Here is a 72,089-nt window from a genome sequence, read left to right as displayed (position 1 = left end):
ATTTAGGGTATGTTCTAGCTGGACTGCCTTGTCTGGCCTCAGTGGGAGAGGAAGTGCACAGCCTTGCAGAGATTTGAAATGCCAAGGTTGGGCAAATACCCAGGGTGCTCCTCTCCCCCATCTATCCAGAGGAGAAGGGCAGAAGAGAAGGCTTGTTAGAGAGGGCAGTGAACCGGATGTAAAGTGAATAAGTAAAACAACAAAACAAACAAACAAACAAAGAAAAAAATGTGGATACTTTCAATAACAAAATCCCCATGGAGTGTAAATCAAGAGAAGGAAAGTCAAAACTAAGGCAGAGACATTCACAGAGAAAGAAAAATGGTAGGCAGAGTCAGATAATGTCAGGGTCTCAGGTGAAGAACAGGGCTGTAAAAGGGTGGAACAGGAATGAATGGGGTCATTTCTCAGGTCACTGGGACCTCTACCTGAGAGGATGAGTCTTGTGATAACACAGGCAGGATCTTTGGTGAGTGTGAGAGCTTCTGTCAGAAGAGGAGATGGGAGTTTCTGTTTACACAGTAGCAAGGAAACCCTGGGATCCAGAGATACCGTAGGGTAGACAGCCCAGGAAGAGACTCTGAACTAGGCAATTTCTTTCTTCTTTTTAGGCTCTGTCTTCCATATCATGACACAGATAATTGGATTGTGAGAGTAATAGTTTGTGGGGAACTCCAAAAATATTTATTTGCCTTTTATTATGATTCTTGGAAAGTGGAGAAGCCAAGGGCAGAGAGGTAATGTGGATGTCTAACCAAGAACCATTTTGGTTCTTTCAGGCTATGGAGATAGTTTTGTGCCCTGCACTAAGGCTGCCTCAGCCTTGTCAATCTCAGGTTACACATGAAAGCCACTTTAGTCTTTTGAAAGTTGGATACCCAAAACATGTTCCAACATATAACAGGACACATGCTCCACTATGTTCATAGCAGCCAGAAGCTGGAAAGAACCCAGCTGTCCCTAAACCAAAGGAATGGATACAGAAAATGTGGTACATTTACACAATGGAGTATTACTCAACTATTAAAAACAATGACTTCATAAAACTCTTAGGCAAATGGTTGGTGCTAGAAAATATCATCCTGAATGAGGTAATACAATTACAAAAGAACACACATGGTATGCACTCACTGATAAGTAGATATTGCCCAAAACTTTGGAATACCCAAGATACAATTCACAGAACACATGAAACTCAAGAAGAAGAAAGACCAAAGAGTGGATGATTTCAGTCCTTCTTAGAAGGGGGAACAAAATACTCAAGGGAGGAAATATGAAGACAAAGTTTGGAGCAGAAACTGAAGGAAAAGCCATCCAGAGACTGTCCCACCTGGGAATCCAACCCATATCAGCCACCAAACCTGGTCACTATTGCTGATACAAAGAAGTGCTTGCTAATAGGAGCCTGAAATAGTTGTTTCCTGGGATGTTCTGCCAGAGCCTGACAAATAAAAAGGAGGATGCTCACAGCCAACCATTGGATGGAACATGCGGTTCCTAATGGAGGAGTTATAGAAAGGACTGAAGGAGCTGAAGGTGTTTGCAACCCCATTGAAAGAACAACAATATCAATCAACCAAACCCTCCAGAGCTTCCAGGGACTTAACCACCAACCAAAGAGTACACATGGAGGGACCCATGGCTCCAGCAGAGAATGGTCTTGTTGGAAATCAATGGGAGGAGAGGCTCTTGGACCTGGGACGTGTTGACACCCCAGTGTAGGGACATGTCAGGCAGGGAGGCAGGAGTGGGTGAGTGGGTGGGTGGGGGAGCACCCTCTTAGAAGCAGGGAGAGGGAGGATGAAATAGGGGGGTTTCCAGAGGGGAAACCAGGAAAGGGGATAATATTTGAAATGTAAATAAAGAAAATAGCCAATTTAAAAAGAAAAAGAAAAAAAAAAAAAAAAAAAAAAAAAAAGAAACGGTAGATATTTCCAAGGCCAAGCTTAGGCAACAATGAGGATTTTATTTTATTTCCTGATATTCAAAGGACACTTCTACTACAGGAGCGATGGAATTCCATATAAATTCAGATGTCCAAGTAAGTATTACCAGAGACGAGACACCGCAGGTTTGGTGATGGGAATGAAAAGGACCACAACATATTCCCTGACCGCGGACAGGTTTGGGTTACAGAGCCGTGTGCTTGGTTCTCAGTAAAAGAGGCCACAGCTTCTGTTTTACTGGACCGCTAGTGTGGAAACCGAAGACAGAGTTAATGTGCTATGGCTGAAGGGGCTTCAGACAGTTGCCTCCCTATCAGTGTGACAAAAGCAGAGGGAAAGTGGATTTTGAGCACTGAGTTGTTTTAAGACACATACTAGGTTTTCAGGATACGTGCCCTCTAAGAATAGACCCCTTGACTGGCTTGCGCTTGCTCTAGCAGGCTTCTTGGCCATTAGAGTCCCAGAGTCGGAGTAGGCCAATCCTTTTTCTTTTTCCATGCAAGCTTTACTTACTCTTTAGATGATAAAAATACCAGGATGGATACATTTCAAGGAAATGAACAGTTAAAAATGTTGCCTGTTTAAAAATTAAAATTAATTTGCCCTGTGAGTCGTGAATCTCATTTTAATAGTGTCCTGAATAATGCAGGAGTTTCGGATGTTTCTTTTTTTTCTTCTTTTGAAGCATGTGCTATGGGTTTTGGCTCTTTTTTTTTTTTCCTGGGAAACGGCCTATGTGGAGCGGATAATATATAGAATAAATTACCCTGGGGTCTGTTTGGTACAGCACTGTAGGATACGGGTATGAGAAGCTCAACTTCGGAGATTTTCAGGAAAGGTTAGAAAGGGTTGTGGTTTCACTGTAACCTACAGGTTTATTTAAGCGAAGCAAGTTGCTGGTTCAAGGTATAGAAAGGGGAGGATCAAGTTTGGCTTACTTGTCCTGGAGCAAACCATAAAATTAAACATAGCCATTTCCCTACAATTCTCCTCCTCCTCTGTCATCACGGTGGCACGTAGGGTGCTGAAGGTTCAATGCCACCCTGTGCTAAGCACATGCTGTCCCACTGAGCTATTCCAGGCGCCCCCTTGCCAGTGATCTTTCAATCTATTATTTATCAGTTCAAGCCACTCTCCAATTCGGATGTTTTTGAGATCTCGAAAGTATCTTCTTTTCCAAGTGGCGGTTTGAAGGAGAATGTTCCCCATGGAGGGAATGTCTGAACACTTGGTTCCCAGTTGGTGGCACACCATTAAAGGAAGTTAGCTTGACAACTTAAAAACTCCTCCCCATTTCCAGTTTGTCTCCTATGCGTCTTTTCCGGGTTGAAATGTGAGCTCCCAGATTCCTGCTCATGCTGCTGTACTTGCTATACCCTGCCATGGCTTCCTGCCAGGGCTGACTCTTATCTTTGAATCAGAAATCTAAATAAACTCATTCTTTTTGCCTTGAACAAAGGAACACACCTTATTTTTTCTTGGTACTCCCAATATTTTCTCATTTCCTGGTCATTCCATATATGTTTAATCCCTGAACACTGTGTTTGAGAGAAAGATCATTGCACCCCTGACCCAGTTACAGAATACATTCTGTGTGTTTATTTCATTTCTATTAGAAAGAAAAATGCCTACCATATAAGTTCTCATTGTGTTTTGTTTGTATGTTTTGTTTAACATATGTATTTTTCTGTTTTTATTCATATTTCATTTTGCTACCACAGAACTGCAGGAAATTCATTCCCTCCCACTCAGGTACTTCCTTTTGTGTTTTGTCCTTGTCCTTACTGATCAGAGGCAATTGTTCTATGCAGTGCTGGTGTTTTATGCTTTTCTCCTCCTCCTCCTGCTTGATTTCTTCTTCCCTCCTTCCCCCTTCCTTCCCTCCATCCCCAACCACCTCCCTTCCTTTCTTTGTTAGAAATCTCCACTAGACACAAAGCACACCATCATAACTGAGCTATTCAGGCACTATTAGGAGAAGAAGCTACAGTCATTCTGAGTTGGTATTTAGAACATATCAAAGTCATTTAACAAACCCTGTCAAAATCTTCCCAAAAAGCTTTAGTTCAGAAACAGAAAATTAGCAACACAGATCCATGCAGTGGGTTATGCATTTTTTTTTCCTTTGAAGAATGGCGACCCCAGCGTGAGCTTTCTCCTTCTTGGGAGTGCTGTCTGTTTTAATCAGTTTTTTTTTTCTTTCTGCAATGTGCTCTCAGAAGTTGTATTTAGTTTTGATGCAAGCAGAGTGAAATTTAGTGAAGAAGAAAAGAGCTGCCACATGGAGGATGGATTTGTTCTTCAGTTTCTTACGAATCATTGAAAGGAAAACATTTCAGCTGTCATTTCTACTTAGGAGGGATGATGTGCTTCTGAACCTTTTAAACTCTGGTGACAGCAGCCTGAATCCAAAACCTTCTTTTGGGTAGTTTTGAAAGGCTTTAGAAAATGTTAGGATTGATTCATTTGGCCAATTAAAATCCCATTTCTTAAATAAATCTAGGCACAAAACAGGCCACTAAGTGGCACGTGACTACTAAAAGCAAAGCAGAGCATGCATTCAGATGTTGTGCAGAGTGAAGGGGTGTCAGTGCTTTTAGCTCACGTTCCCCACTCACCACAGCTTGGGTGGTTGCATTAACCTCTAAAAATGTGCCTTTAAGAAGCATAGTCTTAAGCAGTGTCCAGAAACAGGTCAGGATATTGGGGTGAGGGGTAGGTAACACACAAAGGGTTATTGGTGAGATGTCTGTGAGTTTTCTTGAACAAATCTCTATTCATCTCAGATAGAGAACACACGATAGCTCAAAGCAATCAGTCTACTAAAGTTCAGCTGAGTGAACCAATAATTTTCCTGGGTTACTCACAGGAACATGAGTAAATATAAGACACCTCTACCTCTATCACTAAAAAGCCCACTCCAACACCTATGGGACTAAAGAAGTTTGTATCCCTTGAATTCTGATTTGGCAATCTCCTCTCTTCGCAATTATTACTACTTGTAACACCTTGGGGGAGGAGTCTTATGTATATTACAAGCTACAGGAGATTCCTTAGATTTCTGATTTATGTTTACTTTCTGAGGCTTAAACAGATTCTCTCCAGGAGGGAGTGCTTCTTCTATGTAGAAGAAATAGCTACAAGATATTTAAGAAACTAGACTTGCATATTATAAGAGTACCTTTTTCCATCTTCTCCATTTCCCTGAGAGAGTTCCCATGAAAGCATCAATTAACCAATTGTCAAAAAGGAATTTGGACGTAAGTGAGTTCCCTACGGACTGACACAGTGTCGCCCCATCTTTCTGGTCTTATAATCTTGCTGAATTCATGGTCTCATTTAGGAAGAAGCCTCCATCACATTCTGTTATGCCCAGCTTAGTCCTTTAGCTCCATTCAGCTGTAACATATTTGTCAGCACCTTCTCCAAGGTTCTTTTTGTAGGCATCTCCACAAGGGGTAGGAGAAGGCTGAAAGAATGTCAGTATAGAGACTAGAGACAAGAGATTAATAGACATAATGCAAATATTGCTGATGCTCACTGGGTTACGTTGGGAAAAATTAATCTTTGCCAAGAGTTTATTTCTTTATGTATAACATGAGTAAAATATGTCCTCATGAAATTATTAGTACTGAATAATATAAGAATGTATTTGATTTGATATATATCTTATTTCCTTTCTTAGCTGGACTTAATATCTATTAGGCAACTGGAAATCTTCCATTTCTGCCATGTTTCTTCTGATGCATACCACACACACACACACAGACACACACACAGACACACACAGACACACACAGACACACACACACACACATACACACACACACACACACACACACACACACACACACACACACACACACACCTCCTTCATTCTGTTTCTTCTCTAAAAAATTTTAGATCCAAAGCAGCAGCACCATTCTGATATTTTATTTCTATTGCAGGGTCATTCCGGTAGGGTCAACTATTCTCATCTGTTAAGGCTGATGTTTAACATGTATTGGTTATTGGTACTCCTAGTAACGTTTTATGTTATGTATGGTAGATTATTATTGAGTATTTTAAAAAGGGAAACTTGTGGCACAGCGTTTGTGTGATATGTAGCTCAACTAGACAGCTAGGATTCAAAGTCAGGTTTGTATGAATAAAAAAGTTGTGTGTTTACAGCAAGAACACAGAATTTTGAGTCCTGAGGCCTTATCTCTGGTCTTCTTATAATCCCATTGTAAACTCTCCATGAAGCACATGTTTAACAACAGTTTATTTAGTTAGATTGAATTGAACCACATGCTTATGCCATTATTATCTTTTGCTTTTTGTTTATAATCCATATATATACATTTTGACTTCATTAATAACTATTGAGACTTGTTTTCTTGAATATACACATCATCAGCCCATCTGCATGCTAAAAATTCTTATCCTACATTTTCAAAGTGAAAAAAGAAATTACAAAGTACTTCCATTTAATCTCAGGAGCTATATCAAATAGGACTTTCGTGCTTTGGACTTTAAAAGTAATTGAGAAAATGTCAATATTGATCTATGCTGAGAAAATATTGAAACATATATAGTGATGTCAAGCTATTATCAGGTATGGGAAGTTTCTTGGGGTGTTTTAAAATCTGACGTTATTTCAAGGACACTCATATTTAGAATAGATACATATCTAAGTCCAATTTAAATATTTTTCTATACTGACACACATAACATCATTTAATAGATGGTAAGACCAAGCTTGCTTTCCTCACTTCTTCAGATTTGGAGCTTGTCCCTGGGAGACGGACTGAAAGAAAAATTGGTTGATTTTACCAAGAATAGACAGGGATTTTAATCTGTATCCTATCATTTGAAAACCTTTCATCTAGATTGAATGTGTCAATATCTATTTGTTCAATTTCTTCTCTATATCACCATAAAATAGATTCTTCTACATCTCTAATGACATATCTTCATCCACATTGAGCACTGATTTATTCATAAAGTCCAGCCTTCAAATATCCTCTGCAAGATGACTTACTATTTATGTAGGCCAAGTCATTAAGAGAAGCTTCAGTAAAGTAAGACTTGGGTCAGAACCTTGGCTGTTGATTTTGAGAAGCTTAAATTTAGCATGTTCAGTTTCTTCATATTTTGTAAACTATAGATAATAACAGTGTCTAGCTCACAAACCCATTGTAGGGAATCGGTGATGTAATGTATATGTTCTGGGGCCAGAATTTATTCTATTACTCAGAGAAAATATGATTTTATTGATTACTAGTGATTTTCTCCTCCTTAAACAAATTGGATATTGAGGACCTAAAAGGAGCAATGGTGGAGGAAGACTGAAAAATTCTTTTTTATTGTTGTTAAATTAATTTTAAAATTTACATTCCAAATGTTGCCCCCTTTCCTTGTATCCCTCCTTAGTTATTCACCCCATCCTCCTCCTTATGCCTCTGAAATGGTGCTCTCCCATCTGCCCACTCATTCCCACATCACTCCCATCAGCATCCCTTTTCCTTGAAGCATCAAGTTTCCACAGGATTAAGCTCATCCTCTCCCACTGAGGCCAGGCAAGGGAGTCTTCTGCTACACATGTGTCTGGGGCCAGGGACCAGCCCATGTACGTTCTTTGGTTGGTAGCTTAGTCTCTGGGAGCTCTGAGAGGTTCAGGTTAGTTGACACTGTTGTTCTTTCTGTGGGGTTACAATCCCCATCAGCTCCTTCAGTTCTTTCCCTAATTCTTCCATAGGGGCCCTGACCTCAATCAAATGGTTGTCTCTAACTATCTGCATCTGTCTCAGTCATCTGCTAGCAGAGCCTTGCAGAGGACAGCCAGGCTCATGTTTATAAGCACAACATGGCAATCAGTAATAGTTTCAGGGTTTGGTGTTCACACATGGGATGGATTCCAAGTTGGGCTGGTCACTGGGAAGCCTTTCTTTTGATCTTTGTTCCATTTTTGTCCCTGCATTTCCTTTAGACAGGAATAATTCTGGGTCAAAAATTTTGAAGATGGATGTGTGGCTCCCTGCTTCAGTTGGGGGTTATGTTTATCTACCGGAGCCCTCTTCATGTACCATTCTATGTTGGGAATTTCTACTAACGTCATTCCCATTGAATCCTGGGAGCCCTCATGTCTCAGGTCTCTGAGACCTTCTAGAGGTTTTTCCCCATTCTCCTCTCCACACTGCTGCATATTTCTATTCATTCTCCTGGTCCTCCGGGATTCTCTCCCATCTCTCACATACCTGACTTTGCCCCCATTTTCTACACTCCTTCCCACTCCCACTGAGATCCCTCCCTCTCTCTGTCTTTCATGATTATTTTACCCCCTTTCTAAGTAGGTTTAAAGCATCCACACTTGGGACTTTCTTCATGTTAAGCTTTGTATGGTTTTTTAGTTGTATCATGGGTATTCTATACTTTTTATGGCTAATATCCACTTATTAGTGAGTACATACCATAAATGTTTCTTTGGGTTTAGGAAACCTCACTCATCGTGATATTTTCTAGTTCCATTCATTTGTCTGAAAAATTCATGATATCCTAGTTTTTAATAGTTAAATAGTATTTCATTGTGGACCATAATTTCTGTTTGTATTCTTCAGCTGAGAAACAGGTTGTTCTCAGCTTCTAGCTGTTACAAATGACTGCTGTGAACATAGTGGAGCATGTGTCCTTGTTATATGGTGGAGCATCTTTTGGGTATATTTCCAGGAATGGTATAGCTCGGTCTTCAGATAGTTCTATTTCCAGTTTTATGAGGAACCGCCAGATTGATTTCCCAAATGATTGTACCAGCTTGTAATCCAATCAGCAATGAAGAAGTGTTTCTCCACATCCTTGTCAGCATGTACTATTGCTTGAGTTTTTGATCTTAGCTATTCTCATTGGTGTAAGGGTGGAATCTCGGGGCCATTTTGATTTGCATTTCCTTGATGACTAAGGATGTTGAACATCATTTTAAGTGCTTCTCAGCCATTCAAGATTACTTTGTTGAGAATTCTCTGTTTAGCTCTGTATCCCATTTTAAATTGGGTTATTTGTGGGTCTTTTTGAGTCTAATTTCTTGAGATTAGAGTTTTTGTATATTTTGGATATTAGTCCTTTATCAAAAATAAGACTAGTATAGATCTTTTCCTAATTTGTATGCTGCTATTTTAATCTACAGATTCAATTCAGTGGCTATCAAAATTACCACACAATTCTTCACAGACATAGAAAGAACAATTCTCAACTTCATATGGAAAAACAAAACTCCCATGATAGAGAATACAATTCTCAACAGTAAAAGAACTTCTGAGAGAATCACCATCCTTGATCTCAAGCTGTACTACAGAGCAATAGTGGTAAAAACTGCATGGCATTAGTACAGAGACAGACAAGTCAATCAACGGTATAAAATTGAAGACCCAGACATCAACCCACATACCTATGGACACTTGACCTTTGACAAAGCAGCCCAAATCACATGGGGAAAGAAAAGCACATTCTATAAATGGTTCTGGTCTAAATGGTGGTCTCTTTGCAAAAGAATGAAGATAGGTTAATATTTATCACCTTGCTTAAAGCTCAAGTCCAAGTGGATCAAGGACCACCACATAAAACCATATACACTGAATCTAACAGAAGAGAAATTAGGAAGAAGCCTTGAACTCATTGGCACATGGGAAATTTTCCTGAACTGAAAATCAATGGTGCAGGCTCTAAGATCAACAATTGACAAATGGGACCTCATGAAACTCAAAATTACTGTAAGAGAAAGAACACTGTCAATGGAAATTCCTATCATTGAACATTACTGTAATTGAATTGATTGCCTCTGATCTAGGAAATGTTTTTTTTTTTTTTTTTGTTTGTTTGTTTGGTTGGTTGGCTTGATTTTGGTTTATGGTTCAATCATTTTAAAAATGCCTCTCTGTTAACTGGCATTCGTCCTTCATTCCTTTAAGGATATGGTACTGGGGCTGAAGTTGCTTATGGCAGAAGGGTGGAAGTAACTGTCTTAGAAAGTGAGGCCTTTGATTGTTCTTTGGATCTTTTGTGTTATCCAATTAGAAGTGTAGCTTTTTTTCAGATCATTTGCATATATCTGTTTGTGAAGTAAACTCATGATCTTGTTTCTGGCCCCTATCTGGGTCCAGTGGTTCTCCCAACTCTTCCCACCTTCACTTTACCCTCCTTTCATTGGATAAGTGCTAAAACATCATGTTGTATAGCTGTCATCTACAGGATGCTTTACTCTGGTCACTGTAAACCCCACAGTACTAAGGAAGGACCACTGGCTTTGGGAATGACAATGGAAGCTTTTCTTTACCTACTCTGATGGTTCATCATTTTTATCTCAGATTACTTCTCTCCCTGTTGCTCTCAAGTCAAAAATAGAAAGGAGAACATAAGCTATTTCCACATCTGAGATATAAGATACTGTACCCTATCTGTGTGTCTTTCCTTTAAAGTGCAAATACTCCACTCTTGTCTACTAAACAGTCCAGCCTTTTCTACCTTCTTTTTGTTGGAAGAAACACTGATATCTTGCTTCTTCTTTGGAGGGTTTTTATGAGGAGGTAAGGATGCCTTCACTATGTCCCGCCTTCTTCACATGGAAGAGGAGGATGACAAAACAAAGAAGCCTAGGAAGTCCCTGGGCTAGGCACGCCATTCATGGCACTGCTAGTGCACACACCAGTTGCTGATTGCATCTTGCCCCTCTTACCTCTCAAAGCACTTAGCTCACCTTCACTGAACTCTAAACACTAAATATTTTCTGCCTGTACCTGGATTTAATCTTGTTTTATGCCCTCAATTAAGAGGCTGTATAAACCATAGAAACAAAAATGTGTGCTTTTTAAGAGTATGAAAACATAAATTCAGAAAAAGCAAATTTTCCAGACAGTGATAATATTCAAGAAAAATATCCTTCAAGAAGCAACTTACATGCTCCAGAAGCTTCTTATTTATTGTTTCATTTTATCTTTCCAATGGCTTCTGAGGCAGGGCTACTACTAGTTTTATTTGGGGGTATAAATTAGAAAACTTAATTTGCTTGGTCAAGCTTACAAGAATAGAAAGTGATTGAGTTGGAATGGAAACTCAGACTTTGTCAGCTGTTACATATCTTGACTGGGAATAGAAACAGCTGTTACACATCTTGACTTTGGGAATAGAAAATGTGTTCAGTCTCTGTTCTCTATGCCTTCCTGTTTTACCCTGTGTACTCTGAGCTCCAGACTTACACATCTGCTTGCTGACTTGAATCCACTTGATGTCCTTGCATCAACTAGGATTTGTTTAATTTGTAACCTTGCCTGCAAGAGTGTCCCCTCTTCTCTCTGATAATGTCACATCAACATTTTAATTTTACCTTTTCAATTCTTCCCAAGTTTTAGTGAATATATACACTCACATTTTTGTATGGTATATAATGAAGACTCTGTTGAGTGCTCTCCAGATGTGTTTCTGTCTCCAAAAATTGAATGAAGTTTTCTGACATGCAAAGGTAAATCCTTCCTTCATTGTTGACATAAACAGAATAAATGCAAGCCATTTCATAGGGTGAGTCATCAATACTTAAGTGGAAAGAGAGATTCTGAGCCCTTGATGACTATAGGCATAACTGGTTTGACCAACTTAAATTGTCAGGTCACTATGAGGGTGGATGTAGTTAATTAATAAAGATTACAAGGAGAGTTCTGTTGCTTAGAAGCTGTCAGGAGCTAGAAGTGAAAAAGTCTTTTATAGAAAGTTAATCTGAAGATCCATGTATTTATTTTACGATTGCTTATAACCAATTTCTGCCATAATTCTAATGCTGAACCTCACAGGTAAAGCAAAGTAAAAAGGAGCCTGAACTTTTCAGGCTTACACCTCTTTCAGGGAAATAAATCATAAACAATAAGCATACCTAGAAACAACAAATGCTGTTTGTGGAGACAGAGAAGGTGGTGGTGTACAAAGGTAAAGGAAGACATTTTAGAGGACAGATGGCACACATGATCTTAGCCAGGAGACTGAGAAGAGATAGAGAGAAAAAAAGGATGGAATATGTCATACTAAGTTTGAGATGATTATCAGATAACTTGGTGGTGGCATCAGGTGGATGTGAGAATACATGCGTCTGGAATTCTAGGGCAAAACTGGGGCAAGAAATAAAGATTCAGTAGAGGCTGAGCAACTGGTGGGTGGGAGACCTGGGCTGCCAGGGAGCAGAGAGATCTCTGTGGAGTGCACTCGGAAAGTGCACCCCCTCCCTTGCCCTGCCCTGCCCTGCCAGATCCAGCCACCAGGAATAGAAATTTCGAACTTCTGTTTCCACCCGGTGGCGACTTCAGGACACAGAGCGGAGCCTGGCCCATCTGCCACCCGGAACGGCAGCTCGTAAAGGCTGAGCAACTGGTGGGTGGGAGACCTGGGCTGCCAGGGAGCAGAGAGATCTCTGCGGAGTGCACACAGAAAGTGCACCCCCTCCCTTGCCCTGCCCTGACCTGCCCGATCCAGTGACCAGGAACAGAAATTTCGAACTTCTGTTTCCACCCGGTGGCGACTTCAGGACGCAGAGCAGAGCCTGGCCCATCTGCCACCCGGAACGGCGGCTTGTAGAGGCTGAGCAACTGGTGGGTGGAAGACCTGGGCTGCCAGGGAGCAGAGAGATCTCTGCGGAGTGCACACAGAAAGTGCACCCCCTTCCTTGCCCTGCCCCACCCTATCTGATCCAGCGACCAGGAATACAACTTTGGAAATTCTGTTCCCACCCGGCGACTCTGAGACATAGAACAGGGCTCGACCCATCTGCCTCCTCGACCAGTGGAGATCCAGGGACACAGACCAGATACAAGGGAAAGGCAAGAACATATCACTGACAAAAAAATGGCAAGAGGAAAGCAAAAGAGTATATCTCAAGGAAACCAAGACAACCTGGCAACACCAGAACCCAGCTCTCCCATAACAGAAAACATCGGAATTCCAAACACTCCAGAAAAGGAAGACACAGACCTGAAATCATACCTCAAGATGCTGATAGAGATACTTAAACAAGAACAGGAGGAAAAGCAAAAAGATTCAGAAGCTTTTAAAGAGGAAACAAGAAAAACACTCAAAGAACTCAAAGAACTAGAGGAAAACAGAATCAAAGAGATGAAGGAATGGAAGAGGGAATTTAAAACGGAAATTGACACAATAAAGAAAACACAAAAAGAGATAATCCTAGAGGTAGAACACCTAAAAAAGAAATCAGGAATCACAGAAGCAAGCATTTCCAATAGATTACAAGAGATGGAAGAGAGAATCTTGGGGGCAGAAGACAACATTGTAAACATAGACAAAACAGCCAGAGAAGATGCAAAAACAAAAAGCTCCTAACCCAAAATGTCCAGGAAATCCAGGACACAATGAGAAGACCAAACCTAAAGATAATAGGAATAGAAGAGGGAGAAGAGTATCAACTAAGAGGCACAGTAAATATCTTCAACAAAATCATAGAAGAAAACTTCCCTACCCCCAAGAATGAGATGACCTCGAGCATAAAAGAAGCCTTCAGAACTCCAAAATAGGTTGGACCAGAAAAGAAATACCTCCCGACACATAATAGTCAAAACACCAAGTGCCCAAAGCAAAGAAATAATACTAAAAGCAGTAAGGGAAAAAGGTCAGGTAACATATAAAGGCAGGCCAATCAGAATCACACCCGATTTCTCAACAGAGACTATGAAAGCTAGAAGAGCCTGGACAGACATCATGCACACCCTAAGAGAGCACAAGTGCCAGCCCAAGCTGCTATACCCAGCAAAACTATCAATCACCATCGATGGAGAGATGAAGATATTTCAAGACAAATCAAAATTTACACAATATCTGACCACAAACCCAGCAGTACAACGAATTATAGATGGAAAACCCAATACAATGAGAAAAAATAGAGCCTAGTAAAAACAAGAAAACTAAAAGAAGAAAAAGACACAGACACAACTCAATCCACAAAAGCAATAATGGCAGGAAACAGAAACAACTATTCCTTGATATCTAGTAACATAAGTGGACTCAACTCCCCAAAAGAGACATAGGCTATCAGACTGGATACATAAACCAAATCCAGCCTTTTGCTGCATACAGGAAACTCATCTCAGAGACAAAGACAGACACTATCTCAGAGTTAAAGGGTGGGAAAAAAACTTCCAAGCAAACAGCTCCAAGAAGCAAGCTGGGGTGGCTATTCTAATATCGAATAAAGTAAATTTCCAACCAAAAGTTATCAAAAACGATAAGGAAGGACACTTTTTACTCATTACTGGGGAAACCGGTCAGAAGAAACTCTCAAACCTTAACATATATGCTCCAAATAAAACAGCACCCACATTCATAAAAGAAATCCTACTAAAGCTCAAAAAATATATTTCACCTTACACAATAATAGTGGGAGACTTTAATACCCCACTCTCACCAATGGACAGATCATGGAAACAGAAACTGAACAAGGACACTGCAAAACTAGCAGAGACTTTGAACCAACTAGAATTAATAGATATATACAGAACATATTATCCTATAGTAAAAGAATACACCTTCTTCTCACCACGCCATGGCACCTTCTCGAAAATTGACCACATAATTGGACACAGAGCAAGCCTCAATTGATATAAGAAGATTGAAATACTCCCATGCATCCTCTCAGATCACCATGGGCTACGGCTGGTCTTTAACAACAACAAAGACAACAAAAAGCCCACATACACATGGAAACTAAACAACTCTCTGTTAAACGATAGCAGGGTCAAAGAAGAAATTAAAAAAAGGAATTAAGGATTTTCTAGAATTCAACGAAAACAAAAACACAACATACCCAAACCTATGGGATGCAATGAAAGCAGTACTGAGAGAAAAACTCATAGCCCTAAGTGCTTCCAAAAAGAAACTGGAGAGAGCTCACATCAGCAACCTGATAGCACAGCTAAAAGCCCTAGAACAGAAGGAAGCAGATATACCCAAAAGGAGTTGACGGCAAGAAATAATGAAAATTAGGGCATAAATAGACCAAATAGAATCAAAAAGAACCATTGAAAAAATCAACAAAACCAAGAGTTGGTTCTTTGAGAAAATCAACAAGATTGATAAACCCCTAGCAAGACTAACTAGAGGGCAAAAAGAGAGTATACAAATTAACAACATCAGAAAGGAAAGTGGGGACATAACAACTGAAACTGAGGAAATTCAAGAAATTATCAGATCCTACTACAAACACTTATACTCCACAAAATTAAAAAATCCGGAGGAAATGGACGAATTCCTAGACAGATACAAGATCCCAAAGTTAAACCAAGACCAAGTAAACCATCTAAATAACCCTATAACTCCTAAAGAAATAGAATAAGTCATCAAAATCTCCCAACCAAAAAAAGCCCAGGTCCAGTCAGGTTCAGTGCAGATTTTATCAGACATTTATTGGGGATATAACACCAATACTCTCCAAACTATTCCAAAAGATAGAATCAGATGGAATACTAGCTAACTCATTTTTTCAGGCTACAATAATCCTCGTACCTAAAGCACACAAAGACCCTACAAGGAAATAGAACTTTAGACCAATCTCACTTATGAACATTGATGCAAAAATAATCAACAAAATTCTTGCAAACCGAATCCAAGAACACATCAAAACGATCATTCATCATGACCAAGTAGGCTTCATCACTGGGATGCAGGGATGGTTTAACATAAGGAAATCCATCAACATAATCCACCATATAAACACACTCAAAGACCAAAATCACATGGTCATTTCACTAGACACTGAGAAAGCATTCGACAAGATCCAACACCCCTTCATGTTAAAAGTCCTGGGAAGAACAGGAATCCAATGTCCATACTTAAACATAATAAAAGCAATATACAACAAACCAACAGCCAACATCAAACTTAATGGCGAGAAACTTGAAGCAATCCCACTAAAATCAGGGACTCGACGAGGCTGCCCACTCTCCCCCTACCTATTCAACATAGTACTGGAAGTCCTGGCTGGTGCAATTAGACAGCAAAAGGAGATCAAGGGGATACAATTCGGAAAGGAAGAGATAAAAACATCACTCTTTGCAGATGACATGATAGTGTACTTGAGTGACCCCAAAAATTCCACCAGAGAACTTCTACAGCTGATAAACAAGTTCAGCAAAGTTCCTGGATACAAAATTAACTCAAACAAATCAGTAGCCTTCCTATACTCAAAGGACAAACATGTGGAGAATGAAATTAGGGAAAAGGTACCCTTCACAATCGTCACAAAAACTATGAAATATCTTGGTGTGACTCAAACTAAGCAAGTGAAGGACCTGTAGGGCAAGAACTTCAAACCTCTAAAGAAAGAAATTGAGGAGGATCTCAGAAAATGGAAAGATGTCCCATGCTCATGGATTGGAAAGATCAACATCTCAAAAATGGCCATCCTACCAAAAGCAATCTACAGATTCAATGCAATCCCCATCAAAATTCCAACCCAGTTCTTCATAGAACTGGAAAGATCAATGTGCAATTTCATATGGAATAACAAAAGACTTAGAATAGCTAAATCCATCCTCAACAACAAAAAAACATCTGCAGGAATCACTATCCCTGACCTCAAGCTATATTACAAGGCAATTGTGCTGAAAATTGCATGGTACTGGTACAGAAATAGGCATGTGGATCAATGGAATAGAATAGAAGATCCAGAAATGAGCCCTCATGTATATGGTCACCTGATTTTTGACAAAGGAGCAGTAAACATTCAATGGAAAATGGACAGCCTATTCAACAAATGGTGCTGGTCCAACTGGCACTCAGCATGCAAAAGAATGAAAATATACCCTTTCTTATCCCCTTGTACAAAGCTCAAGTGTAAGAGGATCAAAGATCTCCACATTAAACCAGATACACTGAAACTATTAGATGAGAAAGTAGGGAAAACCTTAGAACACATATGCACAGGAGTAAATTTCCTGGACAAAAAACCAATGGCTCAAGCTCTAAGGTCAAAGATTAACAAATGAGACTTAATGAGATTGCAAAATTTCTGTAAGGCTAAGGACATCATCAAGAAAACAAAACGGCAACCAACAGAATGGGAAAAGATCTTTACCAACACCACATCAGATAGAGGCCTAATATCCAAGGTATACAAGGAACTAAAAAAGCTAGACACCAGAGAATCTAATAACCCTATTAAAAATGGGGTACAGAGCTAAACAAAATGTTTTCAGTTGAGGAACACCGAATGGCCGAGAAACATCTGAGGAAGTGCTCGACATCATTAGCCATCAGGGAAATGCAAATCAAAACAACCCTGAGATTCCACCTCACACCAGTCAGATTGGCCAAGATCCAAAACTCAGATGACAGCAGATGCTGGAGAGGCTGCAGAGAAAGAGGAACACTTCTCCACTGGTGGTGGGGTTGCAAACTAATACAACCACTCTGGAAATCAGTCTGGCCATACCTCAGAAAATTGGATATAGTACTACCTGAAGACCCAGCTATTCCACTTCTGGGCATATACCCCAGAGACACTTCAATACACAACAAAGATATATGCACCACAATGTTCATAGTGGCTCTATTTATAATAGCCAGAAGCTGGAAAGAACCCAGATGTCCTTCAGAAAATGAATGGATACAAAAATTGTGGTACATTTACACAATTAAATACTACTCAGCCCCCAGAAACAATGACTTAACCAAATTCTTAAGAAAATGGCTGCATCTAGAGAATATCATCCTGAGTGAGATAACCCAGTCACAAAAGAACAGACATAATATGCAGTCACTGATATTGGGATGCTAACCCCAGAGGCTTGCATTCCCCCAGAAACAACTCACAGACTGTAAGAAGTCCAAGAAATAAAGAAAACAAAAAAAAATATATATATATATTTACAAAACAAGAAGACTTTGACTATTTCCATGTTGTGTTTTGTTTTACATGTACTTTATGCTCATGGTAACTATTAGGTTTTCAATGCATATTGTCAAGCCCTTGAAAAAAATCAAGTACTGACTAAAAAATATATTCACATAGTTTTATGTAAAAATTATTTTAATATCTGAAAAAACAATACTGACAAAAATGTATAATTTTAAGCAAAAATGTTTAAAATGTCTACATTTATCTTTGTATTGTAAAATAAAGTCGTTTAAAAAATGAAATAAAGATTCAGTTACTTGCATGTAGTAAAGCGATGTCATGGGGTATTGCAAAAGTAAGAGCAGAGATCAAGAACTGGGAATCATTTCAAAAGCCTAGGACAGACCCTTGAGAAAGATGGCTCTTTTTATATTAGATTGTAGATCTTAATTTATTATTATCATATAATATTATCATATATTGTTATAATGCTTCTTAAGTTTTGCTGCTGATCTCAACTGGTTTAGATATTAAAGAAGAAAGGATTCCTGTGAGAACAGTAAGACATACTGCTGACAAAAGGAGATGAACAAGGTAAGGGGCATTTAGAATATTAAGGTGAGACCAGAATTTAAAAAATTTCCTTTTCTTTCTGGAAACATTTTCATTGCTACCAAAGCTTAAGACCTTGAACATTACCCTGTTACAGAAGATATCTGGGGACTAGAGACACAGTTCAGTTGTCAAGAACAGTGGCTGCTCTTCTGGAAGACTTGAGTTTGATTTATAGCACATTGCAGGCAGCTCACAAGCATTGGTAGCTCCAGTTCTAGGGGATGAGAGTCCTCATTTGGCTGCTGTAGGTATCAGGCATGCATGTGGTAAACAGTCAATTAAACACAATTTTTCAGTTATGTAAGATATTATCTTATTTACAGCAAAAATGGAGTGTGTGTGTGTGTGTGTGTGTGTGTGTGTGTGTCCTCATAGTGTCCCAACCTTACCTCCCTTACTGTGTTATCCTCACTACTGGTGTCTTGTCACTTTCAGATTCTTTTTCCAGCACCAACCTAGTGATTAAAGAAATTAAGACACAGATTTTCCTCAGAGATTCATATCCAGCTCAAGGCTCTTTCAAATTAAAATATCTGTACCACCATTGAAAGTACAGCTTGATTAATACAACAGAAATATGCCAATAGCTTAATGTTGGGGATAATGCTCATGAGTTTATCAGTATAATGGCTTAGATTTCAATTCTAGTTTCACCACCAATTGCCTCTGTGATGTTGGTAGACAATATATTTAACTCCTATTTTTTTCCACTTATAAAGTAGAACTGAAAATTCTACATGCTTCACTGCATAGTTAAATATTAAATGAGAATAGTTTATATAAAACATGTAGCATCATAGCTAGAGCTGCAGAATTACTAGAGTGAATGAAGTATGTGAACAAGAAAACACTTGCAAAGAAGTTGAAGTAATGTTTTGATTTAGCTAGATTATAACACACACATACACACACACACAGAGGGGGGGAGGGAGGGAAGGAGGGGTGGGAGCATATTTTCACCTAAATACCATGAGATTAATACTCAGATTTTCAAGTTGTTGGGAGCTGTCAAAAACTTTTTTGTGAACATGTATGATCAGATCTTTGGTTTTAGCTTCAGGTCTTCTGGTGTTAGAACTGTGAAGTGACAATGACTTATACTCAGTACGTGGCAGTACTGGGGGGGCAGGAGGGACTGATTGGTAATGGTAAGGCTGATGAATGATGGGATACAGGCATGGAACAAAGAGGGTAACTGATTTCAGTACGCTGGATTCCAAAAGAGGCAGAGCCTAACAAAGCTCATGCATTTTGCAGAACCATTAAGAGCCAATAGGATATGCTGTCAGGAGCATTTGCATTTGGGAATGAAAAAGTAGGCAGAGCTGAGTTCTATATTGAGCAGTTCAGACAGCTTTGACTCAGAGTCTGTCCAAGTCCATTATTATCTTTCTGCTATGGTAGTTGATGGGTGGAAATCATGTAGGAATTACATTGCAAATCAACACACACACACACCTTAAAGTAGTTACTCCATCAAAGTGAAAGGTCAATGAGAGAGAGAAAGGAGAGGTAGGGGGAGAGGGAGAAGGAAGGATGGAGGGAGGGAGGAAGGGAGAAGGGAGGGAGGGAGGGAAGGAGATAGAGAGAGATAGATAGATAGATAGATAGAGAGAGAGAGAGAGAGAGAGAGAGAGAGAGAGAGAGAGAGAGAGAGAGAGAGAGAGAGTACAGCAGCTGTGGACATGCTATTATTCTCTAATTGTAGCCACCACACACACATTTACAAACATGTGCACACATGCACACATTCAAGCAAACACATATCCCCAAAGGCTTAGCTGTTCATCAGGGTCTGTAAATTGATGATGAATCTGTTACATCTATACAGCATTTTTTTAGTTCAGGTAGCAAGTTTATGGAGCTTTTTTCCCATAATGATTTTTACATGTAATATGAGAGAGGGTAAAACAGATGGCCTTCTTCTGCAAGGAAAATTAACCCTTAGAAAGATCAAAGAATTTTCATTGTGGTAAGGCTGATCTGTGCTTGAACCAGGTTTTGCACTTCATTTTCTGTTTTGTACCGCAAAATAGAGTAATCTTTCCAGATCCACGTCTCACACACTTTACTATTCTATTGGGTCAGTGATTTCTCACACTACTTTTTTTTCTAACCATATCTTTCAAAGCAACAGTTCTTTTTCAGAGCTTTCATTTTATGTTTTTTACAATCTATATCATAAAATAATCACAAGAAAATACATAGCATAGGCACAGGTACATGTGTTTGAAAGTTATATAGAATGGATGGTGTACAGTTGAAAGTTATATAGAATAGAAGGTGTATAATTATTCTGGTTGTTTTTAAGGCAACAAATTTTTTGTTTTGTGACAAGAGAATCAGACCTTTACACAAGTGTGAAGTTCGAGGTGCTGGTTCTTTAAATGTTGACTGGATAGAGGTCCAAATAATCCTTTCTCTTCTGCCATTGTTCTTCTGTCTTCTTTATCTGCCCTGACTCTCAATTGCTTTCTTTCATTTTTTATTCTTCTTATAACACATTTTCTTGGCCTTGGGTTCATTTTTGGTGAAAGTTTCTTCCTGTGATTAGAAAGCTTCTTGGAAGCTCAAAATGTACACAGATCTTGGTATTTACAGTCTCAGCCATAGCCCTCCTAGCATCCCTACTCATTTTATCCATAACATTAATCTTTCCTGCTTGGTTGCATGTTATTTTGTGAACAAATCTAGTTGAACAGTATACTCTAATCCAGAAGCTTGGTTCAGGAGCCCATGCTTTGGTGGTGAAAATAATCCTTCATTAATCACCCCCTCTCAAAACTATATGTATTAAGATAGTGTTCATCAAGGAGAAACTAGGTGCAATTGTGGAGACATTAATAAACAATTGTGAGTGAGAAAATTCCAAAGACATTACAGTCATCTTAAATGGCATAGACTGGGCATCTATGGAAGTGGGTAAGATTATAGAAGACTTTTTGAGGTAGCTCTTCTCTTCTACTCATGGCAGTTGTTAGAACAATTTTTTTTCAATTGCAAGTTGAGGATGATGTTTATTGCTCATCTGTTGCATATGGCTTCTTTGAGGACCAAAAGCATCCCCTAGGTACTTTGGTGAGGGCTGCCCCCACATATACTTAAGGCGTCTGGTTTTCTCTAGGGTCTATAAATTCTGCCATCCCTATTCTTGTCCATATCTGTATGTCCACATCATGTCCAGAGCCTAGCTGTGTGTTCGCCGGTGATATTTTAACAGAGGCTATATAGAGACACAGTACTTGATCTAGAAGAATGCTTTTCTAATTGTATTAAACAATCTGGGGCAGGTGGTTGGAGAGTAAGGATGCTCTCAGTTATCAAATCAATCTTCTGCTGTGCTTCAGAAAACCACAGTGGATTGGTAAAGAGAAGGAATTTGTGTGTGTGTGTGTGTGTGTGTGTGTGTGTGTGTGTGTGTGCGTGCGTGTGTTTTGGACGGCATATTGGTTGTATGACTTTAGATTGTTTACTTAATATGTACATTATTTTTATATTAAATAACAAAACTAATTCTTAACTGTCTTTTCTTCAATCACTGTTGAGAACAATGGGATTGTGGTTGAAGGGGCTCAGGACAAAGACAGAGATCCACTGAGCCCTTCATTTTTACTATATCTAGTGACTTTGGTCCTGACCAGGATCCACGTGATGCATAATTTCTTTAGTTGTGGTATTTTCCTTCCACTATGACCTCATTTACTTCTGGTAGAGAAAAGCTGTGGCCCCTATTAAATAGACTGCTGCTTTGGGAAATGCTGGAAGTCTAGAGAACCTCCTGAAGGTTTTCGGTGAGCATCTGGCATATCAGCTCATCTTCCTCAATCTGAGCAGCATGGGTAGAAATGAGATTTCCTCTCCAGAGCTCTCCTATTGGATGAGAACTGTCTGAAACCCTACCTTATTTGACCTCCTTCTCTTCCCTCTGTTCTTGATCTACTAGTCTTTAACAATTAGTGGTTTCTCCTGGGGGATCCTATATTTTTTTCCTCAGGATAAATAAAATTGATATTTTTAGGTTACATGTGACTTGTTCATAAACAGTTTCTTTTTCCTTAACTGTGAAAGATGGTATCACCTACCAATGAGGATTTTGGACTGTTGCTGTTTTATCTGTAAAACGTGACTTATTTTTGAGAGCAACTCAAGGACATCTGCAGATAACCAGTGTGTCTGCATTTTTGTTTTATGTCTGGCAAAGTAGTTCAGACTGGTTCAAGATGGTGTTCAGATACAGCTCTTTCTATGAGTAAGCATTTTTCAGTTCTAGGTCTCATCATAACTCTGTGTCTGTCCTATGATACTGTTACTTGTCTGTGCCCTGCCCCTGGGCTTTTGTCTCTGGGCTCTTACCAGCAGACACTAACCTTGAGCAAGAGACTTTGAAGCTATTCGTGTAAACAGTCTTTCTCTTAGCAAGCAGAGACCTCCCTTCTCTCATTTCCAGATTAAAGTACTAGCCACAGCTTCCTCAGTGAGCACTGACAAGGCACATTTATTGCTTCAGACAAACTGCAGCAGGACAGCTGGAGGTTTGCCAGCCAGTTCAGGCTTCCACCGGCACAAGGCATTCAGACCTTTTGGCTGCAATTTGCTGCTGACTTGTGGGAAAATCCTGCAGAAACATGAGTGACGGTATTAACACTGGGGGTCCAGGTGAAAGGGCCTGAGAAAGCCTTGTCTCATCAGAATGCTCTGTGCCACTGCACTGTTCAAGGTGGGAAGGTTAGAAAATTTGCTGTGTTCACTTTACCTCTACATCTTGACAGCCAAGTACCCATGCTTGCTCCAGGCTGTGACATGCTTTCTATGTAGCTCTGTGCAGTGGTGGCAGATGTTGAGAAAAGTCAGGTGAGAAGAATAGGCAAAGTTTATTTTTTTCTAAGAAGGCAAACAGGATTTGAAGGCTACACACTTGCTATGATTTAAAAAATTATAATAAGGAATGTTAGGCAGTAAGTAGTTGAAGGAATCCTATAAATCTGATTCCTCCAAGTAAATGAGTTCCCCAGAGGAAATGATTTGCCCCAAAGCCAAAGCTAGTTGGTGGCAGGAAAGTGGCTACAACCCAAATCTGAACAAATGAATGAGCAGTTGTTTCAATATTTTCTCTGGCTAGGAGAAATAAATCCTTGATAATTTTTTTAAAAGAAAAGTTATACTTCTGCCCAGTTCTTTATGCTGGGACAGACTGCTAGCTAGTCTGCTCCCTGGAAGACACCATATTTTGAGGCAACCCAGAAGAACTGCTAGACTCAGAACATTTGGTGAGAATGCTCCCAAAGTCTCACAGTTGAGTTTGGGAGCCCAGTGAACTCAGGGACCCATCACACACCAACACCCCTACCTGCTGAACACCACTCCCATTCTCCCTGTTTTTTACTGCTGGGGCAGACTGCTAGCTAGTCTGCTCCTTGGAAGATACAATATCCAGTAAATATACTGAACTCAGGACAGTTGAAAGCATCCCAGGAGTTCTTCTGTATACAGGGCAACTGGGCAACAGACACCACAGTCTGAAAACCTCTCTGGGGCTCTGTAGCATGCAGGGCAACTGGCCCAGAAGACTGAAAGCTTTCCTGGAGTTCTGCTGCACACAGGAAAACAGAAACCACAGTCCATAGGCTCCCCCTGGAGAACAGTTTCACAGAGGACAACAATTTGTCTGCTCCTATGAACAGTCTGAAGCCCTCCCAGGAGATATACTGTAGCCAGGGCAAAAAAGCAGCAGCTCTTCTGCCCCTTTGAAGGCCTTCTAGTTGGAAGGCCCCACAGGAAGTCTGCTACATCCAGGGCATCAGGCATACCAGGAGACCTGTTGCAACCCAGCAACAAAAGAGGCAGACTCCAGTGAGTCACTTAGAGCAGCAAACACCAGGGATAACAAGATAGTGAGAGGAAAGCACAAGACCATAAGCAACAGAAGCCAATATATGTGGACATTATCAGAACCCAGTTCTCTCACGAAAGCAAGCCCTGAATTTTCTAACACACCTGAAAATAAAAATACTGACTTAAAATCCTATCTCATGACGATAATAGCGTTTCTAAGGAGGGTATAAAAAACTCATTGAAAGAAATACAGAAAAGCACAGGTAAACACGCAGAAGTCCTTAAAGAGGAAACAAATCTCTTAAAGAAATACAGAAAACACTATCAAACAGGTAAGAAAATTGAATAAAGTGGTCTAAGATCTAAAAGTGGAAGTAGAAACAATAAAGAAAATACAAATGGCAGCAAACTTGGAAATGGAAAACCTAGAAAAGAGGTCATGAATTACAGATGTAAGTATCATCAACAGAATATAAGAGATATAAGAGAGAATCTCAGGTGTAGAAAATATAATAGAAGAGATTGACATAACTGTTAAAAAATTGAAAACATAACATACTCTTAACCCCAAACATCCAGGAAATTCAGGATGCAATGAAGAGACCAAATCTAAGAATAATTGGAATAAAGGAGAATGAAGATTTTCAGCTCAAAGAACCTGAAAAAAGTTTTGACAAAATCATAGAATAAAACTTCCCCAACCTAAAGAAAGAGATGACCATAAAAGTACAAGAAGTCTATAAAACACTAAACAAGTGGGACATTAAAACAAACTCCTTTTGTTACATAATAATCAAAATACTAAACACAGAGAACAAAGAAAGAATATTAAAAGCTGCAAGGGAAAAGGGCCAGGTAACATACAAAGGTAGATCTATTAGAATTACACCAGACTTCTCAACAGAGACTACAAGAGCCAGAAGAGCTTGGTCAGAGGTCATGCAGATTCTAAGAAAACACAAATGCCAGCCCAGGCTACTATACTAGCTAAAACTCTCAATCAACATAGATGGGGAAACCAAAATATTCCAGGACAAAACCAAATTCAAACAGTATTTCTCTATCATATCTCTGTATATCAGGTATACAGAGGATCATAGAAGAAAAACTTCAACACAAGGAAGCCACATACACCAAAAATAAATAAATAAATAAATAAATAAATAAATAAATAAATAAATAAATAAATGACAAGCTATTAAGCATTTCACTAAAAAGCCAAAAGGAGAGAATTACAAGCACATAAAGTTACCTACAGAAACAAATACAACCGGATTCAATAGCCATCTGTCTTTAATATCTCTCAATATTAATCCAACTTACCTATTAAAAGACATAAGCTAACAGAATTGATACATAAACAAGATCCAGCATTTTGCTGCATACAAGAAATATACCTCAATAACAAAGAAAAACACTATCTCAGTGTAAAAATGATCAAAAACGGTCTTCCAAAGAAATAGTGCCAAGAAACAAGCTGGAGTTGCCATCCTAATATTCAATAAAATAGCCCTTCAACCAAAAATTTCTAAGCATGATGAGGAAGGACACTTCATATGCAGCAAAAGTAAAATTCACCAAGAGAAAGTCTCAATTCTGAACATCTATGCCTCAAATGCAAGGGCACCCACATTTGTAAAACAAACAAACAAACAAAAAACTTTACTAAAGCTCAAAATACACATTGAAGTCCACACAAAAATAGTGGGAGAGTTCAACCCCCACTCTTACCAATGGACAGGACATAGAAAAATAAATTAAACAGAGTCCAAATGGATCAAAGACCTCCACGTAAAACCAGGTGCTCTGAAACCAATAGAACAGAAAGTGGGCAAGAGCCTCGAACAAATAGGCAAAGGGGATATTTTCCTGAACAGAACACCAATAATGTATTCTCTAAGATCAAGAATCAACAAATGGGACCTCATAAAATGGCAAAGATTCTGTATGTCAAAGGACACTGTCAATAAGACAAAATGGCAACCAACAGATTGGGAAAGATCTTTATCAATCTTACCTCTAATAGAGGGCTAATGTCCAATATATGCAAAGAACTCAAGAAGCTAGACTCCAGAGAATCAAATAATATTATTAAAAATGGGGTACATAGCTAAACAAATAATTTTCAATTGAGGAATACTAAATGACTGAGAAACACCTAAAGAAATGTTTAAAATCCCTAGTCATCAGGGAAATGATTTGATTTCAAAAACAACTCTGAGATTCTACCTCACACCATTCAGAATGGCTAAGATAAAAACTAAGGTGACAGCAGATGCTGGAGAGGATATGGAGAAAGAAGAACACTCCTCCATTGTTGCTGGAATTGCAAGGTGATACAACCACTCTGGAAATCAGTCTGGTGAGTCCTCAGAAAATTGGACATAGTACTACCTGAGGATCCAGCTATACCATTTCTGGGCATATACCTAAAAGATGCACCAACATACAACAAGGACACATGCTCTACTATGTTCATAGCAGCCTTATTTATAATAGCCAGAAGCTGGAAAGAACCCAGATGTCCTTCAGCAGAGGAATGGATATAGAAATTGTGATATATTTACACAATGGAGTAATACTCAGCTATTAAAAACAATGACTCTATGAAATTCTTAGAAAAATGGATGGCACTAGAAAGTATCATCCAGAATAAGATAACCCAATAACAAAAGAATACACATGGTATTCACTCACTGATAAATGCTTATTATCTTAAAAGCTTGTATTACCCAAAATACAATCTATAGACCACTTGAAGCTCTACAAGAAGAAAGACCAACATGGGAATGGTTCAGTCCTTTTTTAAAAATTTTAAGTTATATGAGTTTATTTATTCCCACCCCAATGTTTACAGATTAAAAGATTGCATTTTAGTAGAGTCAATTCATAGGAACTTATTTCTCCTGAAGAAATGAGAGAGATGGACAGAGATGGTTAAGATGTGAACGGTCCCCAAGATGGCCCTTTCCCCAAGAACCAAGCTCACAGGTATTTGCTAACCACTCTAGGAGTCCTGTTCTGATGAAGGGTAAAGAAAGACAGAACATTTACTGTCATTCCCAGAGTGTACGCAAAGGCTCAAGGCTGCAGGCTGCAAATGTTCCCAGGCAGGCAAGGCCTCGGGTGCTACTGGCTGCTGCCCTTGAGGGCATCTGTAGGCAGGATGGCTCCTGCCCCTGGATTTCAACACTGATGAACACAGCATACTTATTTTCTGAAGACGTGAGCGAGTGAGTCTAATGAGAGCTTATTACAAAAAGTGGCAAGGTTCAGGAAAAAAAGATACTTGTTCCAAGGCACAAAGGGTGTAATGCTTTTCAGAAAAATTCACAGAGAACAGACTAAACTGGTGAATTAGATCTCAGTGGAAGAACCCTGTCACCACAAGTCGTCAAAAGATTACTTCAGAGAGACTGCAACGGAGGGCCCACTTAGCAGCCCGTGGCAAGCCTAGAAACCACAGCCCAGAGCGTGCTCATCCTTGTTCAGTGGCTGGTGGAGGTGCTGCTGAGGGAATCACTTGTAGTTGTGCAATTCTTCCCCAGTCTTCTTGCCCAGTTTCTTCTGGTACACCAGATTATTCATGGAAGGACTGGGATGAAACAAGGGGTTCTTTGGATCCATTTCATGCCATCCATGTAAGATGAACTCTGTAGTATCCAGTCCAATATAGTCAAGAAGCTTGAATGGACCCACGGGATACCCAGCTCCCAATTTTAGTGCTGTATCGACGACTTCCTTAGATGCACTACCTCGCTCATGTAGTCTGATGGCTCATGTAGTCTGAGGTATGGCACCAAAAGATAGTTCACAATAAATTCAGGAGTGTCCTTGCAGGATACAGGATGCTTTCCTAAGGTTTTACAAAAGTTGACCAGTAATTCAAATGTTTTCTGGCTAGTCATCGGTGTTTAATGACCTCCACAAGCTTCATCATGGGGACGGGGTTGAAAAAGTGGAGGCCAGCAAATCGCTCTTGTCTGGTGGTGGCATTGGCTACGCTTGTGATCTGCAAAGAAGACGTGTTCCTAGCAAAGATAGTGTGTTCTGCAGCGAACTTGTCCAGCCTCTGGAACAGCTCATTCTTCAACTTCAGGTTCTCCACCATGGCCTCCACCACTAGGTCTGTGCTATGCACTATGGACGCTGCATCAGTGCTGTTTGTTCCAGCAACATATATAGCAGAGGATGCCCTTATCAGGCATTAACAAGAAGAAAGGTCCTTGGCCCTGTGAAGGCTCATTATGTCAATGTAAGAGAATGCCAGGGCGGGGAGATGGGAGGGTGGGAGGGAGTGGGTGGGCAGGGGAAGACTTTCATGGGGGCAGGGGGAGGGAAAATGGGGTAGGGGAATTCCAGAGGGGAAACCGGGAAAGGGGATAACATTTGAGATGTAAGTAAATAAAATATCCAATTTAAAAAAAAAGAAATTAAATTATTTATAGAAAAATGTCAATGAGCCCTATATAAAATAAAAAGAAATATAGCAAATTGAAAAAGTAAATAATAATAATAAAGAAAATAAAAATATAAAATATATGCCTTAAATATTAAAGGGGCATGAGGAAGTAGAGTGGAACTGAATCCCATGTTCTAGAAGATAGCAGATTAAGGGAGTAGAATTCTGGGGCAAGATCCTACCCAGATAAATTTAGATCCAGGCATGGTGGTATATGTGTATATGTATCTGGTGTGTGTCACAATGTGTGTGGGAGGATCAGAGGACAACTTTGTGGAGTTAGATTTCTCCTTCTATCCTTACATAGGTTCTGGTCTTCACACTTGTGAAGCACGTGCCATTACCCGCTGAGCCATACCACAAGTCCTATTTTCGTGTTTTTATGTGTATGAGTCTGTGTGGGTGTATGCTATGTGTGCAGTTTCCCACAGAGACCAGAAAATTGGATTAGATCTTTAAAACTAAAGTTAGAGGCAATTGGCAGCAGTAAGCCACTGATCTTTGGTGTTGGGAACTCAGGTTCCCTGGGTAGGCAGGACATACTGTCGACTACTAGGGTGTTCTTTAAAAATGATGATCACAAACAGCATCATTTATTTTCAGATTAAACTAGATTCATAAAATTCAAAGTCAAAGACCTACAATATTCTTTTTTTTTTCTAGAATTAGTATTATTGAAGGTCAGTAATAACAGGTGAGGTCTAGAGACAAGGCAATCCTTGGATATTAATGGCAGAAGTGTAAATTAATACAAATAGTTTGAGAAAATATTAGAGGGGACTAAAATAAGACTACTATATGGTACAGAAATGTCACTTTTAGTTATGTATTCAGAATAATAGAAATAGGGGGTGCCGGAGAGATGGCTCAGTGGTTAAGAGCACTGGCTACTTTTTCAGAGGTCCTGAGTTCAAATCCCAGCAACCACATGGTAGTTCACAACCATGTGCAATGTGGTCTGATGCCCTCTTCTTTTTTTTTTTTTTTTTTGTAAATATATGTATATATTTTTTTTTGTTTTCTTTATTTCTTGGACTTCATACAGTCTGTGAGTTGTTTCTGGGGGAGTGCAAGCGTCTGGGGTTAGCATCCCACTATCCGTGACTGCATATAATGTCTGTTCTTTTGTGACTGGGTTATCTCACTCAGGATGATATTCTCTAGATGCAGCCATTTTCTTAAGCATTTGGTTAAGTCATTGTTTCTGGTGGCTGAGTAGTATTCCATTGTGTATATGTACCACAATTTTTGTATCCATTCATCTTCTGAAGGACATCTGGGTTCCTTCCAGCTTCTGGCTATTATAAATAGAGCTGCAATGAACATTGTGGTGCATATATCTTTGTTGTGTATTGAAGTGTCTCTGGGGTATATGCCCAGAAGTGGAATAGCTGGGTCTTCAGGTAGTACTATATCCAATTTTCTGAGGTATCGCCAGACAGATTTCCAGAGTGGTTGTATTAGCTTGCAACCCCACCAACAGTGGAGAAGTGTTCCTCTTTCTCCACAGCCTCGCCAGCATCTGCTGTCATCTGAGTTTTGGATCTTGGCCAATCTGACTGGTGTGAGGTGGTATCTCAGGGTTGTTTTGATTTGCATTTCCCTAATGGCTAAGGATGTGGAGCACTTCCTCAGGTGTTTCTCGGCCATTCGGTGTTCCTCAACTGAAAACGTTTTGTTTAGCTCTGTACCCCATTTTTTAATAGGGTTATTAGATTCTCTGGTGTCTAGCTTTTTGAGTTCCTTGTACGCCTTGGATATTAGGCCTTTATCTGATGTGGTGCTGGTAAAGATCTTTTCCCATTCTGTTGGTTGCCGTTTTGTTTTCTTGACGATGTCTTTAGCCTTACAGAAACTTTGCAATCTCATTAAGTCTCATTTGTTAATCTTTGATCTTAGAGCTTGAGCCATTGGTGTTTTGTTCAGGAAATTTTCTCCTGTACCTATGTGTTCTAAGGTTTTCCCTACTTTCTCATCTAATAGTTTCAGTGTATCTGGTTTAATGTGGAGATCTTTGACCTACTTACACTTGAGCTTTGTACAAGGAGATAAGAACGGGTCTATTTTCATTCTTTTGCATGCTGAGTGCCAGTTGGACCAGCACCATTTGTTGAATAGGCTGTCCTTTTTCCATTGAAAGTTTACTGCTCCTTTGTCAAAAACCAGGTGACCATATACCTGAGGGCTCATTTCTGGATCTTCTATTCTATTCCATTGATCCACATGCCTATTTCTGTACCAGTACCATGCAGTTTTCAGCACAATTGCCTTGTAATATAGCTTGAGGTCAGGGATAGTGATTCCTGCAGATGTTTTTTTGTTGTTGAGGATGGATTTCACTATTCTAGGTCTTTTGTTATTCCATATGAAATTGCACATTGATCTTTCCAATTCCATGAAGAACTGGGTTGGAATTTTGATGGGGATTGCATTGAATCTGTTGATTGCTTTTGGTAGGATGGCCATTTTTAAGATGTTGATTTTTCCAATCCATGAGCATGGGAGATCTTTCCATTTTCTGAGATCCTCCTCAATTTCTTTCTTTAGAGGTTTGAAGTTCTTTTCATACAGGTCCTTCACTTGCTTAGTTAGAGTCACATCAAGGTATTTCATAGTTTTTGTGACGATTGTGAAGGGTACGTTTTTTCTAATTTCTTTCTCCACATGTTTGTCCTTTGAGTACAGGAAGGCTACTGATTTGTTTGACTTAATTTTGTATCCAGCCACTTTGCTGAACTTGTTTATCAGCTGTAGGAGTTCTCTGGTGGAATTTTTGGGGTCACTCAAGTACACTATCATGTCATCGGCAAAGAGTGATGTTTTTATCTCTTCCTTTCCGATTTGTATCCACTTGATCTCCTTTTGCTGTCTAATTGCTCCAGCCAGGACTTCCAGTACTATGTTGAATAGGTAGGGGGAGAGTGGGCAGCCTTGTCGAGTCTCTGATTTTAGTGGGATTGCTTCAAGTTTCTCAGCATTAAGTTTGATGTTGGCTGTTGGTTTGCTGTGTATTGCTTTTATTATATTTAAGTATGCGCCATGGAATAATGGCAGGAAACAGAAACAACTATTCCCTGATATCTATTAACATAAATGGTCTCAACTCCCCAATAAAGAGACATAGACTATCAGACTGGATACATAAACCAAATCCAGCCTTTTGCTGCATACAGGAAACTCATCTCAGAGACAAAGACAGACACTATCTCAGAGTAAAAGGGTGGGAAAAAAACTTCCAAGCAAACAGCTCCAAGAAGCAAGCTGGAGTGGCTATTCTAATATCGAATAAAGTAAATTTCCAACCAAAAGTTATCAAAAACGATAAGGAAGGACACTTTTTACTCATTACCAGGGAAATCTGTCAGGAGGAACTCTCAATCCTTTACTTATATGCTCCAAATAAAAATCACCCACATTCATAAAAGAAACCCTACTAAAGCTCAAAAAATACATTTCACCCCACACAATAATAGTGGGAGACTTTAATACCCCACTCTCACCAATGGACAGATCAGGGAAACAGAAACTGAACAAGGACACTGCAAAACTAGCAAAGACTTTGAACCAACTAGAATTAATAGATATATACAGAACATACTATCCCAAAGTAAAAGAATACACCTTCTTCTCACCACCCCATGGCACCTTCTCGAAAACTGACCACATAATTGGACACAGAACGAGCCTCCATCGATATAAGAAGATTGAAATACTCCCATGCATCCTCTCAGATCACCATGGGCTATAGCTGGTCTTTAACAACAACAAAGACAACAAAAAGCCCATATACACATGGAAACTAAACAATGCTCTGTTAAAGGATAGCAGGGTCAAAGAAGAAATAAAGAAAGAAATTAAGGATTTTCTAAAATTCAATGAAAACGAAAACACAACATACCCAAACCTATGGGATGCAATGAAAGCAGTATTGAGTGGAAAACTCATAGCCCTAAGTGCTTCCAAAAAGAAACTGGAGAGAGCTCACATCAGCAACCTGACAGCACAGCTAAAAGCCCTAGAACAAAAGAAAGCAGATATACCCAAAAAGAGTAGATGGCAAGAAATAATCAAAATTAGGGCAGACATAGACCAAATAGAAACAAAAAGAACCATTGAAAAAATCAACAAAACCAAGAGTTGGTTCTTTGAGAAAATCAACAAGATTGATAAACCCCTAGCCAGACTAACTAGAGGGCAAAGAGAGAGTATCCAAATTAACAAAATCAGAAAGGAAAGTGGGGACATAACAACTGAAACTGAGGAAATTCAAGAAATCATCAGATCCTACTACAAAAACTTATACTCCACAAAATTGGAAAATCTGGAGGAAATGGATGAATTCCTAGACAGATACAAGGTCCCAAAGTTAAACCAAGACCAAGTAAACCATCTAAATAACCCTATAACACCTAAAGAAATAGAAGTCATCAAAAGCCTCCCAACCAAAAAAGCCCAGGTCCAGATGGGTTCAGTGCAGAATTTTATCAGACTTTTATTGAGGATATAACACCAATACTCGCCAAACTATTCCAAAAGATAAAATCAGATGGAATATTACCCAACTCATTTTTTGAGGCTACAATAATCCTCGTACCTAAACCACACAAAGACCCTACAAGGAAAGAGAACTTCAGACCAATCTCACTTATCAACATTGATGCAAAAATACTCAACAAAATCCTTGCAAACCGAATCCAAGAACACATCAAAACTATCATTCATCATGACCAAGTAGGCTTCATCCCTGGGATGCAGGGATGGTTTAACATAAGGAAATCCATCAACATAATCCACCATATAAACAAACTCAAAGACCAAAATCACATGGTCATCTCACTAGACGCTGAGAAAGCATTTGACAAAATCCAACACCCCTTCATGTTAAAAGTCCTGGAAAGAACAGGAATCCAAGGCCCATACAATATTCTTTTATCTAATGTCTGCAGAAGAAAGGACAGGTCAAGAAACTCAGGTAAATATACAATACACTAGCTCGGGTTCTTACAGACTGTGAGGCTGGCAAGTTTGAACTGTTGAATAAGAAAAAGGAAATCAACTTAATCTTTTGTGATCCACAGACATTTATTTCCATCCACAGGGAAACTGACAAATTTTGCATTAGATAGTGATTTAATTTCCTAAATGGATTCAACTTGACAAAAAAATCCAATGTTTTTCTCTAGGCGACCAGTAATAACAGTCCAGAATGTACAAACACTGCCTAGGAAGTAAGTATGAAAGCATCTAAGTATGAAAGTGGAGATATGAAGAAATTGGGAAACAAAGATTCTCGATAAACCAAATTGCTTTAAGGCTGAAGAAGAAAATGAACACAAGTAGCCAGAAGAAAGATAAAAGAGGCTTCAATGTGTTTTTTATGTTGTGATGAAAAGCCTCATGTTTCTATTATAGAATTAATTTAAAACATTTGAATAACAAACTTGAAAAGAGTGATAATAGTGCTAGTGAATTATCATCGTAAGCTTTTTGATGTGCTTCCCAGTTTCTTCTCTGTGTGTTTGTTTCTGTAATGGTAGCTGTATATATAATTTCATACAGCGATTTTTTTTTCTAATGAAAATAATACCATAAGTATTTTTTAAGTTACTATATGCTTTCCATAAAAGTGATTTCTAATGATTCTCTATAGTTGCTGAGAGAATACATATTAATTTATAATCCTTTTTATGCCAATAAACATTTAGATAGTTGGTGTGAGTAGCAAAAATTTTATATCTTTGACATCTCTTAGCATATTTTTCTTATTGTTCAGTTTTTTAAAAAATTTTGAGATTATAGCCTAATCTTAACATTCCTCCATACCTTTTCCTTTATTCCCATTCCTTCTCCAAACCCTCCCATATACCCCTTTCTGTTCTTCTGCAAATTCATGGTTTCTTTTTTTATTAGTTGTTGCTACATGTTATAGTGCACACACACTATAACACGCTCGGTTCATATAATATTACTTGTATGTATGTTTTCAGGGCTGTCCATCAGGCACAGGACAACACTTGGTATTTTTTAAAACCAGGTAATATCATCAGCAGCATTTTCTAAATTAAAGTCATCATTGCATTTCTCATGCAGACTCTGCTAGTCTGATGGACACTGGCCTTCATCCACCACCCTTTTCTTTGGAGTTCTATTTTTGTGCTAATAAATACAATTAACACCGGCAGGTGTGGCACTGGCCTGTGTGCAGGAAAGTTCTCTATCAGGTGAACTTGATTTTAGAACTTCGATTTCTCCTTTCAATGGCTATAATTCAGATGTGTGATTAAATACTGAATTCTGAGAGTGAATCTGAATATATCTTTATATTTGGAAAGGTAATTTAAATGACTTATTGTCTGGGCTAAATTTATTGTAAATCCATATAGACAGGTGAGCTGTGGTAGTATTTTTTTCCTTAACATTTTTTAAAAATAGTGAGCTCCTTCAAAAGTTGATAAGAGAGGCTTACTCATGGCTCGTGTAGAATGATGCTATCTGGTGGGTCCTAAACCCTGAACTGATGAAAAAAGCTACCAGCCCTGCCCACAAATCTAGGCAATTCTTATGTGCAGACTTAGATTAAGGAAAGAGACAAAGCGGGAAAAGAATTGTAGATGTTTAATTCTAAGTTCTGTTGCTTTTTTGTTGATATCAAAAAAATGTCTCAAAGTTTTCTGGATGCCACTTCTATCCTCTATAATACAAGTTCGACATATACCTATTACAGGGTTATAAACTGTTTCTCATGTAGTAACTGCTCTATAAGTAGCCATTATCCTATGGCGGTCCTTTGATATTGCCATGTTGTCCCATATGTGTTGCTTCTTTATTTCAACTGATTCACACAATAAAGATAAAACATTGTGTTGGTTCCAAAATAAAAAGTCTGGAATAGACTGTTATGTTGCCTGAAGGTGTATGAACTTGTTCCTACTTGAAAATTATTCCATCAAATCTTTGTTAATTCAGTGGAATTATTTGTGCCACTGTCATTACTGGGAAGGGAACTTTGAATTTTTTTTAACAACTTTATTTTACAAAACAAAGATAAATGTACAGATTTTAAGCATTTTTTGCATAAAATTATACAATACATTTTTGTCAGTACTTTTTTTTTCAGATTTTAAAATAATTTTTACATAAAACTATGAATATATTTTTTAGTCAGTACTTGATTTTTTGAAAGGTTTGATACTATGCATTGAAAACTTAATAGTTACAATGAGCATAAAGTACATGTAAAACAAAATGTAACATGGAAATGGTCAAAGTTTTCTTGTTGTGTAAAGATTTTTTTTTGTTTTGTTTTGTTTTCTTTATTTCTTGGACTTCATACAGTCTGTTCTGGGGGAGTGCGAGCCTCTGGGGTTAGCATCCCACTATCAGTGACTGCATATAATGTCTGTTCTTTTGTGACTGGGTTATCTCACTCAGGATGATATTCTCTAGATGCAGCCATTTTCTTAAGAATTTGGTTAAGTCATTGTTTCTGGTGGCTGAGTAGTATTCCATTGTGTATATGTACCACAATTTTTGTATCCATTCATCTTCTGAAGGACATCTGGGTTCCTTCCAGCTTCTGGCTATTATAAATAGAGCCGCTATGAACATTGTGGTGCATATATCTTTGTTGTGTACTAAGGTGTGGGAACTTTGAATTTTAGCTCCTTTAGAGCCCTGATGATTTAAGTGCTGTTGCCAAAAGATGTTTTAAACATGGCGTTAAATAATTCCCATTTGCAGGAGAACAAGTGACCCATTTCAGGCAACAGCATGAAAAGAAACAGAAGCTGCTTGATTTCTCAGGATAGGCTTTAAAAAATCTTGTCATTGAATATGGGGTGCACAATGCATGTGTTTGGAAGATATTCATTTAGGTTCCAAACAGCTCTTTCTCAAAAGTTTTTGGATAGTTTTCGAAGGACTTTGGCTAACTTTTATGATACTCCCTCCAGCTAAGAAAAAAATAAACAGTTTCTCCTTCTGCTTCTGAATATTCCCTCTGAATAAAGCTTACCTTAAAGAACAAAGAATAAAGGCTCTGTGGATAACACACTGACATTTATCTGCATGTCTAAAACATACTGTTAATACAAAAGATATGAAAGGCATCCTGAGCATATGCTATCCAAAATTCAAAACTCAGCATCCAAACTTGACTACTGAAGAAACGTGAATAAAATATAGATTCCAGTTAATTCTAAGAGAGTGAATATTTATGTTGTAATTTTACCTATGTCTTCCAAGGCTAAAGGAACCAAGTGTGGCTCACAGTGCATAGCATATTAGAACTTAGAAAGTACAGTGCAGTTGACATCCCGGGTACTTACCTCAGTGCTTGCACATTCCTGTGAGTTGCACTCGAAGCAGCTTGCTGTTTTGTGATTCATTGTAAATCTGGATTTTCCCCATGTGGGTAAGATAGTATTGTTTTATTTTAAAAATCTTTATTATTGTTGCTGTTGTTTATTAGTGTGTGTGCGTGCACGTGTGTGTGTGTGTTGTACATGCTCGCTTGCATATGAGAATAGCTCCTCCCACTGTGGTTCCTGGGAATCAGACTCTGTTTCTCAGGTTTGTATGGCAAATGCTTGAGCCCAAGACTTATCTTGCTGACACATTTTTTAAATCCTTCTGAAAAGTATGTAGGAATAGAGTTTTTTATACTGGAAACCCTGTTAACTCACATAAACTACTAGTTCTTTTACTTTTGTTGCCTTACAGAGATGTTTTATTAATTTAAAGCTTGAACAGTAACAAACATGGTGTTTATTTTCATGTCTGTAGAGAAATGATGATCTCAAAACACTGGAGTGATAATCTTATTTATTGCAGAAATAGAAGACACGTTAATGTGATTTAATGCTTAGCTCCAACTTCAAATATCCCTGATATTACTAAATTTAACCAAGAATCGGAGGAAATGGTATAAAACCATTTCTGTTATAATTCTGTTACTTGTCACAGAAACATTAGGCATTACGAGCAAGAGGTGGATTTGTTTTCTGAACGAGGATAAAGCCTATTGTATAGAAGCTTCCATAAAGCTTTGGTGTTTTGTTGGAATATTATGTAGATTTCTATCTGATTCATGCTGTCCTTTAATTCTGATACTTATCTTTCTTTCCAGATGACTGATCTGTTGAAGGAAGTGAGATATTAGGATAACTTACTATTTCCAGTGGTTGTTAATCTTTGTTTTTAACTCCAACAAGATGCTTTTTGTAAAATTAGGTGTCCCGGAGTTTGGTACATATATGTTTAAAGTTGAAATGTCTTCTTGGTTAATTTTTCCATTCTAATAGAATTTTTTTAAGAAAATATCTTCTGAATAGTTTTCATTTGAAGTCTGTTTTGTCAGTTATTAAGATGGTCATGTTTGTTTTCTTCTTGGTCCCATTTTCTTGGAATATTTGTTTCCTTCCATTCACGTTAAGGTGGGGCCTATCTTTACAGTTAAGCTTCTTGTAGACTGCAGAAAGATATTTTTCTTAATCAATTCAGCAAACCGATGTCTCTTAATTGGAGAGTTTAGGTAAAAGTATGTGTTGATTATCATCATTTTGTTGCATTTTTGCTGTTTGTGTTTTGTAGAGAAATTTTAATCTAGCAATATGGCTGCTCAGGCAAGGGATCAAATCTAAATATCTTCTAGGTCTGTATGATGTGACTAGACTGACACACCTTTCACCTCTAATTCCTCTGGCTGGAAAACAGACACACCATTAGTATACACCTTCAATCCTAAACTGTGACATCTAATTGAGGGGTTGACAAAGGGAGAAATCAGAGAAAGATTTGAAAGAATGAGTCAGAGAGATAGGACATACCCAACTCTCATGAAAACAGACATGAAAGAAGCTATTTAAGCGAAGGGTACAGAGACTCAGTTGAGTGTTGGTACAGTAGAGTTGAGTTCATTAGTGAGTTCGTGCAGTTCAGTGCAGGTCAGCAGAGACAGTTGAAGTCAAAGGATAATAGGGATACAGAAGATCAGAACAAATTGCCAGTTAGTTTGAGGCCAAGCAGAGCAATTCAGGGAGGAGCTAAGAAAAGCCAGACTGAATCAGTTATCTCCGAGAGGAGTTTGAGCCAGAACAGTTGTGTTGAACCAGCTAGTCAGAGTTCAAAAAGAGCTAGAAAGAGTGAGTTTATTCAGCAGTAAGTTTCCAAAACAACAGTTACATCGGGCAAATAAAATTTACTTTTACAGTGTTCTTATTCATAGTTTAATTTTCAGCAATTATAACTTCATTTGTTTTCTTTTTAGAATCTCTTCGATAAACATTTAAGCTATGCTTATTCCTCTCTTCAGTTTGAAATATTGCTTCCAGTATTCTTGGTAGGGAAAGTTTGAATTCTTTTAGTGTGTTTGTATTGTGAACGATTTCTCTTTTTCCTTCAGATATGTGTGTGTGTGTGTGTATAATTTTTGTTTGTTTGTTTTTGCTTGTTAGTTTTAACTTTCTAATCTGATCAAAGTCCAGAGAGAACTAGGTAAAGATAGTTGCTCCACTCTATAAAATATTGGGTTCACCATGCTGAGAACTTTTGTTCAGAAATTTCATAGAGATAGCATAAATATCTGCTAAGAAGTTAACATATGCTAAAAGAATTGTGTTCATTAGGTATATAGCTTGATAAGACATAATTGTATAATATCTAATGTGTAGATTTTCTGACATTTTCACACTATTATTGTGTTATTAGTGAATATTATTTTTACAAATGATATACAACATTGACATTTTTATACATGTATCTTACATATTTCTCTCATATTTACCTTTATATTATATTTATCTCTCATCTACCTTTATATTCTCTTTTATTCACCTCTCTTTTTCACTGGTCTACCCTTCACTCTAAATAGGCTGTCCTACTTTCATGTCTAGATATGAAAGAAAATATATAACATTTGTCAGAGTCTGGCTTATGTTAGGTAATATGATTGCGTGTCATTTTCCTTCACAATGCATAATTTCTTCTTTGTGTGTGAAGAATACCATGCTGTATGCAAATAGCACTTTCTTTATCTCTTCATGTGAGTAGGGGATGGAGCCATGGGTTGCTGTGATTATGAGAATGGTTACGTCAAGAACCATTCCTTGACCCATGGGAATAGGAGAGACTTTCCTAAGTGAGGCACAGAAACATGACAGACTTCTTCTGGTCTAAGTATGGATGCCACAAATGATTTATCTTTAGCTAAAACCTGTGTGTTCAGAAAATATTAATCTTAGTTTCCTCTTCCAAGACTGCAATCTTCAACTGCTCTGCTACAGAAACTTCCTTTAGAGATTGGCCAACCTGTCTCCTCCTTGCCCAGCAATATATAATAAATGCTCTAAGTTTCCAAGCTGCCAGTGTGTCATCATAGCATGCAGCCCAATCTCAAATTTGCATTTTCTGTACATGTGTCCTGTACCTGTCTTTTCTTCATCCCTTTGTTTCTCCAGTCAGAACAATTTCAAAGGATGGCCCGTTCATCTACTGATGGATATCTTAGTTGGTTCTAGAGCCTAGTTATTTTGCCCAGGGACCCAGTAAACATGACTGTGCAGGTACCTGTTTTGTGAGTTGACTGATCTCTTTGGATATGTATTCAGAAACAGTATAATACAGGGTTACTTAATAATTTTATTCTTAGGTCTTTAAGAAACCTCCATACCAATTTCAGTTTGTACAGTGGCTTTCCTAATTTGCATTGCATCAGAAGTATAAAAGGATCCTTTCCCTCCACATCATTCTTGGCCTTTGTTGTTTTCCTGATAATATCCTTTGAAAGAGGAGTGAAATGGTTTTTAAATATAGTTTTAATATTTATTTCTCTGATAAGTTTATCCGTTTTTAATTTATCCATTTGTCATTCATAATTTCCTCAAGAACTCTGTCCAATTTATTTTTGCACTTACTGATTGTAATATTATTATTAAAGTTTTATTTAGACTTGTGTTGGTATGTAGCTCAAGTCAGCCTGGAACTTACTACGTAGGTAAGGCTAGCCTCTAACATACGAAGTTCCTACTCAGTCTTCCAAATACTGGGATTTGCTTATTCTTTTGGTTTTACTTTCTCTAGTACTTCGTATATTTTCCATCCTAGCCCCTTCTTGGGTAGATGATTACCTGGCAGTGATTTTCACCCATTTTATAGGTTGCTTCTTCACTCTCTTGATTGATTTCAGGAATTATGAGTGGACAAGTTTTAACTTTTATATAAATTGATTGGCAGCTCATGGGGCATTGGAGGCCTGTTCAGAAAGTCTGCATTTAAATTTGTATACCAAATTGTTTTTCTCTTGAAGTTTCAAAGTTTCAAGTCTGATTTTAAGATCTTATTTATTTTGAATTAAATAGTGAAGAAGGTGAGAAATGCAGACCTTTTTTAAAGTCACTATTCGGTTGCTGTGAAAAGACAGTGACCAAAGCAACTCTTATAAAGGAAAGTTTTAGTTGAGGGATTATTTACAGTTTCAGGAGCTTAATCCATTGCCATTATTAGTTATCATGGGAGGAGGGCACACAGAGAGTTGTTTATATCAAGTTAAACCGATGATTGCCAATAGTTGCTAATTTCTTGACCTATAAAAATGCCAGTTTTTTTATGGTTGAGAAGTAATATTTCCTGGCTAAATTTTTAAAAATAATTATTTTATTCTAGCCCTTGGAGAGACTCTGGGTTCAGTGAGCTTTATTACTGTTAATTGCGAGAATAGGGTTTTTTAAATTTCTTCTCTTCTGTATGTCTAGGATTTAAAATCAGGAGAGATGCTCAGTTTGTTGGGAGATGAGTTGGGGCAGGAACTTCTCAGTAGCTGAGGGTCTTTCTCTTATTTTCATGTTCTTGCTAGAGAGAGTGGTCCATGGCATCCTACTCCTTGAAGGTCATGAGGATCATGAGGTCCACTTCCTTGGGTCTGTAGCCAAATTTGTTGTCACAGCATAAAATTAGCTTGGCAATGTGCTTGTTGAGAGCAATGCCAATCCCTGAATCAGAGGTGGAAATGTGAGTGTTACTGAGTTACAGGAAACAACCTTGCCCAGGGTTCAAGTGCTGTGATACCTATTTTATCACCTTCTTGATGTCATTGTATTTGGAAACTTTTTCCTGGCAACATGTTAGATATACACAGAAACATTAAGGCTCATAAAAAGACATGACAGTGAACTTCCTATACAACTATGGGGTTATTTTTATTACAAGCCTCGCAATGCACCATACTTGAACTTGGTAAGCCCTTGTCCTTCACAAATAGAGATGGATTTCTCATTGATGACAAATCTGTTTTTAGTCTCCAGTGTGCATGAAACATGCCATTTCCAAGGATTGAATCACAATGGAATATGTAGATTATGAAGGTGAGATCAATGAAAGGGTCATTGATAGCAAGAATATTCACCTTTTCAGAATTGACAATAGCCCTGCTAACCAGGTATGAATATGAAAAATCCTTTCACCATTATATTTCAAAGAAGCAATGGACTCTTTAAGATGAAATGTATGTACCTCTGAATTCTGAGAAGCAGAGAACCATTGTCAGTTGATTGCTTATGTTTGATTTCTTAACAACGTTTTGATAAAAAACTTAATTCATAGTTAAGTGGGCCAATTGGTACTTTCCCATCTTTTCTTTAAGGACTTTTTTTTTTGTGTGCTTTCCCCTGCAAAGTTTAGCTACCCTGCAAAGTTAACTCCATTATACATGTTTCTACACCATATTCTTGAATAACTGTTTTTTCCAAATCTGTTTTCGAGTTAGATTGCCAAATCACATGAACAACCTACTGAGATTTGGCTAAAATTTAATATTTTAATTTTGGAGAAAATTGACTTCACCGCATTGATTTTAATTAAAGGAGTTTAATATGGTTGTATTTTTTCCTAGAGTTTGAGAATATTTGTCCTGCTAAACTGTCAGAAAATTCTTTTGTGTTCTTAAGTAGATAATAGTTTTCAGAACAAAGCATAACATCCTTTTCTCTACTTCAGTTATTATACATATATTTTCCACAGTCCCTCCTGATTTTGTATGCTGAGTTGCACTTCAAGTGCAAAACAAAGGACAAATATAACAAAAACAAACAAACAAACATACAAAGTTGCCTCCCCTTGGATTTCTTTCCCTTAGCTGGACTGCTTTATCAGGCTTCAGTGAGAAGATGCATTCAGTCCTGCTGTGACTTTACAGACCAGGGTGGGTTGGTAGCCATGGGGGCCTCCCTTCTTCTGAGGCAAAGAAGATGGGGTAATGGAGAAGGAGGTGTAAGGCTCAAACTGGGAGAAGAGGATAGAAAGATCAGGCTGTAAAGGGAATAAATAAATAAATAAATGAGAAGAAAAGAAGAAGAGGCAGCAGTGGTAATCATTGTTTGATTTTTAAAGGGAGCTAACATTGTCAAAAGAAAACAGAGTCAAAATAAGATTTTGAGTGTTTCAGCAAATAGTTATTTATGAGTTGGTTAACTATTATTTATTATGACTTTGGCTTAATTAATAAATGTTCTTGAAATTAATGTTTGCTATTTCTAAAATAAATGCTATAATAGATCTATCTTTATGACTATGAAGTCAGGATTAAATCGAATAATATTCATAAAGTGGCTCGCTCTTATTTATTATGTTTGATGAATTACACATGAGTTGACATAGGGCAGGAATCTATTTTTAATGGAAATTCTGTTATATTATTTCAAATGTTACACTGACTTTTACTTTAGAGCCATAAGTAATAGAAACTGGTCCCTACCTGCACTTGTCAAAGAAACATCAGCTTCAGGCTATTTGGCAAGAATTCTGTGCACACTGCTGTCTGAGGTGCAGCTGAAGTTAATAATCCTGCTGTGTCTCTCTGGCTAATGATTCCCTCATTGTGTCAGATTTATAGGAAAGAGCTACAGGAGGTCTAGCTGGTGATTCCATCTGGAGCTCCATTGTACTGTGACATGGGAAACTTGTCATAGCATACCAGGTTCTTCACAGCACACCTCTGGTTCTCAGGTAAAGTAAAGGACATGGCTCTACTCCTCTCTGGACCAGTATTTTCACCAAGAATCTTTACATCAGGTATGGATAGTAAGTATATGTTGTAGTTAACTTTAACTGCCAACTTGACACAGCCTAGAGTCACTTGAGAAGGGACTCTCAACTGAAGGGTTGTCCAGATTATCTTGACATATGTACATGTCTATAGGGGATTGTTTTCATTATTAATCTATATAGAGGGGCTCACCTACCATGCATGGCACCATTTCCCTAAAAGGTGGTCCTTAGTTATATAAAAAAGCATAGCTGGTATAAAGAGTCAGAGAGATTGATGCAAAACAGCATTCTTCTTAGTTTTCTGGTTCAAATTTTGCTTGAATTCAAACAACATAATGGACTGTGTGAAAGGGTGAAAGTTAAATACATCCTATCCTGTTCTTCTTTAAATTGACTTTGGTCAGAGTAGTTTCTCCACAAAAGACAAGAAAGGAAATTAGAAGAGTGAAATTAGAAATAGTATGTCCCATGTTTTATAAATTTTGATTAATTAGCTATAAATTATTCTATAAAATTTTATTTAAATTTTTCATGTGTGACTCAGAAGAAGTGTGATCACCACACTTGCTTTCTTAAAGTCTTCCAGAAATGTGGAGAACAGTTTTGGCTCCTCTGTATAGTTGGTGGTGGAAAGAAATTCATGTTTAACCAGGAAAATCAGAAGCTGGTCAAGGCAGGACAGGAATCTGACTCTGGTCTGATACTCAGGAAACTGGCCCGTATTAAGAACATTTACATTTGAAGCTCAGGTCAGAACACTTAGAACTGAAGCTCAGGGCAGTACATTTGCATTTGAAACTCAGGGTAGGCTCAGGGGATGTAGGTGTGGCTGTATCTTTGTCTCTTGGGACCCCTTTTTTGTCCCTGATCTTCACATCTGACCTCCAGAGAGAAGTTTACAGGATTTTTGATTATTAACTTGCTTGTTCCCTGACTTAGAACTGCTGTTATCTTTCTGCATGTAATTAGAGTGGTTTAAAAGAGGGCTAAATAAGGAAGGCTTCCCTTCAGCCTCAAGACTGGTCAAAGTTGTGTTACAATTTTGACAACTGTCTCTCTTTTCTTTCAATCCTCACTCTGTCCCTGGGGAACCTGTTGTTTGACCAAGGTGGTCACAGAAATTTCCAGGGTACAACAAATGTAGTCAAACTTCCAAAGGTTCAAATCTGTACATGATTATTTATGTATCAATTTATCAAATATTTAAAAATTCATAATTTCTCTTTCTCATTTCATATATTTTCTGGATTGTAAATGCTCATCATTTTACCGTCTCTGAATTGTTATTCAGAGTTATATGTTTAGAATGTGAAGTGGTATCTTGTGGATATGTCGGGACTGGGAGTTGATGAAGTCGCAGCAGCTGTGACTGCCTGTCCTAGACATGCAGGAGGTCAAGCCAGTCAGCATTCCAGCATCACCATGGCAGGGGCTAGCTTTGTGTTCCCTAACTGAGGGACTGTGGCAGTGGGTGGAGTCAAGAGCAGGGAAGGTTGTGGGGCGCCGCCTGCACATTCTCCATTACAAGATGGCGCTGACATCTGGCTGGAGTTAGCAGTAAACAAGTCATGTGCGCACGTGCTGGGTAACTTTCCACTCCTTGAGCTCTGCCTCTCCCGTGGCATCATAGGGCCTGATGAGTTTCAACCAATCAGGGGGCTCCACGTCCAAGGCAAGGACTGATCCCTTTATAAGGGGACGGGCTAGATAGTTCAGGTTCGTCTTGTTCGTCTTGTTCGTCTTGTTCGTCTTCTTCTTCGTCTTCTTGGTCTTCTTCGTCTTCTTCGTCTTCTTCATCACGTGTAGCAAGTGCTGGTTCTCAAGAGCATTAAAGTTGACCGCAGAAGGATCCTATTTCGTGTGCCGCGTCGTTCTTGCAGGCAAGACGGTTGTGCGGGACAGAAGGTCATCCATTTCTTTAAATGGTGTGACCTCTGGTTGGATGACTAGGCTCCCGTGATAACTCTGCATGAGCAGCAAACACAGTGGGCTATGGGAGGGGGGGTAGGAGTGGCAGGTCACACATTTGGGAGGAGCTGGTGAAGTAGGGAAGAGTTATGAGAGAAGAGTTTGGGGAAGAAGTAGGGTGCGAACATTAATATATCAAAATATATTATTTGCATGTAGAAATTTATCAAAAAATTAATACAACTATTATATTAAAGAATATTCTAGTCTAGCCTTCATTTTTCAATTCTTAATTTTATAGATAGCCTTTCTTAATTGCAGCATCAGAAGCTAATGTTTTACTTAGTTATTGAATTAATAAACATTTTAAATAATAAGATATTTAACTTGAATTATAATGTTCTTCTGTACAACAGGAACTGAGCTGGAGACTGAAACATAGTTTTCAATTAGCTCCATGTTATTGGGAGACAGAAAAGATGTAAGAATATCTTATCGACTATTAGAGAAGTATCTTAAGATACTGTGGTGGCTTGGAGCACAGAATACAAAGTACAGCTAGACTGCTGATAAGAACATCTATCTGAAGTCTTCTCTAACTCCAGCCTCTGGAGCAGTTCTAGATTGTTTATATTATAGTGGCTACTTTCACATGCCATGCATGCTAAGAAACCAAAGAAAAAGGTTAGGTCATTTTTCTAAATTAGCTGGTGCATAGCATCATTTCCTCAATTTCATATTGCCAGGCATTGGGAAACTCAGGTTTGAGAAGTAGAGACCAATTCCACACAAATGGTGAGGATATTAGAATCAGCATTTAATTAGTGGGAGCCCAAGATGTGGCCATCTTGGAGACTACAAATGATGACCCCTTGGTAATTTCTGTCTATTTAGTTATTGAATCCCAGAAGGAAATCCTTAAAACATTCAGGAATTTGTTTTCAAAATTCAAAAGAATTGAAGTTCCTGGAGAGTTGATGCTTTATTCTGGAGTTCTGTGTGAGAAAGGATATTTCTGAAGGGTGGGCTTGAATAAGCTTTGTAGGTGGTAGCTAGGAAGAAAGGGAGCCTGGAAGCCAGAGGCTGAGAGAAGAAAGAAAAATTCGGGGCTAGCAAAGACGACTGGGGATTCCTAATAAGGGATGATAAACTAAACCTTGTTTATCCTAATTTAGGTATAAATAATTAATTACATGATAAAAATAATGAAATCTGCTTAAGTTTTGTTTGTTAAGCTTAAGTAATCAATTTGAGTAAATAAATAATTAAGCTTTAAGCTTTATTGATTTTGCTTTATTTACACATGAATGTGAATGGACTTAAGTCTGATTGCTTGTGACAGAAATTTAATAGTTTCTAGGGAGGGCATGGCAGCACCAGAAGTAAAGGAAGCCAAGCTGTTTTACCCGAGACTTGGGCTGCAGCACTAGGTAATAGCTTGGTTTTTGAAGCTTCTAGTCAATCTTTTGCTATTTCTATCATTTAGAGATTCGATCTGCAACACAAAGAGTCTAAACTGTATTTGTGGGAACCTGAGTTTTAATTTCCTCTTCAATACTTAATAGCTGAATGAATTCAGAAAAAATATTGCTTTGAAATCTCAGTTATGTCTAGCATGGGAATCATAAAGGCATTATTCTAAGGACTTATTGAGGCTTAAGTGTGATGTTACTTAGGCACATGCTTTGTCCAGTTTCCAGAGCTTAGGAAGTATTCAGTGAATAAATGAAAGCCATTGTGGCACAAATATGTTTATACATTTTCTTGAACATTTGTCCGGCAAATGCTTGTTATATATGGCCTCTTACGATTCTGCACAGGAAGTTCTAGATACCCTATTAGTCTCCAGGTGGAATTCAAACTGCAAACTCATTCTCATACAGACTTAGAAGGAGAAACCAAACCTCAAACCAAAACAACAGCAGCAGCAGCAGGAACAACAAACCCAGGGAGCAAAAGCTTCTGTGACAAGAATTGCTTTGGCCCATCAGCGATTAGACAAATCCCAGTCCAAATTACTGAAATGTGTACAAGGGCCCTCTAGTGTGCTTGAGCACTCCTCTATATCTCACTTAATTTGAAGTTCCAGACTGCTATGCTGCTTGCATTGTGACAAGAACGGTAATGGGGGTGTAGTTAATTGTTTCTATCTTTGGGTTTCTGCTGTCCATTATTACTATGGGAGGCTCTAAGCCTCTGGACTTTTCTGTGGGCTCAGCAGTTAACACTGAAAATCAATTACAACTTCAAAAGTATACAAGGGATAGAGCTGAAGAGAAAGGTCGGATAGAGAAGATATTAACATCCACTTCCTTTGAGCATCTTTGTAATCCTAGTCAAATGCCTTGTCTCATGGGACTCTGTTTTGTCATCTAGAAAATGAGGTTAACAAACCTGCCTTGTAGAGTTGTGAGAACAGGGATCAGAGAAGCTTGTGGGGTCAGTCAGTGCTATTTCTCACATGATATGCCTACACTTTCAGCGTCTTAGTGAATGTGATTATTGACTGACAGAAAAAACATTTAAGTAACATGCTAAGAAAGAGTCTCACCATTTTTCAGTATTATACTAAACATTCTTCTCATCAGTTCTGCATAAAATATAAATCTCTACCCTTAATCACATCTGGAGTTGGCAGTTGTCAAGTCTGAACTACTTCTCTTGGTGTTTAGACTTTTATATTCTGCTGAATGAGGAGATAGGTTAAAAAAATCTAAGTCTTCCTTCCTAGTCAGAGAGCTAATTTGCAAAAGTTTGGAAGAAGAGCATAAATATTAAATTCAGGGAAAGTAGCATGTTGAGTGAATATTATCAGTTTTATAAGAGTTTGGAGTAGAAAATGAACCTAATGGTAGGAAGAAGAAAAGTTTAGATTTCAGGTTTGGGATAGGGTCAGTTTAGTGGGGAGCCTGAACTTCTTACTCATGCTGCAATTTAATTTGGTATTTCTTCCTGAATGCTCACTTTGACAGCCCAAGAATTGGCTTTTCCTCAAGTTACTCAAAGCTACTCATTCAGTTATAATTTCATATGTACACACACACCCTCTCTCCTTCCTGCTCCTGGCTTGTGAATGGAATATTTAATCATCAATCTTTTAATGTTGAGTCAAGTTTTATGGTTGTGATTATGAGTCCAATGATAGGGGTCTACACTCATCCTACCTGCGTAAATCCAGTGCGTGGGAGTTGTTAATGTCCACCTTTAGTTTCTTTTATAATGCATCTAAAATTTAGAAATCTCTCCTACTTTGAAGAGTATTTGTCTAATTCAGTTCATTTGGCATTTATCTAGATCCAGAGTAGGGCCAACTGACAAAAAATTTATGACTCTTTCTTATCACGTTACTTAAATGTTTTTGTGTCAGTCAATTATCACATTCACTAAGACTGAAAGTGTAGGCATATCATGTTGGGTTTGTAGTAGTTGGGACTTCAGAATATGTTCAACAATCTAGGTGAAAAATCTCTGCCAGGATTGTCTCTGTTTTCACTTCAGATTCTAATAACACATCAGAGTGATTTTAAAAGTTTCTGTTTATCCTCTATTATAAAAAATAAAAAAAAGGAGTAGAAAGGAAGTTGGCACCATGACATACAACAGAAAGTCCAGAGATGAGCCTAATACGGAAAGAGTATGAATAAAGGTAGCAACTGAATTGTCAAGGGGTTTTAACATACTTAAAAACAAAAGAATTGGCTTATTAACATTTATCCATACAATTTCTCTGATAGGAGCTACTATTCTTATGTGCATTTTAAGACTTAGAAAAACAATTAACTTAAGGTGCCTTGTACAGGAACTATTGGCTATCTATCACCCAGTATCAAGTTCTTTTGGACAAGATCTCCCAATGTAGAGAAGCTGTTGGAGCCACAAAACAGGAATATTTTCTTTAGGTAACATGTTAAGGCATAAAGTACTATTCTGATGATAAGACTGGGATAAGGGTAAGACAGCCTTTCTGCATGTGTTATGTCAGAGTGCCTATGTGATGTGGTGTGTGTGTATGTGTGTCTGCGTGTGTGTGTGTTAATATGTATATATTTACAGGGGACAGAGATTGATTGCAGAGATATTTTTATTGCTACTTTATGTTCTGAGACAGCATCACCCCCTGGCCTGTGGCTATTTTACTAGCCTACAGTTTTTCTTGGTTATGCCATAGACGGAATTTTCTTCTGTGATGATGTGGTTTTAATTTAAGTGAGATGACAACCTACCATTTACTAAGTAAACCCTATAGTATTACTGAGGTTTCTCTGCAGACCCAAAGGTATGAATTTTAAGACATCCTGGGGAGCAATGCTTATATGAATTACTCTTCAGTAAGAGAGGTGTTAGTTGGTTATCAAAGAGTACATAGATATTTTGGGTGGATACCTGAGGATCCAATCATACTGCTTATAGAAATATAATCTATACTTTTCCTGACATGTATACACATGTTCATCAATCTCTATCTACTACCATATTGTATACAGTCAACATAGGCACTATTAGAGTGTCTCCTCTCCTTTTCTTCAAAATGTTATCAACCATCCCTTGTTGAGGTGTCTGAGATAGATGAACTCCACCCTGTTTGGTTCCATTAGTGGCCATTGGTTTTAGACCAACAGAATTATAAGGCCATCTTCTTCTAACTTATAAAAATATTTTTTTGCTATACTCTTCTGTACAAAAGTGGTGTGTTCTATAATACTTTTTTCTCAGAAGGTTCCTGGCAGTACCTACTAGACATCTTCCTTATACTGCTTTAAAAAGTGACTACTTTCATGCAACAAATAGTACATTACAAAATCACCACAGTGGGGCTGCTCAAAGAGAGTCAGCCTAGCCAGCATGAGGCATGAAATTGTTGGACTACTTCCTTTGCAGGAATGACATCTGTGTAACTGCCCTCAACAGCATTTCAGAGGTGAGATCATAACTGCTCTTATATCACCCCTGAGTCCTCTGACCTCATGATCATTCACAAAGCTATGATACCGTGCTTTTCATCATTTACTAAGTCATGTAAATTGCCCTAAACTGCCATTAAGTGAGATGCAATGCTCCCAGACATTTGCCAAAAGCCTCTGATTTTGCCAAGGTTTTCTTCTTCCTTTTTTTAAAACACAATTTCTCCCCCCACCCCCCGACAGACTAAAACAGAAATTCATACAGCTTATAAGCTAAGAGAGTTGACTTTGTAAAGTTGTTAGTCTTGAATGCTTCAAGGGAAAAGGTTAAGGTCATGTTACCAAGAAATAAAACAGTGGAAAAACCACAGTTAGAAGTGTGAAGTCCAGGCATGAAATGCAATTATTTCACTGATTTTTTTTTTTTGCAACACTCGCTACCTGGTCCTCAGGAAAGCTATTTTAAAATTGTGTGTTATCATCCATGGGTATTAAAAATTTCAACAAGCAGTTTCTTTACTTTCTTTTCTTTTTTCTTCCTTTTTTCCTTTTCTTTCTTCTTTAGTATATGTGTTAGCATGTAAGTCATTAGCACTCATTGAATTAATAACCTATCATATACAGCATCAAAAATCAGAGTCAAAGAAGACGACATACTGCATTCAGAACAGAAGTGCCCCCTCTACCCTGCTGCCAGATGCTACCTTAGGTTTCCCCAGTTATCCTGTGAACACAATGAGTGTTCCACCCAGAACCCCAGTAGGCATTTAGTGTTCACCTTGTTGTATTCAGAAATAAATGTAAAACCGTCTCTGACGCAAAGGCTCCCTGTTTTAAAGAACACAGCTTTGGTATGGCATTTGTGCTTCTCTCTACTCTGAAATTTCTGAAATGATCAATCCTGCATAATAAGTGCCATTTCTGATTTCTGGTACAGTAATCAATTCTCTGCTTTGTATAACAAGGTTTTTTTTTTTTTTTTTCTGGAATGAAAGTGCCTGAGGAAAGTGATGGTTTGGAGAAGAGACTATTGTGTTTTCTGTCTGCCAAGCTTACAGCCTGCTTTGGATGGGAAGCAATGCTAAGGGGGTTCTTAAGCTCACACAGAATTTTAGGTTTGAGCTCCTTGCTGTAATTGACTAGCTATAGGGTAGCAGTCTGCACTGAGGCTGGCTGGTTGTCTTTATAGTGGGCAGGTATAAGAGCTATTGCCAATTTTGGTGATGATGATTATCTTTGACAGTGATAAACCAATGTAGGAAGCCTTTCCACTGGGAAGTTTGAATTTGAGATATGTACAGTCTTTGTGGTTTGTAGACACATAGAGTACAAGAGAACTGTCTGTCATTGGGCATGTAAATAGGCTTCTTCGAAGTCAAAAATTCATGAGGTTGGTGGATAAGTCAAAGCTGTATGTAAGCAGAAACCTTGAGAAATGCAGATGTGGTATATCACAGCACATTCAATTATAACTCGAGGGCAGAAATGGAGAGAGGAGCATTGAGTCACAAAAGGCAGAACAATGTGATCAGTGGAGCTGGCCATGGAGGACAAGGAACAGAAGATATACTTGTAGGGCTTAGTTGACGCTTGACTGTTCTTCCAGGCCTTTAGAATTATTTTTATTTATAGGAGGTTTGGTTTTATTTTGAAAACCTCCACTTTCCTTAATCCTATTTATAGATAAGATAACCCAAATAAAGAAAAGGAATTTATTCTACTCTCTAGATATTATCCTTGCACTCGAACCTTTCTTATTGTGGAGATTTCTAGCACCTTCAAAATCAACTGAAATGGTTAGTCACAATAATGGGTAGCATTTTGGTGGAGGAAATAGAATGTGTGTTTAGACAAATGACTTCTCTTATTCTATGACTGACTTCAGTTTGTGGATGGCCAATAGCAACTCAGGCACTTGGAAAGATTTTTGTTTTTTGTTTTTGTTTTTGTTTGTTTTGTTTTTAATGGATAATTTATGTATTTACGTGGCAAATGTTATCCCCTTTCTCGGTTCCCCCTCGCATCCTCCATCTCCCTGCTTCTATGAGGCTGTTCCTTCCACCACCCATCCACTCCCACCTCATTACTCTGGCATTCTCCTACACTGGGGAAACGAGCTTTCACAGGACCAAGGGTTTCTCCTCCTATTGATGTGAGACAATGCCATTCTTTGCTACATATGTGTCTGAAGCCCTGGGCCCCACCACGTGTACTCTTTGGTGGTTTAGTCCCTGGAGCTCAGGGGTTGGGGAGCTGGTTGGTTGATATATTATTCTGAGTGAGGTAAGCCAGATACATAAGAACACATATGGTATGCACTCATTGATAAGTACATAGTAGCCCCAAAGCTTGGAATACCCCAGATATAATTCATAGATCATATGAAGCTCAAGAAGAAGGAAGACCAAAATGTGGATGCTTCAATCCTTCTTAGAAAGAAACAAAATACTCATGAGAGGAAAGAGAGAGAAAAAGAAAGGAGCAGAAACTAAAGGAACAGCCATCCAGAGATTGCCCCACCTGGGGATCCATCCCACATGCAGCCACCAAACCCAGTCACTATTGCTGATGCCAAGAAGGGCTTGCTGATAGGAGCCTGATATAGATGCCTCCTAAGAGGCTCTGCCAGAGCCATACTGATACAGATTAAGATGTTTAGAGCTAACCATCAGACTGAACACAGAGACCCTAATGGAAGAGTTAGAGAAAGGACTGACTGAGCTGAAGGGGTTTGCAACCTCATTGGAACGTTCTATTTATTCTTTAAATATTTATTTATTTATTTATTTATTTATTTATTTATTTATTTATTTATTTATTTATTATATATGAGTGTAGTGTTACTGTCTTTAGAAAAAGCCATTGGATCCCATTACAGATGGTTGTGAGTCATCATGTGGTTGCTGAGATTTGAGCTCAGAATCTCTGGAAGAGTAGTCAGTTCTCTTAACCGCTGAGAAATCTTGCCAGCTCGAACATTTTATTTCTAATTCCATAGGCATCTTAAAGACAACAATGTAAAAACTCATGTTCCCTATTCAGCACCGAGGGTTACAGAAGGCCAGTGAATTGCCCTAGTGCATTTCACTGACATTCAGAAGTGGAATGGTGATCCTTGCCAAAACTGTCTAGCTCCAAGTGGGTGCTCTTCTCAACACATATCTGTTTCTAAAAGGACAGGATCTCCACATCATCCATCCTACAAAAGAGAGGGACACACATAGGACAGAAAACTGTGAAGACTCTAAGAGCCGCCGAGACCAGAGCTGCATTTGGAGCATACAGGGAGGCAGGGCATGCCAGTCTTGATAGATGACTGCCATTCCATCTTGTGTGACATGGTTTTGCGGAACAGCCTGCTTTTATTAAGTTGCACTGTTCAGTCAGGTGTTTTATTACCAGGATCAGTGTAATTTATATGTAAAAACACAATCAGTTTCCTTTGCCTTACAAGAAATCTGACAGAAAAAAAAAGTGACAGATGGAAGGTAGAATGTTTCCCAGTTGTGGTGTGGATCATGGAAAATTAGACAGGTGGTCTATATCTCGATTCTGGCAGAAATCATAGACGAAGGGAGCTATACTCTGATGTCCCATTCATCCTGTTCTTCAGAATAGGCTGCCTCAGTGGAGGGAGGCTGTTAGAGATTGACTAATGATGAGATATGTCAGCTTGTTAAACATGGTATGACAGGGTTCCCATGTACCACTCAGAGGCACTGGAGTCATTGAAGCTACTGTTTTTTATTCAGAGGTCAGGATTCTCTCCCACTCTTGAGCAGAGAGTTCTAAAATTTGGCAATTCAGGGATCCAGTCATACTGAAGAAAATATTATTTTGATTCCATTTGGTGGCGATTCTTATAGGAGATGGGTTGTGTCCTAAGGAGTTTTAGACTGGCAGATATAAGAAAAAATTTTCAAGAGAGAATATTTTATATATAAGGCAGGTTTTCCAGCTGGGGTGTAGTGTGAGTAAAATCAGTGGCCCATAGTCAGTGACAGATTTGCCTTCTCAAGCCTAAGCATTTCCTGGTCTCAGTCACTGATGGAGAATTATCATGAAGCAATGACCAGCATCCTGACATGGAAGTCTTTCTCAGTAGAGTAAAGAAAGTCAAGCATGTCAGGGTAGGAGACTGTGGTGACAGTGCTAATGGACTGCTAAGGAGTTCCCTTAGAGTTCATGAGGGACAGAGACTCTAATCCCAGATGCCCTTGCTATCTTCACCCTAACCTAAGTATGTTAGAAAATTCACTTTCCAGACCTCCACAGGGAAGCCTCTTACTGTTGTCTTATTTTCTAGATAACTGCTGTGTGAACACTAGTGTTTCTTCCAATGGACTAAGTTCAAAAAAGAGGCCCTTATGTTAAAAGTTTTTGCCATTAAAAAGACAGACTCAAATGTCTCTTTCTTGTCCTTATAAACATGGATTCCGAAGAAGAAGACACCTGGGCATACTGCTGTTGACGTTACCTTGAAAACCTTTTCCTTTTAAGTTTGAACTTCTGTGGAGTTAAGCAATGAATGTGTTACAGCGACATTATAGTTCTCTTGATTCTTCTTGCCTTCTAGTATATTTTGCAAGACCCTTACGTGCAGTGGCAGGATACATTCTGCTAATGTGGCAGATTCTTCTGTCATTAGACACCCACCAGACTTCAATGGACAGGAACACAAAGTTTCCATTTGTCTTCAAAATGATCACCGAGGCACTTGTATGGGTGAGGAGCAGAGGCAGAAAAGACTGACTAGAAACAGAGAATGTGGCCATCGTGAAAACCTCTCCTACTTCAAAGTCACACAACTGGAGAAGAGGAAGAAAGTGGGCGAGTCTGAGTTTCTTAAACAATATGAAAGGATGCACATTATTTCTTAAACACCGTGAATCGTGTAAGCATTCTTGCTGAGACCACAAAATATAGTTTGCAACCTATTTCCTAAAGAAAAAAAAATAGTGAAAAGCAAATAAGCTTTTTTGCTGTTTAGTCTAGAAAATGAACTAATTCCCAACAGGCTTTGCTGCCAGGGCTGGCTAAGAGAACACAGCTTTAATAGAAAGGAGACACACAGGAAGTATTAGACTTATCTCAACCAGCCCATTTCTTTCTTGTCAGTTTTAGAAAGGAAAATGCCATATGGTTCCATAAGATAGAACATTTATTGGTGATACATATTCTTCTTTCTGATAGAATTGATTTTTAAAATTTGTTTGCGCTTTGATCCCCAAATAACAGATGCTATATGACTATGAAGCCAGAGTGCTTGTGCCTGCAGACAGAGGATTTAACTGGAGGGAACTTAAAGCAAATTCCACTAATAGCTTACTATTAGAATTTCTTTCTGAATATTAAAATATAAATATGACTCTAAGGACAGTGCCAGCTGCATTATTTGTTGAGCATTTATGTAAAATAAAAATATGAAGCTGTGGCAAGGAAAGGAAGCAAATGTCTTTTTCCTTGACACCCCAGTTCGAAGGACAATGCTAGCCGGTTTGCAACCTCCACACAGAGATAAATCTTTTACTGAGTGACAGGTCTTCTCCAAATTTTCCAGCAGATCCATCAGACCCACATTGTACTGCAGGAGCCCTTTGTGAGGAAGGCTGAGGGAAAACCAAAACAATCTGATCCTGAGAGTTACCTGGTGGTAGACATGTGTGTAGTGATCAGCAACAAGTTAGAGAGGGGAAGGACTGGGGAGAGTTTCAGGAATCTGTGGGTGAGGTGCTGAGGAGAGTGAGGAGTAGCCAAGCACCTCATTTATCCACATGCTCCTTTGTCCCTTCCTTTGCTACTTAGGTCAATTCAAAAAAGCTCAAGGCAGTAGTTGTGAACTTCCAGTACTTGGGTTTCACTGACCATGAAAATGGACTCTTCTCTCATACAATACATTCTGATTACATTTTCTTCTCTTTCCCCAGTTGTCCCACCCCCCAAGATCTACTTATCCTCCATTTCTCTTCAGAAAAGGGCAGGCCTCCAGGAGTAGACAGCCAAACAGGACCAAATAAGATGTGAGACGAAACAAGAGACTAGACAAGGAAACTCAATAGGCAAAGGAAAAGGGTCCCAAGATCAGGCAAAAGAGTAGGAGATACACTTCTACCTCACCTGTAAGATGTCCTTGGTCTTTTGCCATCTGAAGGGCCAGTGTCAGGGGCTTTCAGACCCTGAATGTGTTGGAATTTTCATGAATTGATGAATAAAAAACCTGACCCAGAAGGAAATGGACTTAAAAGCTGTTTTTTTCATGGAGGCCCAGGGTGCTCACAGAGACCCATCATCTCACTTTGGAACTAGGTTGAGTGCGATAAAGGCGTGGAAGGGCTGCTAATGCTGTCAAGGGGTGACAGGTTTTTAGTCAGGATTGACTGGGTTTGTAGAGCTTCATAAAACAACATGGCATTTTTGATCCTATTAATTGTCCACTGTAGAAACCAAATCCTTCCTCTTACAGTCCTGCTTTCTTATTTGCCCACATTTGGACAGCAGAATCATGTCTTCAGCGATGAATGTCTCCTTGCCTTACAGATATTCTTCTTGAAGTAAAGGAAGTTTCTTTTTGGCTCAGAGAGCTACAATCACAGAAGATAGGGATGTCCTGGGACCTTGATTCCATGATCCAGTTTCAGATGTAGGTAGTTTGAAGCCCAGAAGATGGCGACAGTACATCAGTTATGAAACCCAAGCACAAGCCTGTGTGGTTTAGGCTTTGTAATGCATTATTTATGAGTGGAAATTAACTTGGAAATCTTGGTAGTTTGCTCTCAGCAATATAGGCAATAAATGTGGGGTTATTTGTTTTTCCAATACAATGTAACAAATTGTCTTTCTAACTAATTACATGATGGCTGCTGTTGGTATTTTGGAGTTACTTTTGGTTTTGGTACTTTAGAGTACTTTTGGTTTTATTATTATGATCACTAGTATCAAAAATACTCTCCCTTGTTGGACATCTTTAGCCATCAGGGAAATGCAAATCAAAACAACCCTGAGATTCCACCTCACACCAGTCAGATTGGCCAAGATCCAAAACTCAGATGACAACAGATGCTGGCGAGGTTGCAGAGAAAGAGGAACACTTCTCCACTGTTGGTGGGGTTGCAAACTAATACAACCACTCTGGAAATCAGTCTGGCGATACCTCAGAAAATTGGACATAATACTACCTGAAGACCCAGCTATTCCACTTCTGGGCATATACCCCAGAGACACTTTAATACACAACAAAGATATATGCACCACAATGTTCATAGCGGCTCTATTTATAATAGCCAGAAGCTGGAAGGAACCCAGATGTCCTTCAGAAGATGAATGGATACAAAAATTGTGGTACATTTACACAATGGAATACTACTCAGCCACCAGAAACAATGACTTAACCAAATTCTTAAGAAAATGGCTGCATCTAGAGAATATCATCCTGAGTGAGATAACCCAGTCACAAAAGAACAGACATAATATGCAGTCACTGATAGTGGGATGCTAACCCCAGAGGCTTGCATTCCCCCAGAAACAACTCACAGACTGTATGAAGTCCAAGAAACAAAACAAAACAAAACAAAACAAAATCTTCGACCCCGGCCTGAACTTGTAACAGGCTTATAAAGGCAAAAATCACAAAGGAGGGGGAGGACAGGGGGAATGAGGAAATTCAAAAGGGGAAGAATCATACATTTTTTATCAGTACACCCCCAGGCACACCTAGGGCGTTGGAACATTCCACAGAGGTCATCCGGACCTTCTGTGGTATTTTGGGAACTCAAATCTCAAGAAAGTGGGATTTCCTGGGTGGGATTTCCTGGGAGTGATTTCCTGCAGAGGAAATCCCTAGGGCAAGGAATCAGTGTCCTTTGACAACCTTTTACTCTTTATTCCCCCGTTTTTCTTTTTGTAAAAAGCTCTAATCTTAGAGCGATCCCTCAGCTTCTTGTAATATCTGGTATTGTTGTCTTAGGACCATTACCTGTACAGCACTCACCCTTTCTTTTATAAAAGTCACCAGTCTATTGAGGATGCATGGAACAAAGGTTAGGATTAGCATTAAAATAAGTAAAGGCCCGACCAAAGAAGAGACTAGAGTAGAGAACCAGGGTGACTGGTTAAACCAATTTTCATACCATCCTTGGTATGTTTCTCTTTTTTTTTTTCTGCTTTCTAGTCTTTCTCTAAGCTTTGCCATAGAATCTCTTATGACACCAGAATGATCTATGTAAAAGCAACATTCTTCTTTTAGGGCAGCACAGAGCCCTCCTTCCTTTAGAAAAAGCAGATCTAATCCCCTCCTGTTCTGTAGCACTACCTCTGATAATGAAGTCAATGACTCTTCTAGTTTGGTTATGGACTGTTCTAATGCTCCCAGGTCCGCGTCCATAGCTGCTCTGAGTTCATTATAGTAGTAAGGTTGTTGAATGAGGGCAGCTGCCCCTGTTTCAATTCTTGCTGCCACTCCAAGTCCTAACAAGACAGCTAAGGTCAAAGTTATAGGTTCTCTCTTGTATCGAGTATGGTGGTCAAATTCATCTATAAACGAGGTATCATCATGATAAATGACCCTGGGCACCAGTTGGACTAAAACACAAAAGTCTTTAGTACTGTTAAATAGTGAAGTATGTAGGCAGGGGGTCAGGTCGGTGCCACAAGCTTACCAGGTATCGGGAAGGGGTTTTAGGTATTTATCTGGGCCTGCTGTCAGGTTGGAGATAGTTACATTACAGAGGGGCTGGTGTCTGGTAGGTACTCTTCCTATGCACAGCCCAGTTCCTGATACTGCAGACAGGGTCAGCTTTCGTTTGCTTCCCCAGGGGCAGAGTGAGTGGTCAGGAGTAACATTATAGCTTCGTAGCTGAGCTATTCCTTCGTAGTAAAGGGGATTGGAAGCAAAACACAGCCAGCAGGACTGAGTAGCGGCAGGGTTAGTGTGATTTAAAACAACAAATGCACTATCAAGCAGATTGAACAGGCGGTCCTCAGTTCTCATAGGGAGATAGGAGGGTGTGGTCAAAAGGGGATATGAGTCCTCCTTTGGTGACAGAGTGAGACGAGGAGGTCTCTCAGGCCTGGGTACACGGTTATCAAGCACCGAATTGGGGCCTACGGGTCGTGTGGGCAGACTCTCTACCTTTATCTTGATAACAAAAAGGAATCCAGGGTCCCCTCTGCCAGTATAGACTCTCCATCCGCAGCGGTTTCCTCTTACCCACTGACGATCTTGTTTTCCCTGTGGGGTGAAGCTGATATTTAGAGGGTTACAATAACTGTCTTTGCACGGTCCCTGAGGGCTACCCGAGCTTTCAGAAGCACATCCAGTCCTATAAGCCAGGTATTTGGATGGATCTCTTTCCCCTTTCTCTGGCTCCCCTGGCCTACGACCCTTTTTAACTATAATTAGATCCCAAGCGGAGGAAGGGTTCCAGTAGGCTTCTCCCATGGTCTCACATCCCCATTTACTACAAAAATAGTCTGAAGCCCCTCTCTTCATTTCCCTGGTGTGTCCCTGTCCGGGCCAGACATAGAAGTCTGCTGCCTGAAGGTTGGCTCGGAAAAACTGTCCTGAACACCCCAATGTTCTCCCTATGCCATGAGGGACACACTGTTCTTCTGGAGGTGGCTTTTCTAAATTGGTATAACTGGAAAGATCCCAGGCCATAGAGCCAGCTGCTAACTTACAGACATCGGGTGCAAGATCAGGCCACCAAGTCCAAGGGGGGTGCACTGCAGTTGTTGACCACACGACGTCGCCCACTTCATTAAGCACTTCCCAGGTTAATTTTTGAAGGGAATGGGGGTTATTACCCAAGGTTGGGGCTACGACGAAGGCGCAGCTTAAGAGAATTGTCACCAGCTGCCACTGTACCCAAGCAGCAATCCGTTGACCTTGACTGCCGAGGGGGTAGTCAACAGCACCAGGTAGGGTCCCTTCCACTGGGGCTCAAGCGTGCCAGCGCGCGATGTCATCTGACCGGGACTGAGTCTCCGACCTGGAACCCGTGGGGCACCGCGGTGGTTCCTGGAGTGTAGGCTTCTTTGATTCGACTCCAGATCTGTGTTTTAATAACTTCTAAGGCCTTTAAGTGGGCAAATAGAGCAGAGGAGGAGGGGGAGTGAGTGCCAGGATCCAATATCCCGCACGACTCTGTTAAGGGGGGCGGTCCCCCATGTAGGATTTCATAAGGGGTAAGGCCGAAACGCCCCAGCGAGTTTTGGACTCTAAGAAGCTCAAAGGGGAGGAGGGTCACCCAGTCTTTACCGCCAGTCTCAATAGCTAATTTAGTAAGGGTCTCTTTTAGAGTTCTATTCATTCTTTCTACCTGTCCTGAGCTCTGGGGTCTGTAAGCACAATGTAATTTCCAATTAGTCCCCAATAAACAAGCTAATATCTAACTTACCTGGGCAACACAGATGGCCCATTGTCTGATCCAATTACCTTAGGGGTGCCAACCTAGGGAAGATCTCTTCTGGAATCTTCTTAGCTATGACCGCTGCTGCCATTTCTCTCTTTGTGGGGAGGCTTTTACCCGCCCAGAAAATGTATCTATAAAGACTAATAGATACTTATATCTATATCTTCTTGGCTCAGTTCTGTAAAATCCACTTCTCAGTAAACCTCAGGTCTATCTTCTCTCCTCCCGGCCTTCTACATACATTTGCTTTCTAACATGGCACACAGTTATCTAGTCAAATCTGGCACAAAAAAATTTGACCTCAAGACAGTCTTAACAAGTTTGTCTACCTCTAGATGAGTCCATTGATGCATTTTCTTCAAGTCCAGTGCTATACACCAGGTCCTGGATAGGGCAATGAGCTCAACAGGTTATAGGGGTTAAGTACTGTGAGGTGGAGTTCTGCCACCAATTTGTTTACCTCTCAGAGATCTTGAGCTGTCCAGCAGTCGTTGATTCCATGTTTCCGCACCAGTAGGAGAGGCACACCTCAGGATGATGGACACATACGAAGTTGTTGGAGTAACCGAATGATGAATGTCTTGATCCCGTCTCATGCCTCCTTTGATATGGGGTACCAACGCACCACTAGCCTGGACTTTCAGCTCCATATGGGCAGGGGCTGGTTCTTAGTCTCTCTCATTCCTGCAGTCTCTGCCCAGGCCTGTGGATATGCCTGCAGCCACCAGTCCGTCTGATCTGAGGCAGGCTGTTTAGAGTTGGTACTCGTCCTCCAACTGGATGGTTAGAACCTGCACAGGCTCCCCTTCTGGACCTCTAACCTGTGGTCCATCAGAGTGGAAGTGAATCTGTGCCCCATCTTAGTCAGGAGGTCTCTCCCCAACAGGGTGCAGGGACAGTCTGGCATTACAATGAATAAGTGGGATACCCGGCCCACTCCGAGATCCACAGATCTTCGGGTAGTCCATAAATATTTAAAACTTTGGAGCCACATGTCCGGGGCTTCTGTTGCAGGTGTCCCCTTTTTTTCTTGTTGGGGCAATTTTTTTGTCTCAGTGGCCTTCTTCTCTATAGTAAGCACATTGATCTTTGTCAAGAGGCTCCCTCCTAGTGCCAGACTTGATTCCTAACTCCCTGGCCCTTCACTACTGTGGCCAAAATCCTACAAATTCCTTTTTTGTCTACTACCCTCCGGTCCTCTCTTTCTTCTGCCTTCTGCTTCCCTCTTTTTCGCTTCTCTTCCTCAGTCTCCTCCTTATGAAACACTTTCTCTGATTCCTTCACCAAATCCTGCAAGGTATAGTTTTGGAACCTGTCTAGCCATTGTAACTTTCTCTTAATATCTGATGCTGACTGCTGTATAAAGGCCATAGCCACCTCTGCCTGCTGACCCTCAGAGGTTGGGTCAAGGTATAACCCCTGTCAAGAAACACAGACGGTGGTTCAACAGGTCCCTGAAGAACCTCTCTTACCTTAGCCAAATTTGTGGGTCGCCTTGCGGCTCCCTTGAGACCTGCCACTAGAGCCCGGAGGTAGACCTTGAGATGCTCCTTACCTTCTGCAGAGTTGTAATCCTAGTCAGGGCAGATCAAGGGAAAAGCTGCATCTATAAGATTAGGGAGATTGGTGGGGGTCCCATCTGGTCCTGGAACATGTTTTCTAGCTTCCAGGAGGATCCTCTCCCTCTCTTCCGTAGTAAAGAGGACCTGCAAAAGCTGCTGGCAGTCGTCCCAAGTGGGCTGATGAGAAAACATCAGGGACTCAAGGAGTCCCATCAGGCCCGAGGGGTTCTCTGAAAAAGAGGGTTGGTTATTTTTCCAGTTATACATATCGGCTGATGAAAATGGCCAATACTGTAGCAGGACTACTTCTCCTGGAGCTGGGGCGGGTCCATAAGCCCGTAATGGTAGGGCAATAGCAGAGCCAAGCCCCGCGCCATCTCCCCCTGGGCTTCGACCCTGGGGGTTCGGGTCCCGGCCTCTGGTCCTGTTTCAGAGGTCCTCTGGGAGTCAGTGGGAGTCGGCGCCTGTAGGGGACTTGCATGAGAAGCCAGTTGAGGGTATGGGGGTGGAGGGTTGTCGAGGAGAAAAAAACCATCATCAATTTCAGGATAGATCTGCGTGGGGGCCGATGGAGCAGGTGCCGGCTTGTCTGGAGGAGGTACTTTTGGTTTTGGGGCCACGACCACCGTTGCCGTTTCTGCCCCCGCTGTCCAGGGTCTCACCCAGGATGTCGGGTTTTGGACCAGGTCCTCCCACACGATGATGTATGGAACCTGATCGGGGTGTCCCCCTGAAGCCTGAAAAACAATTCGCTTAACAGCGGAGATGAGAGATAGATTAAAAGTTCCCTCCGAAGGCCATCCTACGCCAAAACTCGGCCATTCGGAGGAGCAGAAAGTCTGCCACGGTCCTTTCCTAACTTCAACAGAAAGATTATGGGCCCTTGTCTTAACGTCTGTCCAATGGTCCAAAGTCAGTGTTAGTGGGGTCGTCACAGTCTGGCCCATTTCTAGTTCTGACACACACAAAAAAAACACTCACAGATACTACAAAACGGAGAGACAAAGTCAGTCGCCGACCTCGAGTCGACCCGAAATCCTGAAAAGAGCCAGATGGCCCAGAATTGGCCCTCTGACACAGATCGTCAAGGAGAAAAACTGATCTCCTGACTTTTCCCATGAGGGTCCACCAGGCGTCCCTGGTCCTCCCCCTGTCTTCCTGGGATGTCTCCCAGGGCGAGCAAACCACGGACACCCGGACACGTCTATCTCCGTCCACTCTGCTCCTCCCTTGGAAGAGCAGACTCGGTTAGAGTGTTTGCGAATACAGAACTGCGATCGCACCAGACCTCTGAACAATCCACAAACACAGAATCACAATCTGGACAATCCACAAACACAGAATCACGATCTACAAACACAGAGTCACAACAGGACAACAAGGAAAGAAAGGAAAGAAAATCCTTACCTCCAAGTAGGTCTAGGGTCCCTGGGTGGTCGCGCAAATCCCGGACGAGCCCCCAAATGAAAGACCTCCGAAGGGAGACCCTCACTCAAATCTCAGGAGAGGCGCGCACCCAGTGAGGCACCGAGACCAGACTTGCTGCAATCGCACGAGGAAGTTTATTGAACGTGAAACAGAGTGAGATCTCAGGCCAGCATGCTGGGGTCGAGACTTATACACCACGCAGGGGTAGAGGAGTTCGACAATGGCCTGAACTTGTAACAGGCTTATAAAGGCAAAAATCACAAAGGAGGGGGAGGACAGGGGGAATGAGGAAATTCAAAGGGGGAAGAATAATACATTTTTTATCAGTACACCCCCAGGCACACCTAGGGCGTTGGAACATTCCACAGAGGTCATCCGGACCTTCTGTGGTATTTTGGGAACTCAAATCTCAAGAAACTGGGATTTCCTGGGTGGGATTTCCTGGGAGCAATTTCCTGCAGAGGAAATCCCTAGGGCAAGAAATCAGTGTCCTTTGACAACCTTTTACTCTTCATTAGCACCACAATAACTTTTATTTATGATTTCTAAAATTTAATTTCAGTTATATTGAGCTAAGGTTTCAATTAGATTCATGACATTTCAGGTGTTTCTAGGAGAGGTAGAGGTGGCAACACTGATACTGCTGGTCACATGCCACACAGTTAACCTACCCATGCCTTTGTGCTTATAAAGTGCCAAGTAGCACATGTATGCTTGTTGTGAACACTTTCATAACTGTTGTCATGTTCTGCTACATCCAGTTGCTGTAATTTAATTGATAAGATACCTTTTAAGAAGAACTCTAAAGGAGAAAAGATTTATCTTGGCTTATAGTTCTTAGTGGATACAGCCTATCATGGTGGGAAGCCATGGCTGTTAGAGTAGATAGTTAGCTGGACATGTCACATACAAACACAAAAAGCAGAGTATGAACACTAGAGTGTTTGGCTATTAGAATCTTAAGATCTGTCCACAATATGACTCTCTTCCTCCAGTGAGGCTCTGCTTTTAGATAATTTCACAAGTTTCCCAGATGCCATCGTGATGTAGGGAACAAGGATTTAGACATGTGAACCAATTGGGAAATGTTGTACAGAACTTTCTTCTAAGTTAAAAGATTTCATCTCAGATGGCTAGTCAACATTCTGAAAGTTTAAAAATGAAACACGCTAGGCTGTAGGGCAGCTGCTTAAGACCAGGAAGTCCATGAAACTTAGTAGAACCACAAAGCCACATCCTATTCAAGGTTATAAATACAGCAATAACTTCTATTGATCTGCTTGCAAATTGTGAAGAGTGGTCTAGGGTTGTACATTTATTTATCATGCCTCCCATGTGGGCTTCTTGATGATGCAGTTTGTTAGGATTCTGTAAACCCCACCCCTCAGTTACCTAGCAACAGCCAGGTATACCCCACTCCTCAATTACCCAGATATGCTCCGCCCTAGTGACCTGACACTATAAAAGGAGCTGCTTGACCCCTCCTCTCTCTTTTGCTCTTATGCTCTTGCAGCCTTGCTCTCCCACTCCTACCCCTCCTCTTTGCCTTCCCTTTCCCCTTCTCTCCCCATGTGCTCATGGCCGGCCTCTACACCTCTACTTCTCTCTCTCTCTCTGTCTCTACCACCCTCTTAACTCTCCCATGACCTGAATAAACTCTATTCCGTACTATACTGTTGTGTGGCTGGTCCCTCAGGGAAGGGATTTGCAACATGGACCCCCCAGAGGCATCTCCCTTCCCCTCAGGCCTCGCAGCACCTCCATGGGCCATATGCCCCCTACTCTATTCATCCTTCCACTAACACAGTTGCCTTTGAGTAATTCATACTCTTCAAGTTACCCTTCTTTATAGTCATAATTAACCCCACTCCAAACTCATTGGTTCTTCAAGTTGCACTTTAGTGCAATGATTTTGTTGCTTTATGGCAGTCCTTATCAACCTTCCTAACCCTGCCACCCTTTAATACAGTTCCTCATGTTGTGGTAACTGCTAACCATAAAATTATGTTTGTTGTTTCTTCATAACTGTAACTTTGTTACTGTTATGAACCATAATCTGATATAAGGTTTTCAGATATGTGATCTCTGTGAAAGGGTTGTTTGATCTCCAAAGGGGTGGTGACCCTAAGGTTGAGAACTTCTGGTCTGTGGTCTGTGCCCTATCTTGAGTAAATAGATATTTGTCTAGAAAAAGTTAGTAACACAGAAGATACATTTTACCCTCAAACCATTGACAGATCACTGGGTCTTGAGTGCCAGTGTTGTAATGTACACAAAACACTACTTAGTACTAACATGTCTTTTGGTTTAGATTTTTCTTTAGCCATTCACTTGTAGTGAGTACTAGTTCAGAGAAAACCAAATTTGGGCAATAGAGCAAAGAAAGGAAAAAAAGAAAGTAATTAGAAAAAATGAAATTTCACAAGGAATTTCACAAGCAATAGGAACCCAGGGACCAAAGGAGAAGTTATAGAGATGCAGTAAGTCTAGGCCAGCAGGTTTGGTGGGTATAAATTCCCATTTCTGTTTGTTTGCTCAAAAATTACTTATTAGCTGGCAGTTTTGCATAGTGATAAGATACAGATCAACAGTAGGTATGGTAACTATAAAAACAGTGCGTTCCTACCTGTATTCTAGAAACACAGCTTAGAAATCAGTAAGTCTGAGTTTTATAAATAGTTTCTGTCTTCTCATGTCTATAGATGTGGGGAGCCATGGCTAAGAAATAGCCAAACTACAGCCATCTTGACACAGCAGCCTGTGAGCAGCTGCACCCCCTCCTATGGGAACCTGACCTTTCATCTAAGCCTTCCAGGAAGCACCACAATGGGCCCTGCCAAGAATAACTGCCAGGTGACAAAACAGGATGTTCCAGAAAAAGCATGAGACCATTGGCACTAGACTGCAGCACCACCCTCTTCCGTGTTCTGAAGATTTTGTAAAATTCCACTGCATCCTGCCTTCCCCCTGCTGAAGCCTATATAAGCTGTAAGCATTCTATCCTCAATGAAGCCTTGACACCATCCAGACTGACTGTGTCATTCTTTACGTGCTTGTCTTCCTTTCTCTCTCACCCCCATGACTTTTAGGACGAAGGCCTCTTCGGGACCCTGAATAACCTGACCTGCTGGACGGGTCATATATTTATACTTCTGTTTTTACCATGAAACATACTAAACTTCTTTGTTATGAAAATTTATCTTAAGTCAATAAAAAGGAATATGTAAATAGAGGAAAGGTTGTGTTCCATTCCTGGGATGGGATTTACATTATTGCAAGGACAGTAATTTTCCTCAGAGCTAAAAGTCTCATAGATTAAGATATAAATTTAAATTAATTTAAAATATGTTTAAAATATTTTCTAAAATACAGGCTGCATATATACAAATCCCCCTTTTCTCATTTTTTATTAAATACTCTGTATTTATATTTGAGGTGTTATCCCTTTCCCCTGCCCCACTCCCATCCTCTCTCCCCCTTCAATTGCTTACACAAAGGTGCACTCCCTCCTAATCCCCCTCTCCACGCCATTGGGAAACATGCCCTCCCTGGACCAACAGCCTTTTCTGACACTGATGCTAGACACTGGTATCTTCAGTTATATATGCAACTGGATAACCGTTCTCTCAGTGTGTGTTCACAGGTTGGTATTTTAGTTCAGGGGAGTTTTGGAGAGTTTGGTAGACTGATAGTGTTCTTCCAATGAAGTTGCAACCCCTTTCAGCTCCTTCAGTTCTTTCTTCAGTACCCTTATTGGGGTCTCTGTCTTCAGGCCAATGGTTAGCTGCAGGCATGCTAAGCTGTATCTATATGACTCTGACATAGTCCATGCGGAGGCATCTCTATCTAGTTCCTGACAGTAAGTACTTCTTGGCATCAGCTATAGTGCTTGGATTTGGTGGCTGCATATGTGGCACATCCCCAGTGAGGCAGCTTCTGAACAATCTTTTCTTTAATCCCTGTTCCTTTATTTGACCTTGCATTTCCTCCCATGTGTTTTGTTCTCCCTTATAAGAAGGACTGAAGCATCCACATTTTGGCCTTCCTTCTTTTTGAGCTTCATAAGTTCTGTGAATTGTTTCTTGGGTATTTAGAGCTTTTTTGGGGCTAGTATCTGCTTACCATGTGTGTTCTTTTGTGACTAGGTTACCTCAATCAGGATGATAGTCTCTAGTTCCATCCATTTGCCTACAAATTTCATAAAGTCATTATTTCTAATAGCTGAGTAATACTCCATTGTGTAAATATACCACAATTTCTGTATCCATTCATCTGTTGAAGGACATCTGGGTTCTTTCCAGCTTCTGACTATTATAAATAATGCTGCTTTTAAACATGGTAGAGCATGTGTCCTTGTTATAAGTTGTAGCATCTTTGGGGTATATGCCCAGGAGTGGAATAGCTGAGTTTTCAGGTAATACTATGCCCAATTTTCTGAGGAACTGATTTTCAGAGTGGTTGGACCAGCTTACAACCCCACCAACAGTAGAGGAGTGTTCCTCATTCTCCACATCCTTGCCAGAATCTTCTGTCACCTGAGTTTTTGATCTTAGCCATTCTAACTGGTGTGAGGTGGAATCTCCGGGTTGTTTTGATTTGCATTTCCCTGATGACTGGGGATGTTGAGCATTTCTTTACATGCTTCTGAGCCATTCAATATTCCTTAGTTGAGAATTTTTTGTTTGGCTCTTTACCCCATTTTTAATAGGATTAGTTTTTGTATATACTGGATACTAGCCCTGTATCAGATGTAGAATTGGTAAAGATCTTTTTTCAATCTGTTGGTTACCATTTTGTCTTCTTGACAGTGTTCTTAGCCTTACAGAAGCTTTGCAATTTCATGAGGTCCCATTTGTAAATTCTTGATCTTAGATCATAAACCACTGGTGTTCTGTTCAGGAAAATTTCCCCTGTGCCTACATGTTCCAAGCTCTTCTCAACTTTCTTTTCTCATAGTTTCATCATGCCTGGTTTTATGTAAAGGTCTTTGACCTACTTGGACTCGAGCTTGGTACAAGGAAATAAGAAAGGTTTGAATTGCATTCTTCTGCATGCTGACTGCCAGTTGCACCAACACCATTTGTTGAAGAGGCTTTCCTTTTTCTATTGAATGTTTTTAGCTCTTTTGTCAAAGATCAAGTGACCATATGTGTGTGGGTTCAATTCTGGGTCTTCAATTCTGTTCCATTGATCTTCCTGCCTATCTCTGTACCAATACCATGTAGTTTTTATCACAGTTGCTTGGTAATATAGCTTGAGATCTGGGATGGTGATTCCCCCAAAGTATTTTCATTGTTGAGAATAGATTTTCCTATTCTAGCTTTTTTTTGTATTCCAGATGAATTTGCAAATTGCTCTTTCCAACTCTATTATGCATTGAGTGGGAATTTTGATGGGGATTGCATTGAATCTATAGATTGCTTTTTGCACAATGGGAGTTTTAAAAATGTTAATTCTTCCAATTCATGAGAATGGGAGAACTTTTCATCTTTTGAGATATTCTTCAATTTTCTTTAGAGTCTTGAAGTTCTTATCGTACAGATTCTTCACTTGCTTGGTTAAAGTCCCCCAACATATTTTATAGTTTTTGTGACTATTATGAAGGGTGTTGCTTCTCTAATTTCTTTGTTAGCCTGTTTATCCTTTGAATAGAGGAAGGTGATTGATTTGTTTGAGTTAATTTTATATCCAGCTACTTTGCTGAAGTTGTTTATCAGCTCTAAAAGTTCTCTGGTGGAATTTTTGAGGTTACTTAAGTATACTATTTTATCATCTGTACATAGTGATTTTTGACTTATTCCTTTCCAGTGTGAATGTCTTTGACTTGTTTTTGTTGTCTAATTTCTCTGGCAAGGAGTGCCAGTACTATGCTGAATCAGTACAAGGGGAGTGGGCAGCCTTGTCTATTTTTTTATTTTAATTAGATTGCTTCAAGTTTTTCCCTATTAAATTTGATTTTGGCTATTGGTTTGCAGTATATTGCTTTTATTACGTTTAGGCATGGGCCTTGAATTTCTGTTATTTCCAAGACTTTTATTATGAAGGGGTGTTAAATTTTGTCAAATGCTTTCTCAGCATCTAGTTAGATGATCATTTGGGTTTTTTATGTGATTTTGTTTATATGGTGGATTATTTTGTTTATCTTGATGGATTTTCTTATATTGAACCATCCTTGCATCCCTGGGATAAAGCCTACTTGATCATGGTGGATAATTTTTTTGATGTGTTCTTGGACTAGGTTTGAAGAATTTTATTGAGTATTGTTACACTAAAGTACATGAGGGAAATTGGTCTGAAGTTCTCTTTCTTTATAGGGTCTTTGTGTGGTTTAGGTATGAGCATAATTCTGTCTTCAAAGAAGAAGTTGTGTAGTGTTCTTTCTGTTTCTATTTTGTGGAATAGTTTGGAGAGTATTGGTATTAGATATTCTATGAAGGTTTGAGAGAATTCTGCACTGAACCTATCTGGTCCTGGGCTTTTTTTTTTTTTGGGAGGCTTTTGATGACTGCTTCTATTTCTTTATGTGTTATAGGATTGTTTTGATGGTTTATCTGGTCATGATTTAACTTTAGTATCTGATATCTGTCTATAAATTTATCCATTTCCTCCAGATTTCCCAGTTTTGTTGAGTATAGGCTTTTGTTGTAAGATCTAATGATTTATTGAATTTCTTCAATTTCTGTTGTTATGTCTCCACTTTTATTTCTGATTTTGTTAATTTGGATACTCTCTCTGTGCCCTCTAGTTAGTCTGGCTAAGTGTTTATTGATCTTGTTGATTTTCTCAAAGAACCAACTCTTGGTTTTGTTGATTCTTTTTGTCTCTATTTGGTTGGTTTCTGCTCTGAGTTTGATTATTTCCTGCCATCTACTCCTCTTGAGTGTATCTGCTTCTTTTTTGTTCTAGAGCTTTCAGCTGTGTTGTCAAACTGCTAGTGTTTGCTCTCTTCAATTTTTATTAGGAGCCACTCACAGCTATGAGATTTCCTCTTAGTACTGCTTTTATTGTATCTCATAAGTTTGGTTATGTTGTGCCTTTATTTTTGTTAAATTCTAAAAAATCCTTAATTTCTTTCTTTATTTCTTCCTTGACCAAGTTTATCATTTAGCAGAGTGTTGTTCAGCTTTCATGTGTATGTGATCTCTTTGTTGTTTTGGTTGTTAATAAAGATAAACCTTAGTCCTTGTTGATCTGATATGATGTATGAGAGTGTTTTGATCTTTTTGTATCTGTTGAGCCCTGTGACCGACTATGTGGTCAGTTTTGGAGAGGGTACCATGAGGTCCTGAGAAGAAAGTATATTCTTTTGTTCCAGTAATGAAATGTCCTGTAGATGTATGTTAATCTCAAGTGATTCATAACCTCTGTTGTTTCACTGTGTCTCTGTTCCGTTTCTATTTCCATGAACCGCCCATTGGTGAGAGTGGGTTGTTGAAGTCTTCACTATTATTGTGTGTGGTGCAATATATACTTTGAACTTTAGTAGGGTTTCTTTTATGAATTTGGGTTCCCTTGTATTTAGAGCATAGATGTTCAAGATTTTTTATCTCGAGAGATTTTTTTAAATGAGTAAAATGTGTTTTTCCTTATGTTTTTTGATAACGTTTGGTTGAAAATTTATTTGATTTGGTATTAGAATAGCTACTCCAGCTTGTTTCTTGTTACCATTTGCTTAGAGGGTTTTTTTCCCAGTCTTTTACTCTGAGGTAATGTCTGTCTTCGTCTCTGAGGTGAGTTTCCTCTATGCAGCAAAATGGTGGGTCCTGTTTACATATCCAGTCTGTTAGTCTATGTCTTTTTATTGGGGAAGTGAGTTCATTGATGTTAAGAGATATTAGCGAATAGTGATTGTTTTTCCTGCTATTTTTGTTGTTAGGGGTAGACTTATTTTAGTTTTTTTATTATTGTGAATTTTTTTTGTTTTTCCTAGGGTGTAGTTTCCCTCATTTTATTGTTGTTTTCCATCTATTATCCTTTGTTTAGCTGAATTTATATACAGATATTGTGTAAGTTTGGTTTTTCTCCTGGAATATCTTGGTTTCTCCATCTATGGTAATTGAGATTTTTGCTGGATATAGTAACCTGGGCAGGCATTTCTGTTCTTTTAGGGTCTGTATGATGTCTCTTTAGG

General features: G+C 39.4%; 1 pseudogene across 1 annotated transcript; it reads right to left on the bottom strand.

Annotated features, from left to right (window-relative positions):
* Window positions 1–27,768: 27,768 nt before the first annotated feature.
* LOC308417785 (hydroxyacyl-coenzyme A dehydrogenase, mitochondrial-like) lies at window positions 27,769–55,334 on the bottom strand (annotated as a pseudogene). Its single transcript has 3 exons — window positions 55,157–55,334; window positions 41,586–41,697; window positions 27,769–28,409 (listed from the first exon to the last, which is right to left on the bottom strand). The product of its transcript is annotated as a hydroxyacyl-coenzyme A dehydrogenase, mitochondrial-like (transcript).
* Between the last annotated feature and the right edge of the window lie 16,755 nt (window positions 55,335–72,089).

Source organism: Micromys minutus (genome assembly GCF_963924665.1).
Source record: "Micromys minutus genome assembly, chromosome: 2".
NCBI lineage: Eukaryota > Metazoa > Chordata > Mammalia > Rodentia > Muridae > Micromys > Micromys minutus.
Note: the sequence above shows the minus strand (reverse complement) of the source record. Positions and strands in the feature narration are given on the sequence as shown.